A 72,089-nucleotide genomic window follows, 5' to 3' on the forward strand; every position below is an offset into this window, starting at 1 on the left:
TCACCGGGTTAAACACCCTGCTCTTTACGATGAATGAATGAAGCGGGATCTTTTACGTGCATGAGTTGTTACTCTCTCATACACGGGACCTCCATTTTATGTCCCATCCGAGGGACAGAGTGTTTTGCCTCTTGCTAGAGGGGACGGTATGCTTACAAACAACATTGCTCAGTCCAGACTCGGGTTCGAACCCGGGCCGCATGATCGTGAGGCAGACGCGCTACCGACTGAGCCAACTCATATTAAGTTAAGGATTTTAACGCGGATTTTTATACGGTTTGATACGGGTCAATACGGCTCATTTTCACCCGGATCAAATCCGTATACATATTATTTCATCACGTGACGTTCCATTGATAACTACACAATATGAATATAATATGATTAAACAGATACAGACACAGAAACAGATACAGATTGTGCAATTACATAGCGGGTTATCTCATGATATAATGAATGAAAAACAAAAGTTTTTGAGAGATTGCCATATAGCACAATTATTGTGGAAAGGGTATTTATAAGCCAACAGTAGAATATCGGTCATAGTTTTCGCTTGTTGTAAATATCAATTCGCACCGTCAAAACTCATTTGCTCATAATCAGTAGTAAAGCGTTTGAATAACTCTCAAACCAAGATTGTTGAAGTGGTTGATAAAACGTATGAAAGATCTGATGTAAATCGATTTTGGTCTGATTTGTTATTTAAGCGAATTTTTTTTTTTTTTTGCTACAAAAGTTGCGACATAATAATCTACACCATATTGCTTAAAAATAAGTTGTCAAGGCCGAAGCAGTTTTGCATACAATACTATGACTATAGTCAAATTTGCCCTTTCCAATAGGGTCCGCTGACGGATATTTCCTTAACTGACCATACCTTGTTAGAGGCAGTGGACAGAGTTTCGTTGTCTTTGTGAGAAAAAAAAAACAATTCCATCATTTTGTGTTGTCATGCAGAATAAGATCAATCGCATTATTTCTTAAAGCATGCGAAAATTTCGTGAACAAAAATGGTTACGCAGTTAACGACATACCAAATCTGTCACGAAATTTTTTTTTTCAGTCTCAAAAAATGAATTACAGTCTGCATGCATGTTAGGGTATGTGGTGTGTGTGTGTGTGTGCGTGTGTGTGTGCGTGTGTGTGCGTGCGTGGGTGTGTGTATGGCTCGCTTTGGGGATTTTAACCCTATTCCTCGTGCTTAGAAATATAAGCTTACCGGATACAGTACTTCATATTACAATAACTGCATTGCATTTCATCTATTATCATGACACACAAAAACATCATCTGGTCTCGAGTGATGTTTATTACTTTTTTATACTATATGAACGAATATAGGCCTATGGCACTCTTTCAGAACGAATCTTACTAAAAGTTATATATATTTTTTTATATAATCAAAATATCTACATGTAGATGCTACGCGTCTTCAGACCCATTTACGGCGTCTCTGGACACACTGTCCGGGGTCACCGATTCGTACGATGGTGGCGCTTCAACCGCTTCCGGTGAGGGCGGCACGTAGGTGGCGGAGAACAGGCTTCCGGCGGCGATACCACCTCAAGGTGTGTTGAATTCGTCGAGTGCACGTATGTAGCGTTGGCGGTGCCGTCTACAGCAGAGGGAGATAGCTTTGACTTTCCATCTCGGCAGCAACAGTAAGCGATGAGAAGAGCGTCACAAAAGCCGCAAGAGTGATGATGATTATCTGCCACGCCTCCAGACTGATACTTGAATTTTCAGGACAAGGATCTAAGATAGAGGTAATCGAGAATCATAGAGACGTAAAATAGGACTATAAACGAGCGGGAATGTCATCTTATGGTATATACATGATGGGATAAGGCTCTTGACTTTAAAGCAGTTGCTTCTTGGTTCGAACATTGCTTTGTATTAGTTAGTTGGCGCTCATATCCTCGGTGAACATTTCCCACTCATGTCCCACTGGACAACGGTGACGGGTACTTGTTATTTCCCACTGGACAAAATGTGTATGTATGAGAACCCAGCAATGCTTGAGGTAATCACAATAAAAGTATATACCCTCCTGGAGAATAGTGATTACTCTTCAGAGAGATACCATCAATAGATTAGACCTGGGTAATAATATATTGTTATCACATTCATCACTTTTCTAGGTAGGGCCTATTATAGTAGTACCTTGTAATTCTAATTGGGCCGAATGCATGAAACAAGCAATTGCTTGTAAGCAATTGCTTCAAGCAAAAGCACAAGCTCGTCTAGCAAAAGGTCTATCTCAAGCACTTGCTTAAATCCGTATGCATAACATTTTGCTTGTGTCTATACCTTTTGCTTGTCCCGCACAAGCAATTGCTTGCGTTTTCAACAAAAGGGACGTCACGCCTGTGCGAACACAAGAACAAAGGCGAGTGTGACAGCATGTCTTTGAAAGGGTATGTGTGTGCGGAAACATTTCCTGACATAGCAGAAGAGTTACGAAATGACAATCATAAATGCACACACAGACTCACACACATCTATACACACATGTACCGGTTGATACCCATCACTGCTTATAGTAAGTAGCCCGGATCTGCCAGATCGCACGTAGAGAGAGAGGTCTCCTTGCCATGCTTGCTCTCCACCGAAGTCAGACATCCTACCTGTTTCTCATCAAATTTTGCGTGCTAACCACTGGACATTCCCGTTGTTGAAACGAAAAAGTTTCTTACACTACTTAGGAATAACCTCCTGTAGATTTTTACCACTCCTGCACAAGTGTGGTCTTTCTTGTATGAATACGAAAATGATACCTGAAAGGGAACGTCCCAGTTAAGCAAAAGCTCAAGCTCATTTAACAGAGCTTGGAAAATCGTAAGCAATTGCTTGCAAGAACAAGCAAAAGGTATGTTTTATACATAAGTTTTTACGCAATGCTTGGGCTCTAAGCAATTGCTTGCGGGCAGCAGGCAATTGCTTGTGCTTGCTAACAAAAGCTTCTGCTCGCAAACAATTGCTTGTTTTTATGCATACCGATTCGAGTAAAAGGCTAGCACAGGCAATTGCTAGCGTTTATGCATCCGGCCCATTGTTTATTCTGTTAGAATTTTTCCTTTTCTTGAGCACTTTATAACAATACGCTATGTGTTATGTGCTTTAACCTGTTGTTTATTTTTGCTCAAAATTCGTCGGTCAATATAGATTAACCACGTTCCTATTAGTAAGCTGTTTAAAAGGGAAGGGAAGAGGAATTTTCCATTATAACTGCAATCAGTAAAGTACACAGTGCAAATTGCATACAGATGATATTATATAGAATTCTGACTCAAGTACAATGTATAAGTGCGATGCGGTGTGTTCTCTGGCACTGGTTCTTTTTTTTAAAAATCGTAATGCACAAGTACTGTTGATACTTTTAGTGTTAGTGTTGATATTTATTTATCCTCCAGCATTTTCTTCATATTTATGTATCTTCACAGACACATCTAGCATAACATCAGGGTAAATAAATATGTTTAGATCGGAGCTTTTGCCCTTGTACTGCAACGTGATACATGTCAATTAGTTTGACAAAATATTCTCTTCGCTATCTCACCCGTAGTTGTATAAGTTATCACAGGATCATAGGGAACGCACGTAACGAAGGCTAAGGAGTTGATGTCGGAGCAGCCACTGGTGTGGCCCCACGGCTCATGGTAGCATTCGAAAATCTTGTCGACGTCAGACGGGCAATAGGAAAACTCGAACCAAACCTTGGGGTACTCCCACGCAGTTCCGTCGTACTCGTAGCTGTAGAGGTACCTCGAGTCAATCACGTTGGAGTGGCCAAGCTCCCTACACAGAACCTAGACAAGTTTAGGAAATAATTTGAATAATCTTAACACAGGGGAAAAAAACAATAGCGGCTCGTTTCTAAATCGTGGCAACATCCCTATACCACCTACAATACATGTAGAAAGTTCCCGGATATGAAGTATCATTGCAGTCGACATACTCACGTAATTTCCGTGAAAGTGGAGTCACATACAGCGCCCCATTGACCGTCTTTGAATATTTGAACCATTCCGAAGTCTTGATTGCTGTTCCCGTTGGCGTCAATCAATCTCACAGGATGATTCGCAACAGACTCTGCCTCAGCCACCACCAAAGGAAAAAAAAATCAGGATAGAGAAAAAAAAATGTGCACAATTTCATACAACCAAAGTGCTACTATAGTCGAGCTCGCCCGTACCTCCTTGTTTTATCCTACGCATACTCTGTTTACAATTCGGTTTCAATTAGATTTGCCAGTACTAACGTATGAACGTTCATGCTTAATGTATAATTATATGGTTATGTTGTTATGACACATGGACCTGCTTAAATCAGAGCCATAGCACTGTTATGTAGGATGAATTGATTCATGAATACATTAGCATTATTTTGAACTTGTGTTATAATGTCTTACATGATAATATGAAAATGGAAATTGTTGCAATAACCATATCAGCTCAAATGAACACTCGATACATGGAAATACAAAGTTGTAAGTACTCTAATAATTATACGGATTTCAATGTGTCCTCATGTGACTATGTGTAATACGTGTGTGTAGACGTAGTATGAAATTATGTATACATAAAAGTGATAAGGATTAGCCTACTCTATACCCACCCGTAATATAGGGACACATACAGAAGTGTCAGGTTAAAAGGTAAGTGGTACACTATAATGCTTCCTACTCACCATATGGATAGCACACCACTTCGGCAGCGTCATCAGGGGTATTATACGTATCGCCGTCACTCACCAGATCCACTCTATAGCAATCCTGGATTCGTTTCTCTGAGCCCAAACAATCCATGTTGTCGATAAGGATATCGCTCACGCCTCGCTGAAAAATAAGTTGGCTAAGATATCCAATAGTGGTTCCGGCGTAACCCAGTTGACGGCAACAAACTTCTTGCACCTCAGAGGACACAAACGAATCGGTCAGCAAACCCCATTCTCCGTTCAAGAAGACGTCCACTCGACCCTGCTCGGGAAACTGGCTGCCGTCTAGTCGAATATCGAAATCTAGCCATCATTCATCATAGAATACAAATAGAATTATAATCGTTAGAATTTGAAGACCTTTTTGAGTTGTGTTTGCAATCATCTTCTTTGAACGAGCGTGTAGGTCTACATATCTTTACAAGTTTGAGGCTCATTCGTAATCTGATCACTTTACTGTGTAACATATTAGACAAAATACTAGGTTTTACAAAAAACATTTCCCACTTTTGATCCTTAATAGTTCAAAAACCATACAGTGTATGTCAGATAACACTAATATTGATATGAGCAATAGCTGAGTAGTGTACAATTTTGTTTAAGGTAATTTGAAAATGCAAGCATGATTCAGTTTCATTAAATCCAACATTATTTTTTTAATTAGGTTTCAGATTTTGCCTTATTTTCAACCCTCCGTACAAAACTTTAAGTTTGTACAGGGGTTACTAGTATTGGTGTGTATAGTCTGTAGTTGACACCCAGGGGCCCGTTGCATAAAAGTGATTATTTATGGTAACTCTGCCATCCAATGGTAACTTCCATGGAATTCTTGATTTTGATTGGCTGTTGAGTATTGTTACCATGGTAGTTACCGTTGGATGGCAAAGTTACCATAATTGTAACTTTTATGCAATGGGCCCCATGACAATGGTCCTGGACAATGGCCTGGATGGGAATGATCTATTACATATTCATGAAGAATTCCATTATCACAACTAGTCTTTATTCATTCTGAAATGTGGTGTATGCAAGCACATGGAAACATGTGTTTACTTTTTTTAATATGCATGCATTTCACCCTTTGTCATGAATTCAGACGAGCACTGCTCAGGGCAACCCACATGAATAATTAATAAATCATTCATGTGCCTTTGAGCAAAGCTCTGAACAGGTGGTAGCCATGTCCATTGTTCAGGTTCATTGTAAGTACACACTCACATACGCATCATTGGTTCCTGTGTCAAGTTAAAGTTTTGTACAGAGGGTTAAAATATGATCAAAATCTGGAACCAAACATTGAAATAAATCATGGATTTCATGAAACTAATATTGGCTTTGATATTCAAATCACCTCCAACTAAATTAAACACTTTTCAGCTATTACTCGTATCAATGACAGTGTTATCTGCTATATAGTTTTCGAACTATTAAGAATCAAAAGCGTGAAATGTTTTTTTTGTAAAACCTAGTAGAATCGCATCATAAGTTATACCAGTTAACATCCACTTCGCTTATTTGATTTTGACGTGGCATGCGACAATGCGACTTAAAGTTGCACTGTTTGAAGACGATAAGTTAACATAGGTTTTCCCGGTCATTTTCACACTTCTGTCATTCAAATTCATTAATGTGCATTCAAATTCACACAGCGCACGCACGCGAAAATATTCGGGCATTCAAATTCAGAATCAGAGCGATCAATTTCATCTACGGGCGTTCTATTTCGTTTTCGTGAAATCAAATTCACGATTGGGCATTCAATCTCAAAATGCGAGCACCGACTTTCTTACTTGTGCATTCAAATTCATGCGATAGTCATGTGATAGTCCCAATGAGCTTGTTTGGAGCGTTCAATTTCATTTTTAGGCGATCAAGTTCATACTTCGTGCAATCAATTTAACGAGGAAAATGGAGTAGACTTTTAAGAAAGGAAATAGGGCCAACATAACCAATAAAGGCTTGCATATAGTGTAATTATGATTGGTTACAGGTTCTACATTGTTCTCTGTTCATGAATTCTTTGTTTTTCATCTCAATAAATTTGAAATTGTGATGTCTAATCAGCAGTGCATCCAAACAACACAACGACAATTTAATCATATTTCTTGATGATACTGCATGCTTACGCCCCAACACCAACCACATAATGACAATTCATCAATTTAAAGACGAACTGACACACAATGATCTCACATAGTCCAGCAAAAGTAAACCAATAAGACAGCAATACACAACAAACAAGACGTATAAAATGTTCATGTATCAGTTTCAATATAGTCGTAATTGTTTGTTTGTTTGTTTTCCTCGAAGGTGTCCAACCAACCCTCCGTATTATACTCGTCTGTAGGACTATACAGTGCCTAATGTTTGTTTGTTTGTTTCATTTACATTCATGGCTGAATAACCCATATTCAGCTGCAATAGCTGGTCTTCCATATGGGGTCCAGTTGGATGTAAGCCTTAAACACCCTGCTCTTTGCTATGAATAAATGAAGTGGGATTTTGTACGAGTATGAGTTGTGACTCTCTCACACAATCATGGGACCTCCATTTTATGTCCAATCCGAGGGACATGTGCCTGTATATTCCTTTTCGCTAAGCGCGAGTTCAAAATTTTCAATGAACAGGACACGTGGACCTCTACTGCAAAATAAATAATCATCATAAATCCCAATATTTTATTCAAAGCCAAATGAAAAACACATTCAGGATTTCTTTTAAATTGAATTGAATTGAATAACTGAAACTGCACTGGTCTTGCACTCGAGACACCGTGAACACTTCCAGCACGTTTATTTTCATATTTCACTTGACATCAAAATACATCCAAAAAAAAAAAAAGAATACAAACCAAGCAAGATACAAAATATGTTATAAGTCGGGTCATGAACAGAAAGTGTGTCAGCATACATAATGTACATAAGACAATTCTCTATGACTTGTGAAATATGATGGAACCGCAAAAGCAAGGCTTGTAAACGCAGGTTCCATGAAAAAATACCGGTGTAAATTTGCTATGCAATCAATGGAGATAGACACAAAGTAATAATGACGAAACGATATGAAAGCTAAAATATCAAAGTACAAAGGGAAAAAGAAATTGAATGCAGTTATTTGGAACATGGTTGCCTATGCACGAATTTGAATGACCGATGAGATTCCGTCGCCAGCTTGACATGATTTTGAATGCTCATTGATGAAATGCGTGCTCCTGTCTTAAATTTGAATGCTCCGATAGTAAATTTGAATGTTCCGATAGTGAATTTGAATGTTCTGATAGTGAATTTGAATGCTCCGACAATGAATTTGAATGCTCGGATAGTGAATTCGAATGACCGGGTTTTGAATTTGATTGCTGATTCATTGCTGCGAGCGTGGAATGCGTGAAATCGAATGCTCAGAATAGGAACTTGAATGACAAAAGTATGAAATTGACCGGGAAAACCTATACTAGTATAACTATCCATAGCAAAACGGAAATCACGAACTCGGACGCAGGTCGTTTTAATGAGAACCAATCACCCTGTGTGTACTTTCGAGTCAAATCGTCTGATCCTCCATACCCCCTTTGTGGACGATGGGAATCAGGAATCATGTTTTAAAAACATTAATCTTGGCCTGCGCAACTCCGGCTTATATAGATTACTTCATCGGATACAGAAATGATATTGCCAAGTTTGACAAACCGACTTTCGGTATAAAAACGACTGGGCAATAAACCTGCATTGTAACGTGATTTTGTGGATATATCCACCAATACGAACAGCTTACCATGGTCCCTGAGTCAGCGTGTATAATGGCCACAAACGATTGATCTTTACAGAGAAAATTCTAATCATGCTGGATCTGTGTCAATCCAATGACTCAAACACGATGGTTATTACAGGAAATTATTATTTTTTTTAAACATTTTTAGTTGGCTTTCATAGCATTTAGATGAGGTTCCGAAACCTTCACTTTCTATGGCTGTGCAATAAAAGTGAACAGCATCGCGAATTTGATTGGATGAATTAATAAGGGCTTACATCATTTACGTAGACAAACCCCTTGGCAACCAGTTGGCCTACGTAGCCTACAGCTATACTTTTTCCTTGTAACGGCATGATGGTTCTACATATAAGAAGAGTGAAGGAGGGCTGCCGTACGTGATGTAGTGTGTACCAAAGAGAAACGATATTGATTAGTAAGAGTAGATCCTATATATGCCGGAGGCCAAAACCATGGATAATATTATCGTAGAATTTTCACGAGAATGCAAGTGTGATAGCAATATTGATCACAGGTCTCTTCCAGGTTGGAATGATTTGATCTTACCTTTGGGAGGTCCACATGTGACTTGAGCAATGTGATCAGAATCACACTCCGCGAAATTTAAAGTCCTGTAGGCGCATTCGCTTAACTGAGATTCCGTCCCCTCACATTGGTAATCCCTGTAAAATATATTTCCCTTCACACTCTCGAGCGAGACCGGTTTCGAGCTGGCAGCTTCCGTGTATCCCAGCTGGCGACAGACAACGGTTGCTTCCCTGTCCCCCCAGTCCTCGTCACAGATCAAACCGCTAGTAGTGTCTTCTCGATATCTCACGACCCCTTCAAAGGAGCTCGATCCACTGAGTAAGTCTATGACTTCAGTAGGAACTGGTGATAAAAACAAACAAATATAACAAATATAAAACACAAAACTGCCATAGGACACCTATGAATAGGCCCCTATATACTAGTGCCCGGGGCCTAATATACCGTCAAGAGACTGCACCTCGCAGGTACAAAATATGCACGATCATATTTCTATCAACTTCTACCAACAGGCCAGACGTAAAACAATCATTATTTGATCTTATTTCACCGTGTATTCGTGAGGGGTTATTGTGAACTATAAAGAAAAACATTTGGTTAACTTCGTGCATCAAGATTGATTTGGAAAATGATTTGAGTACATCAAATTAGATTAAATAAAAATTAATTAGAAAAATGATATCAGTTTACACGTTTTTTCGTCCTCAAATAAAACCTCATTCTGTTTACATTCGCAGTGCATGTATTGAGAGATTGACACAAAGTGATTCCTATGTGTATAAAGAACGTAATTATGAGAATGAATCAAAGGAAGGCCTGGTCATCCTACCGTTACATACAACGCCTGCCATCGGAGCTGACTCGGAATCACAGTTCTCATTGTTGGCCCATCCACTTGACGGACAGTCAGAAAGGCTAGCCTCACTTCCGTTACATTGCAAACCATCTAGTAACACGGGTGTATCGACACTAGGCACAGTCTTTATCGAGCGAGCTCCCAGTGGATGTCCCAACTGTCTACAGAATACGTGCGCGTCTTCGATGCTCCATTCGTGTGCGCAGATCGTCCCCCACGTGCCTCCGTAGAAAACTTCCACTCGACCCTCATCCGGGAAGTCTCCGCCCACCACACGAACAGCTAATAACCGGTAAATTGGATTGCAATATCAACAAAGAAAATATAAAAAAATGAAGAAAGCTTAAGCGGAAACATGATGATGACAAATTAACAAAGATGAGAGTCAATGGAACATGATATTCGTACTTCTGGAACAGCGCGACGTCGATGCACAAAACTGGATTTAATGATTACCGGTACTACCAAGTACTTGAATCAACGACGATAATCATCTCGTCTTTCTGTAAGTTTATGTCGAACGAGGGAGGAATCACTCTACCTCATTGACCGAACATAAATTTTACGGAAGCTTTACTCCTCGATCGCTGCTAATACAAAAATACAAACATTTGGTGAATGCGTGTGCTTGTATGATGTTTGGGGGATCCACATGGATCTAAGGAGTACTCATACAGGTATCGAATGAATCTTCTTGATCCGCACTGTACCCCATGGGGTACTTGGATTCACCGCTTGCGTTATTGGTGGGTGGGTTTGAGGGGCGCAACTGTGTTACGGTGGTAACACTGGAGAGGGGTAAGAAACAATTCTCAAGCTCACTTATGTCGTCGCACACCACTCCTGCGTCTTCCTTATGGGAACAGTCATGGATGCCCCACCCCTTTTCCACTGGACAATGTCGCAAAAGTCTCTGCCTCTGCCAGTAGTAGTGGCTACATGCAACCCCATCGAGCAGAATCGGGCCTGTTCCTTGACCGAAAGGTGGTTCAGAATGAGATGGAGAAGGGTTTGTACGAGCTTCTAACGCGTCGGGATAACCCAGCTCTCGGCATGCGACCTGTGCATCGTAGATATCCCAGTCGTCATCACACACAGTTCCCCATTCTCCAGACTCGCTGAGAACTTCTATGCGTCCCTCAGAAGGTGTCGAACCGTTGACCAGCCGAAGGCTTCCTAGTAATAACATTGAAGAAAACTCTCGGATTGACGAAGTTCAAACAAAAAAGACCCGAACCCTTTTACGTTTTCGGAATCACTAACGAAAATTCGGCAAAAAAAAAAAAATGAATTTATGGCAGGATTCTTTGGAATTACGAACTGTAACTATGGAATGCTCGAAACGAGTGGCATTTCATTCATGCATTCATCAACTTAAGACTTACATCAATGGATCTAAAAGAGGAATGAGACATAAATGGCTCTTTACCTTGAGTTGTGCACGTTACGGCAGCAATTTTTGATTCGTGGCAACTCTTGACGCCTACACCGGCATGCTGACAAGTTGATATGTTTGATTCAAGGCCATTACATTGTACTTTATCCAGGAGTACGGGGTTATTTCCTTGCCCAAATGGCGAAGCTAACAGAGCCAGGTCCGCCCCGACGTAGCCGAGCTGTTTGCAGACAACCTCGGCATCCTCGGGTCCCCACAGGTTGTCACATATCGCGCCCCAAGTATCGTCCAGGAAGACCTCAACACGACCCTCAGAGTCAACGCTGCCGTCGACGAGTCGAACCGACCAGGGAACTGCAATTCAGCCGAAGAGAGAACCAAATATACGACTGTACTCAGGCTATTATGTTCAGGGCATTAAAAAGCACATATATTATCTTTAACAGCTGATCAGAGTTCCTCAAGCTGGCAACGATTATATCTGTATGATTATCTGCATGTAGCTGCTTTTTTATCAGCAAGCAAATCAAGGTCTGTGAACCCACTTTTTCAGTAGTTGTGAAACTATTAAAATGAATTGGGCTCATTTTTTGATCGAAAACGGTTGTAGACTCGTGCTTCGAAGAGTTTTGTAACCTCATACAATAATTTTCTGAGGTAGTGATAGTGGTTGTAGGGTAATCACGATAGAAAAACTGATGGTTACGCTTATACAAAAGTACACAGCGTTAACAAAAAACGACTAGGAGAATGAATGCACCATAGATGCACTGTAATCCATTCTGCTGGACCGATTGCGGAATGTTCACAACTTATTTTAATTTTCAAAATATTGTTCTGCGTTTATTAAACCCTATAGTAACGTGTTCACGTTACTTTGATGCCTCGTTACGGTGTGTGACGAAACAAAAATTCAAACGCTGGTTATCCCCTGTGTTAAGAATCGAGTCGTTTTCTGTATGAACCCGGTGAAAATGAGTTATGTTTTCCTTGGCTTTTCTGATAATTTCATGAGTAATTCATGACGATGAATAGCATGTGTTGGCCCTTCAAAAGAATATTGCAGGCCTATTAAGACGGTGTTCACCACTTGCACCTAGCTTGCTTGTACGTTGCATCGGGTCTAATTCCTACATTGTATCAACGTCCGTTATCAAAGTGGGTTTATAGTAATTCTACCTTTGTCTTAATGTTGCGATTTGCAGGCCACTTGCAACTTGCTAGCATGTAAATACGTCGAATCAGGTCGAATTCCAACATTTATCAACGTTATCACCTTTTATCAATAGACAGGTCCGTAAGGGGGTGGGGGGGGGGTGTTCAGGCTGGGGACCCCGCCCGCCCCTTTTTACTTCTTGGCATTGCTCAGTATGCGTAAAATAACGGGACTGAACATAAATTAAAACTACTAAAAGGTCCACTTTTTAAATTCTGAAACCCCATAAAATCCCTAATTACGGGCCTGATAGAGGTTTAATAGCTATTCTTTATTGCTCATCATTACGAAGGGACGGCGGACCAAAGGTCTTTACGGTCGTTATATTACATGTCCTTTTATCTATATTAGTCACTCTTCAGTCTCTCTGCAAGAGAAGTACACAGGAGATCAGCAAACACGAGACCAGTCTAATTGCTTACTCACTATAAAAAATAAAAAAAAAATGACGTCAAATGAGTCAATATTCTGATATCTGTATCTCTTTTGAAGCCTTCAGTCCCTCGCATTGAAATTATAGTGTGGTGTCTTGTTCACCTGTCTTTTTACTGTCAAACCATAGACATACTGGTTATGACAGATAAAATCAACAAGGAATTGGGTACCGTACGTACAATGTTGTCTTGCAACCATTCGCGCGTTGGTCTAATCAAAATGAGACCTCTGCGAATAAAGCTCAGAAAACACACACAAGCACGCCACAGAGATATGAACTTGCAGGTCGCCATCTTATCATGTTATCTCATTTTCATTTTCATTTGTTAATCTATACGTTTTTGCAATTGTTACAAAATATGTTCAGCTTATACATTGTATATAATTTCTCTGTTTATTTGATGGAAAAAATAGATTTGAATTTAAATTTGAATCTATTGCATGACATGACAAGACATGATTTCTTTATCTACCACTGTTTGATGTAATACGTATAGTGATTCTACCTTCCTCTTACACTTAACAGTCCATTTCACCTATTATGTATTATAAGGGTTTATCATTCCATATAAAACCCAACGTTAAATTCAATTCCACACAGTTATCTAGTGTAATGATCGTGCATGAATACTGATTGGGTAGGCCCTACATTGTTGGTGTACAATTTAAAGCTCCAAGTAAATGACGTTCTTGCGTCGAGATATTTTTATTGTAGTGATTAGCAATCAGTTGCTTATTCTACATCTATGTATAGGGCAACTGGCAATCAGTTTCAATCAAACCAACTCGATTTCATTAAATTTGAATGAATACCCGCTGCACACCATAAAAACTAGAACCAGCATTTTGCTGTCGGGCTGAAGGTCGGTGGTCCCGTGGGCAAGACGCCTGAACAGGAGGTCGTTGGTTTGAATCCAGCCCAAGTATCATTGCCCATGAAGTTGTTATCATGGCTAATACTAAAACACTGATTAATTTGGTTTTTACGAGGATGTAAGGCAACTTGTTAATTAAAGTTAGGTTACATGCAGGCAACAATCCTTTTCACGGAAGACTGTGAATATTGCCATGTCGACTTCCATACACAGGACTTTTAATGATGGTGTCTTATGCAACTGACTTTCAGAGACATCTGAAATAGTGACACAGGCATGATTTTACCGAACGCATCAAAGACTTTTCAAAGTGAATCCTTGCCAGAGTGTCAATCATGTTTCATAGAAAACAAACAATCATATTCACAAATAATCAAAGCACGCGCATACACGCACAAATAATATTCCAAAGCATATTAGTATACACACATACACGCATAGTATATACACATATATTATATGGCTGCGTGTGTGTCAAGTTTTACATTACACCTTTAAGAAGCAATATGGCATATGAATAGGGCCTACTCTGTATATGTGTATATATACATTGTATAAATAAATGTAAACACATGTAAAGAAATAAATGAATGAATAAATAAAGATACACATGTGTATATATTATGTATATGTATATGTATATGTATATGTATGTGTATATATATATATATATATATATATATATAGAGAGAGAGAGAGAGAGAGAGAGAGAGAGGGAGAGAGAGAGGGAGAGAGAGAGGGGGGGAGGGAGAGAGTATAAAATTCTGTCGTTCTGCATTTTTTTTTTCATTCAGACGAAGCTACAGCGATTAAATGTAATGGACGGGGGAGGGGAGGGGAATCAAACAATAATTGCTACTCACCCGTTGTGTTTTCAGCCTGACTTCCACTGACCTTCAACCACATCAAGTACATGGACAAGTAAACCAAGAGGCAGGTCGTGTCTCTTGACATAGTTATTCCTTTATATAAGAGTTTCGCGTAAGGTAAAATGGCACTCTAAGTAGTAGTTGGCATTATACGACGCTATGATGAAGACAAACCCTTACAAAGTTAGTAACTCAGTCTTAGGACGACTGCATATGCTCTCTAAATCAAGCCTCGAATCCAAACTCTTATCTAAAACTGGTTCCGGGTGTTGGTACATGATCATAGTCCGAGAACATGTGTGTTATTTGCCTCGTTGTTGCTCCCCTATGCATTCAATTCTGGCACACAACAGCAAACATGATATCATAAGCATGATAAAGAAACACGGGCAAGAGCAAATAATCGTTATGATTTCGGCATCCCGAGTGAGCGTAAGAGTGCCATTTTATTACTTCACTCCCCCCCCCCCCCCCCTCCCGCCCGTTCTATTTTTTGCAGCCCTTAACGGTGTGTTCGGTACCTCTCATAAGCCATATGCTTCGTTGGTATATTCCACATCTGCCGTGTATTTGGCTCGTGATACATTCGTGGGGGAATAAAATCCGGCATAGGGTTTATGTACGTACATTATGATGAATCGCTCTTATATATGTTATCACATATCATTCTTATATAATGCACCTATAGACCAATGGTACCCGCACGCACACTTGGTCAAAGTTAAGACTTTATATCACTGTTGCGCTTAGACGAGATAACTAGAAACGCTCTGCTCAGGACAAAATGACACCCGGTCAATTACACACAAATAGGCTTAATATATCCCGTATTAAATGAACGGTACAATTTTGGTTGAGCTGGGCTTTAGGTTTCCAACGTTTGTTTTTCATGATATTTTTTGAGATAGGGCCTAATGAGAAACCTCTTATGAAATATAAAAGAGCACATAATTCTAAGGGGAATTCAAAGTTTATTTGACGAAATGAAGTGGCTGAGATAGCCAAAACAAAGCGATCATAATAAGAGGTGGGACCCGCATTTTACAAGGCTCGATTTTTACTACCTTGTTTTACGGTATTTCAGCCATTTCCAAACATTCTTCTTAGAAATGTATGCTTTTTAACATTCCATAAAGTGGTTTCTAAGTATCTTAACAAAAGATAAAAAGCTGAATTCTCACCTCAACCAATAATCCCTTTAAATGTAATCTGTAATTGGTGCAACGCTTTCATTGCTCACGTGTGTAGGACTACATACATACACTTTTTACACACACACACACACACACACACACACACACACACATATATATATATATATATATATATATATATATATATACATACATAATAATATCTACATTTCCATTTGTGAATATGTATATGTGTGTGTGTGTGAGTGTTTGTGTGTGTATGTGCGTGTGCGTATTAATGCTCCTCGCATTATCAAACAGAGAATGAATTCTTGATATAGGGCCTACACATTTCAACGGAATAATTCAAATACCGACTATTCGAATACCACATATCGAATCGACAAAAAAAAAAAAAAAAAATCCCTCTACTCTACTCTCACAAGGGGATTAAATGTTTCTACGCCATGCTTTGCATTGATCGCAGATTTGGGATGATGGAGAAAAAATCGCAATGATATGGACGTGTTTCGTGCCTGCTCCCCCACACACAGGACGTTCGGTCAATACACAGCCAGCTGAAAATTTCTTCTGACTGATCGCGTTCTTTATGCTCTGTTCGTCAAACATTCAATAATCGTCAAAGCAAAAGAAAGCGTAGTCGATTTCGGAAGGTATAAAATATCCACGGCTGAATATTAATGCCATACGTTTTGGTTATTGCTTTCTTCGAAGACTTGAAATTCAAGACGAGTGAGCGAGATATCAATTAAGGTGTAAATCAAGGAAAAAGAAGGGAACAACAACGACGGAATCTTACGACGCCTAGCATCCGGTTTAACGTTGACGAAGTCGTACGTGGCAGCTGTTCTGGGTTATTTGAGTCTCATAATTTCAGAGCGTCGAGAAGTAATGAAATCGTAATGTATCCTCACACACACATCACTCTCTCGCCGTGTCCGTGGTGTGGAAAGAAGATATTTCGCCATTCGCCTTGCCTATACACCAAGTAGAGAATGCTACGTGGACAGATAATTATATTGATTTGATATACTGCACATCAATAACTATCCCATCAAAGGAATTGTGCTTAACAATCCATACTCGCGACAAAGTAAGATTGGACGTGATAAGCCCGTCAAAGTTGTATTCCATGGATTCTCCTTTCATAGTGGTCTGACTGATAACCAACAGTGCTCTGAAAGGATTAGGGCTATTACAAAAGCGATCAGATTTTACAGAAGTCATGCTTGGGTCCCCGAAGCAGTAAATTGATGTATTGAGATCAAAATGTTACCTGATAAGAGTAAAAGCGAGCTGAGTGAAAAGCTCACAGCTTGGCTGATGTATGAAGCGAAAAGATGCAGACATTTTCCTGCAGGTTTTGCTGCGGACTGCATCGTCAAGTTCACATCAGAGTTAGATGGTGAATTAACACAATGTCCCAAAGCTGATTTTATCCACTAAATATTTCTCAACGATGACATGGAAATAAAAATGTGGTCTGTTGCGTAAACAAAAACCTTTTTGGAGGACATAACGTGTCGCATTCTTGTCAAAGGAAACAAACATGAAACTATCCGCTCTGCACGATATATTGAAATTTGAGTAGACTTTTCAGTAGATACACCAAAATCTCGGAGGCAAAACAGACAAAGACTTTAAGAGAATATGCGTTTGTTAACAATGTGACCACTTGTTGACAACTGGAATACGTCATGGATAAGCTGCTAGAATGTCGCACTCATCGCTTGAACGCGATGACAAGGGCGGAGATCATGCCTGCCACCATGCTACAAGCCAGCAGCGTCAACGAACTCCAGACGATGCGGAGCAACGAGGCAGCACGAAAGCGGCTCGACTTCGATCTCGATGCCCTGTCGCGCCAGGAGAGCCGCCGGCTAGAGGGCATGGTCGCCGAGCAGCAGCGCACTCGAGAAGAGATCCATCGCGTACGAACTACGAAGAGTAGGAGCGTGGAAGAGTGGTTTGAGGCTTGCAGGGGCCGGGCAGAGAGGGAGAGGGAAGCCGACCGGAAAAGGATCAGGGAGACAATGATACTCGCCAAGAGACAGTCCATTGCCTTGGGATTAGCTGGAGAAGCCGCGCTCAGACGATCCGAGCGATCCTCTGGGATAATGGCGCCAAACCATCGCCTGGGCAGGTCGTCTGCTCTGTCGAATTCTCCATCGGAAAGTGACAAAGACAGCTGTGAATCCCAAAGGACAAACATTCATCAGAATGACACCATTCGGCAGCGCCTCATGAAAAATACTATCGATGATGAGTTTCGGTCGAAAGAACATCGGCCTCGTCGACATCGCCTCCGTTCTCGCTTTCCACCTATCACTGGCTCTTGACTCGTAAGAATGAATTAAAAGACGATATGTCTCGACTCGGACAGCGTACGGTGTTCCCTGCATGCCGTTCCGTATCTTGCCTAATATTTCACATAGTGTCCATTGATTATAAATTGTAAAAACAGATAAAAACTATCCGGTCCCTCGTAAGTTGAGAGAGATATTTTCCTTCAATCATATCAACTTTGAAGCTTACTCAGGATGGTGCTGAATCTAATTGCTGGTAACATGTAAGACGGGTCACAGATATTAAAGTACAACTGGTATAATGTAGGACCTACACCTTGAGTTATTATTTTGTCCATGGCGTTCTTATCTGATATTATAATATGCAACATCCAGACTTAAATGGCAGAATGTGATGTCATAGGCGATGTGAGCTGCGTGGAAGCAAGCCAAGAAAATACCACTGTATCGATATGCAACATCAAATAGCATAATACATATTATAATCAAATACATAGAGTTGTGTACTCATTAACATGTATGTTCTGTAAGTTACAGAGTAAACCCATTTACAATATGTTTTGCATACTATCTTGTACTTGGGCTTGTGATGTTTATCTGTATATCCTCCCTTCGTTAATCACATATTTTGTACCATGGCTCAATCAACCCCAGATGAAAAACGTAAACACTGACATGTAACGACATGTACATAAATATGAAGGAGTATAATCTGGGTGAAGATCAATATGCTAGCTCAGTCTATACTTGCAACTTTGCGCTACCTTCCTTCTGTGAGAGTAGGCATCATAAAGTCGAGAAAATGGCTAATTCAGATTATCAACCTTCTTGAAAACTAAGAAATCTGATGTTTATAAAAAAAGAACCAGTTCATAGCTCATCGACCTCTGGCCTGAGCTTCAAAGTCCAAGAATGTTCACAAATTGAAAACCTTGTTTGTTAACTTGTTTGTATGTTTGTTTTTAGTAATATGGCGTTCAAGCATTTTCATTGGTACATTCGTTTTAAAACTAGCAATCTCCTGTTTGCTTGATGGCATCTAAACTTCAATAATGTGTTGATCAGGTAACCAGCTCTCATGGACGCTTCTGTAGTAGGACTTTTGGCTCTAAGGTGGGACAAACACCACTAATAGGCCTACATCATAACAAACATGAACCGAGTGTTGTAGTTAATGGGCTCTGCTTCCTACAGTGTTCTTGATCACATTTATAGCTATAAGAAGCTATTGTAGCATGCTATTGGGATGCCTTCTAACACAAGTACAAATAAACACAAACACACATACAGGCACACACACACACGCACACACTGATCAAATCTTCTCGCAGTGATTATGCATGCAGTCATTGAAACCATCCTAAACCCTCACATTTTTTCTTGTAAGAAAAGGATACAGACACAGTCACTGTCAAGCATACATGAATACTGATAATTACTTTATTGTTATACTGCACAATACTGCTCTGCATTCACTAAATGAACTGCCAAATCATTTTTCTGGATACGTTATCAAAGTATACACAATATATATAATACACGTACATTAATATTTCCCTTCAAATCAATGCATGTATGCCGAGAAACAGCTGCCAAAGTAACAGCAATATACATCGCCTCCATCTCATGACTTACTGTTCGCCTTATGGAAATAAACTGGCCTGCATATTATATTTCACCTTAATATACACTAATCAAATAATGGTAAAGGTTTCTGACCAAATTCAACGAGTTGGATTTTCATTGAATACTGATATGTAAGCATTTAATAGGCAAGACACTAACAGACAATACAAAATGTTTTTCCTTTTAACGTACATCTGATAAACATATTCTTCTTCTTCTTTTTATTTGGGGGGGGGGGGGGCTGGACAATCAATATTCAATGTCCCATAACACAATTATCCGTTATTAATGGTGAATCAAATTTATTGAATGCTTTAGATTGCTAACTTGGTCAATCAAACTGAAGTACAATGTACTAGGACACAATCCTATGAGAATGTAATAGATGGATTTTTTTACTGCATGCTAGATGTACTGTGGAGAGTTTGTTTGTTTGTTTGATTGTTTGTTTTTTGGGGGGATCTTCAGAATTAATGCATTCATTAGTACAGCATAGAATGTGTACATACACTTCATGGCAAGAATGCTATATTGTTCTCTTACACAGACACCTACCATAATAGAAAAGCATAAAAACAAAGCACATCATCCTGAACTGTGACGAAAGAAAATACAATGGTATTGAATCACTGAATCTAGGAGTGCTATTAAAATCATCAGTGTGAGAGTCCTCAGGAATGCGCACGTCTTCCTGTAAGACACTGACGTATATTTAATTTTGCTCTTGGAGGCGATAATCTCTCTGAAAATTTGGTGCAACAACACACCAATGCATTACTGTACATGCCATCCAGAAGACTTCTCTCTCTTTCCATCTACATACAACACTGTAGTGGAGTTGAACACGGCTCTCTCAAAACTGGTATTGCACACACATTCACACATCTTGCCAGCATAATGGAGTAGTGGAGTGGCTCCAACATGTTTGACGATATAATATTGGTGACAGAAAAAGCCAGGAAATGGTAGGTGAAAAGAAAGTGGAAAAATAACAAGAGTTGACCCTTTTTTATGTTTAAGGGCTTATTGTATCCTGTATGTACAAGGTACAACGTATTGTGCACTTCTCGAGTGACGTACTCTCCTTTGATACATGTCACTCCAAACCAGCACACATGTGTTCTAAGGTTACCAATCTCCATGGACAAAAAAAAACCTAAACAATTAAATGACACACTATGGAAAAAAAAAATTGAAGACAAAATCATACTCTGGTTGAAAAGTGGGGAATTTCATTTACTTTGCATGTAAAATCAAATTTCAGAGAAAAAAAGAAGAAGAACACACTACATACCATAAACAACACACGAATTGAGCAGTGCTGGTATTTATAAGATTGCTGATAGAGCCATGCTAACATTTGTAGTTCTCCAGTGGCATGCTCTTTGTGGGACTACTTACAGTTGTTATAGGGTAGCGCCATGCTGGTGATTATTATTGTGCTGCAAATGCTCACATTCACTGAAGTCAACTTTGTCATCTTGTGATTCTCAAAAATCCCCATCGGCTGATTTCAGCACGAGTGAAGACAGTCGCCCTTCTGAGTGTACAAATATTTGGCCTTCATCCCGGCAAATGTCCCTGTCCTTGTCTACTCTCCCCCTTTCCATGACAGTGTGCATGTGTATATTATTGTGGGCAAATTTGCATAGGTCAATATGGGCAGGAGAGTAAATATATTGTAAGTTTGTTCTTACTAACATCTGAGAAAATGCAGGATATTGCTGCAATCACAGCATAACAACATACTTGTCTCTCTGTAAAGTACCTCTAGAACAGTACTACCGCTAGACATGAAATTTTGAATACTGTAAAAGTGGATATTTTCGTGCTCGGCCTGGTTAGAAGAGTTTCGCATGTTTTTAATTCCGTGGAATCAAGACATCAACTACTGGAGCATGTGGCAAGAAAAAAAAAATTGTGTGCTTTTATTTTCGCGCTAGTTTCTGGTTGCGTGAAATGCGCGAAAATTTCAACACCGCGCAAATTTCCACTTTTACAGTAAGTCTTGTTTTGAAACATACATTTACTGCTGCCTGTTTCGTGTTATATAAAGAAAAATTGAGAGTTCATATCACAAACTGTACATCTACACATATGTAGCCATTATGATGTCCTCTGGACATATTAAAGTGCTCACACAGTGAAAGAAGGGGAGTCATAGTAAGTATTAGGAGATTATGAGTTGAAACGTGTATAAGTTCTGGCAGACATAAACATGTGGCAAACTGCATGTCATCTTGAGTTCAGCGTTTACATAGCACTAGGCTTTGTGCAAATGCATAAAGTACTAATGCCTTGAATATTGATGCTTTTGTCCTAGATTTGAATACCATTAGCTTTGTTAAGTCCTTGACTTCTTGGTAACATTTTGTGCCTTTCCAGCAACACTTTATTTGGTCATACCTACACAATTATTGTTGGAAATATTCTCTGAATTCCATTCCTGGATTCCTCACAGCTTCCTTCAGTCCTGAAGAAAATAAACTTGAATTCCTCCTTTGGGTTCATTCACTTGGTCAAATATATGCTCTCAGCAGGAAATGTACTTTACAATTCTTTCATAATTCATGGTTTTCTGAAGTCCTTTGGGAAAGAAATACAGAGGTATTCTCTAGATCCTTTCCATTGTCCATATCTAATAGTTCTGGATATAACCTTAGCGTTGATCCCAAGCACTATTAAACAAGATCTACGCTGGTTGGGGAAATGATGAAGTTGGAACTGGTCTAGCTTCTGGTCCCGGAGGCGGATGAAATCTTTGGCGAGTTGCTGCCGCTGGTTTCATCTGGCAGTGAGAGAAGGTCGTCGTATTGTATGTGGACCGCATCACCGCAGACATTGATCAGGCATTGGCACTGTGAGGAAACAACGATTCCAAGAAATATGAGTCTTCATTACCACACATTACAAGCAAGATTTCACATCATAAATGCTATCTGATTTGGAAACGGTCTCTAGAACTATCAAATTGGCAGGAACTGCAAGGCTTTTGTGAATGAACAAACTCTTCAAGGATTTACAAATTGAACGGGGAGTTAAAACCAATACACTGTTACTTTATACACCAGAGAGTGATTTCTTTCCTAGCATCAGAAGTGAACAAGCAAGTCTGTATTGTCAACTGAAGTAATAATCTTCAAGAAAAATTTTCATTTTCAAGGAACTGTGCAAGTACAATATGAAATAATATCTACCCAAGAACTGAGAAAGGTCCAATCGATTATGATTTTTAAATCATCTGGCTTTCCTGAATTGGCATTTCATTCCGCTGTTAAATGGTGTCTTTGTCTCCATAATTGTAATGATAAAACTCTTTGTGACGTATGAGAACGTGCCATCATTCCTCCTCAAAGTAGATGAAATATATGTATCTACAAACAAGCAAACAAACACCACTCACAAAACAAACAAGCAAATAAATGAAATATATTAAAAATATATAAATAATGAGAATTATGAAGAACATGTCAGGATTAAATCATCAATAATCAATTTTTTTTTTTTTTTAAATACATACAGCTGCAGCAAACCACAATCGGGTATGCTTTGAGACTGTAATACTTCTAGTGAACTTTTTGGTTAACATTTTGCATTTCATCATTAACTAACTGAAATTGTGTTATCATAGCATATTTTCACACATTTATAACGCATATGTGTACACTTCAGAGAAAAAAATCGACAGTTTTGCAAGTATCTGAGAATTACGTTTTCCCTTTAACTTGTGAATGAGGCAAAGTGGTTCTGACCTGGTTCTTGTGAGGGTTGTCCTCCATAAGACAGTCCACCAGAGTGTAGGTGACCAAGGCGTTGCCACCAAGAGCCGCCACGTGGCGTCTCACGATGGCGTTCACCTCGGCGATGAAGCTCCTCATGAATCCGCTCACTCCACCAGACTGGGAAAGGAATGGGGATGTTGGCGGGAATTGTGAAATTACAAAAACATGAGATATTCTGCGATCAAAGTTACGAAAGTTAAAATCTAGTACAATTATGATGTTCTATAGGTGTTGCTAGTAATATGTCATCACACTGGTAGAATCATACCAGTCACATGCACCAGAGATTGTCTTTTTGCTATGATATGTAATAATACACAAACAGACACATGCAAAACAAAATATATTGTCCACAAAAGATCTTAGATGAGAATGGTATGCCACCTTAACCCTAATCAGCCTGGGGGGGGGGGCAGAATCCGCCCCCCCTCGACGTTTCGCGCAATATCTTCGCAGCGCGATAAGCTCCGCCGCGATGTTTCATGACTTTTTTCTTTCAAGTATCGCACAACTTTTGAGACCAAAATTGTTGCGCCCGTTTTGACGCGACGCCCGTTCGAAAAAAATTTGTCAACCCCAAAATTGCTCCAAAACGTGATTTTGTGTACAAATCCAGTGCAAATTGTGTTTTTTCAATCAATTCACATAAAAATTCATATCTCGACCTAGAATGGACGAAATTAATTTATTTTAACATAATAAAGCTTCGAAAAATGTCTGTGACATATTTGGCCAAAAAACAAACAAAAACAAAAGGTCGAAAAATAAAGAAATACATAAGAAATTCAAAAAACAATCAAATACATAAGAAATTAATTTCGATACAGATTTTTTTTTATCCTATGTCTCAGGAGAATGATACAAGAAACATTTTAAAAAAGAAATTAGCTTGATTAGAGCATTAATAAGTGATTTAGAGCCCAAAACTGATTTTATGCATAAATTACAATAATTAATTAATATAAAATATAAGAAAAATTTTTCGGAGAAAGCAACCATACATTTTGATAGTATACTTTGCGGGCGTTGCGTGTGCCGATTTTCGGCGCAATCACGCGTTCCATAGGCGAGATCTGAAGGGGGGGGCGGAATCCCCCCCCCCCATATGTGTGATATGTTTGAGAAGTATTATTCAGAAACTAGTTCTCCATTTAAAGAACCATGTTCCAGTAATAAATGAAGCCCATTTAGAGGGGCACTGTGGATGTCTCTATTATCTGCCTAGCTCTTGCAAACAAGTGATGTTTATCAAGTCGATGACAACTTAATCAATTCTACCATCCTTCACATCAAGATTCGAATTGATTTGAATTGTGGTCAATTGCAATACTCACCTCTCTGACTGATGTTGTCTCACGGATGAAGAAGAGGTTGAGGTTGCCGAGGTAACGGTCGATGGTTGCTCCCGGTATGATGGACAGTGGCGTTATGAGAACTTCAGGTCGCCATGACAACTTACCCTGTATAGTAGGAAGAGTTATGACTAGGTAATAACATATTCTGCATGCATTTTAATATGTCTGACTGACAGGATGAACATTTACCATGATGTATTGCATTGATAATCAAAGATTCAAGTGGGGATATTTCACAAATGTCAAGGAATACTGTAAAAGTGGACACTTTTGCGAGAGTAATTTTTTGTGCTCAGTTACGTAAATGGAATTTGTGAGATTTTGATTCCACAGAATCATAAATGTAGCAAGGAAAAACATTTGCATGCGTTCACCTGTTGAGGACAGACTGATTTTGCTGCAATACACATTTCCCATAGATCTCCCCTGCTCGAGTATACTCGGGACTTGTCCTCAACAGGTTAAGTTTTGGGCCAGTTTCTGGTCGCATAAAAATTTGTACACCACGAAAATTTCCACTTTTATAGCATGAGATTATTTTTCATCGTCAATTATAACATCACCCTATTAAACTGCACAAGATCTCTGAAAGTCAGTGTGATGACATACATGTTCAAATATGCATACAAATATACATTCAATTGAGATAAAATGCAAAGACATTACTACAGGAATTAGAAGAATATATGTCTGTTAGATTTACTAATATTCTGGCTACAGAAGTGCAGAATGCATGTTAAGGACCATCATACAAATTAATTCAAGTGGAATTCTACATCAATTGCTTTGTTCTTATATGTGTTCTCAAAGTCTGTAATTTGTCCATGAGCCAAATATGCTACCAACTAAGTAGGACCTGTAAGGGTGATTTGAACAAAACTGCATTATGTAAATTTAAAGAATACGGTGCATACATGGATAGAACTAACTTTTAATGGCCAATCATGTGAACAATTGTGACTGCAATTGTACATGGAAAGTAGTTTTACTTTAATCAGGCTCCACATAATTATAAGAACCACATAATTCTGTACCTATGTAATGTAACAAGTAGCATACCGTATAACAATCTGTTATTATCCTTTTTTATCAAAACCAAAAACACTAGTTTTGATTTCAATGACTTACCCCTAGCTGAATTCTTCTTTCCAGTCGCATTGGCTCAGATTCTACTGTGTATGATGGATGGAAACGAAAATGCTTGCATTATATCAGTGAGTTTATATAATATACTAGCATGAATGTAACTGCGCATAGTAAGCTATCATGCTATATACCAAGAACTATTTTGACAGAGAGAATTAACCAAACATTTCTAAACTGCACGGAATCTAACATTCATGGCAAGGAAATTCAAACCGCTGCCTATATAGACCCATGAAGAACCAAGTATGCAAAAACAAAACAAGAAAGTTATACTGGGTTCAGAAACTGCACATCTTATGATGACATCTTGGTTGATTTATTATCTCTTTAGATGACAAACCAACCATGATGATGATGATTCATCTTTGGATAGATACCACACCACATGATGATGATGATGATGATGATGCTGTGGATCATCATCATCATCATCATCATCATCATCATCATCATCATCATCATCATCATCATCATTTATTATATCTTTAGATGACAAACCAACCATGATGATGATGATTCATCTTTGGATAGATACCACACCACATCAGAGTGACAGAAGGAGATATAATATTAACACCTGACTACCCTGAAATTCAATAAAAGAATAAGAATGAATAGGAATAAATATTGCAAAAAACAACAACAATTCACTCAAGTAACATACATCACTATTGGCAGGTATTGACAAAAATAGGAATACAAGGCTGGATAATGCCTTGCCTTTTGAGGTAAAAAAAAAGAAAAGAAAAAGAAAAACGAATAGGAATTAACTGTTAGATAGAAATAGCGGGCAGGTGTGAATTCATAAATCACAATCGGACAGGTTTATGATGACGAACCCATGATCTGCCAGTAAAATGAGAAATTTGTAGCTATGTTTACAACTGGTTAAATACAAAAGCCGCAAGTAGCATGAATTGGTAGCAAAGGAATCTATCCCATCATGAGCTCCATTCTCTTGATCTGTAAAAACAGGTGCTCCTTTCCTCCTGACACTGCATGTGAGCATGCATTTACATTGTGGGGTTTAATATATAGTAATAAATACAATGGAATTCGGTTCACAATGAAGTGACCAACGTATTCTACACATACAGTTGTATAAAGTGCACCACTGTTTGAAAGTGTGTTCTTGGAGCATGTCAAAATCTATCACGTACTGGTACAAAACAACTTTCATGTGTATATTCACACACAAGGACAACAAATAGCTTAACTTTTGGTTTAATATTAAAACAGTCTCCTCCCCTTCAACACAGATCAAAACTCTTCCTTCTTTTTTTTTTCCTTCATCAAAATTACTAAAAAATAGAAAGATGCGAGACAATTGTTGTGCGCCTGGCAGAATGTTGTTAACACGCTTCCCTGCACATGGCCGAATGTTGTTAACCCTATGGGCACTCCCACAGCCTAGCAACTATCTGCCATGCACAGGGAAGTGTTCTCATGACAAAATGCCATGCGCACAATGAAATATCCCACCTATCTATACACACTGTGATCATGTATCACATTGTGCAACAGCTTTGTTTTTACAGTGTAAAAACTGATACAGTGCACTCCCGTTACAACGAACACGGTTATAACGAAATTTTGTTATAACGAAGTAAATCTTCTGGTCCCAAAATTAGCACCATTAAAGTCTATGGTACAAAATTTGCTTACAACAAACACGGTTATAGCGAAATTTCCGTTATAATGAAGTCATTTCCGAGCGCCACAGACAAAGAAAAACAAAAGAAATGTGCTCCGTTATAACGAAATGCAAATTGCTTTCGAAAATACGTAGCGGAACAAGCATTTATAGCGTCTCTGCATGGGTGAACACTTCACACCACTGTGTGTTCGCTCCTTGTGTCACGCACAGTTTCTGAGGGGAACTTGCATTTGTTATTGTAATACAGTTATCCCATCACATTTTACATAGCTTTCCAGTGTATGATGAGTATTCAGCAAACATAATATGATATATATACGTGGTTCCTTGTTTTCGTTATATATTGTATTTGTTCGGTTATAACGAAATTTCGTTATAACGAAAGAAAACTGCCGGTCCCAAGCATTTCGTTATAACGGGAGTGCACTGTAAAACCCAAACAAATTGAGTAAAAAATCATGTCAAACTACCTTTGGACGTTGGTTGCTGTTGCGAGTTTGTCTCCGACACTTCGTCCATGGAGAACATCATTTCTGAATCCATTGATGGCTTTGCAGATCCTGGGTCAGATGTAATCAAACACAACATGAATTAACCATGGAGGACGGACTGATTTTGCTACAACAAGCATTTCCCTTAGACACTTTCCCCGAGTATATTCGGGACTCATCCTCGACAGGTTAAGATTTTTTTCCCCTCTCAGTCTGTCTGTCCGTCTGTCTCTTTCTCTATCTTTTTCTTTTTGCATATCTGTTTAATTCTTTGTTCAATCTGCACGGAATTCACAGAAGACTACCATAAAACCACAAATTTTTGTGTGCATAAAACTTTCACAAATTTCACATGGGGTCAAGATTTGCAAAAGTACAGTGCACACGAAAGCGTTTTGTCCACGTAATATATTGACCGCATTGAGTGCATTTCAAGTTGATTTCTCAATTCCAACTTTTTTTTTTTGGTAATCATTGTGTTTGATAACTTTTGTTTGTTAAGTTTTGTCATGCATGTATATGTGGTAAACATTGCAATGTGAATGTCATTTCTTCACCTACATTGCTCACTTATAAGTTAAGTACGCATTATGATACGTTTTCTTGATTGAAAAGAACATTTTTTTGATTGGATTGAATTAAATCATTTACGTTACCTTTTTGCACTGGAACATTTTTTGCAATGGGCTTCATGCCAACCACAGCTGTAGTCAACCATATCTGAAAGCAAAAAATAGGTAAGTTATCATTGTCAACAGCTACATATAGAAGAGAAAGATGGGAACAAAAGTGACTATGATTTTCATATTGATGATAAAATATTTGTCAATATCTTTCTTTGGTTTCAATTCATTTCTTGTTTTCCACAACCACAGTACATACCGGTAGTCAGAAACATTGCATATGCCACAACATGGCAATACTAAAGAAATCAGGTTTCAATCAACTTTTAATCATTTATGGACAAGCCAAGTGATAGTCATGCTGTTTTCTCCCAGCTGTCTGCTGGTCTTGCAGTTACTGGATGAAAGCATGACCACAAATTCTTAGAGGTTGGTAGCAGTCCAACTTCCATTGTATGATCACCCCCAACCAGTGAAAGGTTTCTGTATCATACCATGCCAATAATTTGCATGCATTGAAAAAATTGAGGTATTATGAAGCATTCTACATTCGACGACACGTACAACATTCGCAGAAAAACCAGCTTCTGGTTTGTCATACCTGTATGATTTCATCTTCATCCAGGATGAATTCTATGTCCATGTTACACAGACAGCATGGTGTCAGGTTCCGGAGTTTGAAGCAAATCCCCTGAGGGTGAAAAATGGAAAAATAAAACAGCGCCATAACATAATAACATAAAAAGATAAAAAGAACTAGAAATGTTGCTATGGCGACTGGTATGCCTCCGCCATAATGCATGATTCTCCTAATAGGTCTATAGTACATGTGGACAATGTGTGATTACATTTTCACAAAATTGGCAAAATATTAAAATGACATGTTTGTCACAAATGTATTAAATGTTTACCTTCCTTGACCTATGTTTAATTGGATGAATAGGAGAGCATGTATTTGGGGATTTAAGAACTTTAACTTGACTTTGACCATTTCATAAGTTTATGCACTGAGTAATTTTCAAGGTATGGAGAAAAAGCGCAATTTCTGTATTGAACAGTAAATTGTTATCATTTTCATCTGGCCTTTGATTTATAAGAGAATCACTGTCAGGCAGAACATACATAAATTCAACATTTACTAAGTTTCAAGATAACTTGAGCCACTTCTAAGATATGGAGAAAGAAGTAAGTTCAGCACTTTCACTTGATCTTTGACCTTTTGACCTTTGACCTTCTTGGCAAAAAAAAATCCAAGAGAATCTCTATTGGGTTATACATGCATACATCAAGTTTAAAAAAAAATATCCTGCTGGCATTGCATAAATATAAAGAAAATAATAAAATTTTGAAGTATTGCCCTTGACCTTTGACCCCTGACCTTTGACCCCATGAACCATAAATTCCCTAGATAACCACTGCCAGTCAGTAGATGCATATATACTATGTTCCATGAAAATACCTTGAACAATTTCCAAGATACACTGTACAGAGAAAAAAGTGAAATTATAACAATTTACTTGACCTTTTGACCTTTGACCTTTTGACCTCATGACCCCAAACTTTCATCAGAGAATCTTGATTGAGTAGTACATGTATACACTAAGTTTCAAGAAAATATCTTCAGGCATTGCATAGATATGGGGGAAATAGTAAAATTTTAAGCATTTGACCTTGACCTTTTGACCTTTGACCTTGAGCATGTGCACCCAAAAGTTGATAGGCACAACTTCACCCCCTAATACACATACATGCCAAGTTTCATTAGGATACCTCAAAAGGTTTTGGTAGTTACCCTGTCCACAAAATTCATTACGGACGGACGGAAGGACGGACGGACGGACGGACGGACGGACGGACGGACGGACGGACGGACGGACGGACAGACAACCCGAAAACATAATGCCTCCGGCACCACTTCGTGGTGGAGGCATAAAAATATAAGAGCACTGGAATGATTACTCAGCATGCCAAGTCAGAAAGATCGCCAGATTTTTATCATGCAATCATCTACAGGCCTGTACAATCTTGCTGGGGAGTTGCACATGCAAAACCAAGTTTGGGCCGGCTGTCCACATATCTCATTCCTTCTTCAAAGATACAGAGAGGTCACTATCAGGACTGCGACCAACACATCTTCAGAAGATACAATAATAATGCTTCCTACTACTGTAAAACATGATATATTTGCGGCATGAAATTTTCCCGAATTGGAGCTGACGGCCTCTTTTGTGGCATGAAATTTTCGTGAATTGCCACTGGCGTGCAATGCATACAGTGTAGACAAGAATTTTTGCGTACATTTTATTTTCGCCAATCTTGGTGCTCGCAAAATTAAACTGCATGTGAACATTCCTCGTTTTACAGTGATATATTACCATTTATACAGCTTGGAAGTGACATCTTTAGCCTCAGTGAGTTTGGTGATCTTTAACCTTTGATCTTTGACCAAGCAGATTTGGCCTAAAATCTATTCAGTACCTCTTCACCGTATACACCATGCTTTGGCCACATATCATTAAAATCCACCCAAGAGCATTTCCTACATAATGGTATGTGATAACGGGTCTGGAACAAATGGATAGACACAAAGACAACCTGAATTAAACATGTCTCAAGCTGCCTTTGGGTCACAAGCACAAAAATGACCGTGAGAAACCGAGCTGGACTTGAGAGAGGGGTCTACCCTACGAGTGCTTTACCACATGGTCAACTGATCACTGGTCAACTGATCACTGGACCAACCTGTATCATTTCTTGGATGAGTCCCGTCACAACTTTGGTGGTTCCACAGGTATCAGAAAGGGATGACCTGCGCATCATGGTGATGGTCTGTAAGATCAACATACACACCCAAAGATTAATCTATACAAAATTGAGGGTTATTTGTCCCCCGTAAACTACAAAGATTTGCAAGAATGTATTTTACTTTCTTCCTCTATGCGTGCCCTTATCATTGGAGCTTTACCTATGTCAGTGTTCACTTCAATTTTTGAAAATATATGAAATTGAAGTGAACACTGAAATAAAGTTAATTAACAGTTGTAAAAGACAACACACACACACACACACACACACACACACACACACACACACACACACACACACAAAATGATGTCCCAACACTTTCTTCCAAATTCATGCCTTGCAAACTTAAATTTGAAATGAAGTAGATCCATGGACATACAGTTGCAGTCTCTCAGCTTTCAACACTGAGGTTCAGAATTAGACTTTCGACATTCTGACATTTCAACATGTAGGTTGAGGAGGAAATCCTCAATGAGGTAGCAAAGTATTTCAAAAGGTGTCAGATCATAAAGTCAGCAAGCGTCTGAGGAAGAGACTAATCTCACAACTTGAAATGCCCCGTTTGTTGATTAAACTGCTGTGTGCATAATCACTGACATAGGTGAATGGGGGAAAAAAACACACACAAACAAAGCAGCAACTGTATGGTGATTGTTTCAGACTTGAACTTTGCAATGGCTTCACAATCATTCTCTGACAAACTTACCTGTAGATGTTGGGTAGGCTCCATGTTCCCTGGAAACACCTCTGTTCTGCAACTCAGAAAACCTGTAACAATGATGAAGCAGAGAAATTAAGAAAGGGGAAGCAAGTACGCACATCAATAAAAACAAAACCAAAGACACAGATTAAAAAGAATAGCCACAATTTGCAATGACAGTATTTGTCTCTGAGTCAGCTAAAATTCTCTATGATGCATGGGTCTTCTTTGCTGCAACAAACGAAAGTAAACAATGTAGACTGTATAAATAAATAACATACATTAATCAGTTAAAGAATTAGAAGACATACCTTGGGGTAGGTCCTGCTCAAAGAGCTCAATCACAGATTCTGTGTCCTCAATGTCATCAATCTAATAAGAGCAAAAAAGACAACAACATTGAACAACACAAACACATTGATCTTTCAAAGTGCAAAGAGAGTGTTTTAACATGATGGAATTTACTTTCATCCAAACAACATGACAATTTTTGTTATTCCACATTTTTGTGTATTCTGATAAAGTGGATTCAGCATCATCCCCATCAAAAACTTTTGGAGTTTCATTAATAGCCTAATTCACTGATGTTCTCAAATTCACAGGAATGGGTATCATAATGTCACAGCATCCATGCAACTTTGACCTGCAACATTCAGTGACTGTTTTACTCGTCATAGTCTCACAATGCAGTAAGAAAAATGAAGTCTTGAATTTGAAAGATACAAAAGGGCAAACACCAAAGAACAATATCACTGAAAGAATTCATGTTACTAATGGATGGAATGAAAGCATGAGAAAGAAAGTGCATAAATTTGAAAGGAAGACAGTTATACATCAGCCCACCATGTATCAGGTACTGTAAAACCAAAAATGTTTACATGAATCAAGCTTCCGTTAATTTCGCAAGGAGCCACAATTTGCCTTAGTAAAATGCACATGAAAGTTTTGTCGACAAGATGCACTGAATGCCAGTCACCAATTTGCAAAATGTCTCTAGTTTTACAGTACAAACAAAAGAAGGATTGAAAGGAGAACATCCAGTCAAGAGCAAAATTTCAAAGACAGACAGAGACACATAACACATTTAAGAGAAGCAGCAGAAGTAGAAGAAGAAAAAAAAAACCCAACAACAATAAGGAGATGAGGACACAGGAGGAGAGGGAGATAATTAAGGTGGCTGAGATTTGACTTGTATGACTGACCTCTATGACAAAAGTCTCCCTGTGACCGGACGAAAGCTGGGGATCCGGCAGCTCCTCTGCGCTGGTGTGGCTCGTGGGTGCCCCGTCAACTTCTGCACCGCTGCTCTCCTGTCAAGAAGTCAAACGAAAGTTGAATGCTGTGTTTCTGATTCACACACAGACTGAACTTCATCCTTATTCCCTTTTTTTCTTTCGAACATACTTTCTCTTGCACCTAATTGATGAATTTGAATACTTTCTCTTTGTAATAATTCTCTGCGTTTTTATATATTTCTACGTTGCAACATTCTTTGTACACCAAGGCTCCATATTGCATTCTGGCAAGACTAGCCTAACATACGCAAGATGTATGGAAGGAGGTACAGAAGCATACATGTGTAGTACTGTACTAACATTCATATTAAAACACACACATACAGTCAATACACACAGTCAAGACAATACACACTCACACACATACGAAAGGTACACACAAGCACATATGCAAATAAAACAGGAATGCACCAACAGTGTGAAGGTTCAACTTCACAAACCAAAGCAAATAATGCAAATCAAAATCTTGCCATCTTGCTGCAGTTACCATGTAGGCCAATAGAGAAAAATGATATGTTGCTGAGACTACATAATTTCCCTTGCTAACCTTCCTTCCAAGACTGCTTACACTTGTAAGAACACTTTTTTACCTGTGGATGATTGAGACCATAGGTCTCTTTATTTCTGGAGGTGATTGCATCCAATTTCTCCTGGAAAATCTGCACCTGTTTGTCCGTTGTGCCACTTGTGTCCTGCAAAGTGTAACGACACAGAACATGGTATCCCTGATAACCAATCTCTGGTAGACATACATGTACATTGAGTACATGCATTAATCTTCCTGTCAATTTACGGCGTAAAATACATATTGGCAGAGCATGAGTCTGACATAATGTTATTGCAGTGTATTAGAGTTTATGGATGTTTCTGTTCTTACTGCCTAGTAACAAAGAAATTCATTCACCTACACCTTCCCATTAAGTTCCATAGGCATGCATTATCTTAGGGAGTGTTGGTGCTGAACTTTTCGAGGCCAGAATCAGCATTTTGAAACATGATTAAATTTGTGCATTTACGATCAGCATTTCGCTCCAATCACGTTTACAGGGGAAGCATTAACACAAATTACATTTTAAGACATTTACAATGATGCCATCTCAATGCCTTTCCAGTCTGTGTGTACATGCAAACACTGATTCCTCCACTAAAGTCCATGGTCTACATGGCTGCAATTATCAGGATCCACTGACTCAATACGAGCTTACATCTCACCTGTCTCGAAATTCGAAGGGACGAAGGACGGGGTAGGGCTGAGACAAAACTAACACTAACACAAAACACATTTTAAGACATTTACAATGATGTCATCTCAATGCCTTTCCAGTCTGTGTGTATAAGTAGACACTGATTCCTCCACTAAATTCCATGGTCTACATGGCTGCAATTATCACGATACATTGCCTTACTACGAGCTTACGTCTCACCTGTCTTGAAATTCGAAGGGATGAAGGAGGGGGTAGGGCTGAGACAAAGACAGCTGTGGCAGTCTGTAGATAGAAAGATTCAGATTCCATGACATACTGTCAAAGTGGAAATTTTTGCGGTGTTGAAATCTTCGCGCATTTCGCGCAACAAGTAACCAGCGTGAAAATAAAAGCATGCAAATATATTTGCATGCCAAATGTTCCAGTATTTGATGTCTTAATTCCGCGGAATCAAAAACATGCGAAACTCTTTTTACCCGGCTGAGCGCAAAAAATTGGTCGCGTGAAAATATCTATTTTTTCAGTAATGCTAGTGGGAAACTGGCAAGACTTTTTTAAAAAGTCTTTGTCAATAATCATGCATGTCTTATCACTGCTTGTTGGTGGACTTCAAGGAAAACTCTGCCCAAGATATATATGTGGATTCAGTAATTCAGAAGTGTAAGTAGATCAAATCAGTAAAGTGCGAGAAATATCAAACAATACATTCAAAATCAATGAATTTTTGTAGTCTTCTTATCTATAGCAAGGGTGGCACGTGGATTTTAACGAAACATAAAAATGCATAGAGGTATTTTGGGGATAGATTCCCTTTCAAGTGCCCTATCAGCATGCTTTACAAATCAAAAGACCACCATGCATATCAAAGATATTTTGAATTCACAGAGTATGAGTTACAATGTATAAAGGAGTCTCACATATTCATGTCTTTTCTATACATGGTAACATGTGATGACATCCTGAAAGATGCAATTCACTATGCAAATTGAGTTCTCTAACTTTCAGCAAAAGCACTCTCTGGCTCCCTCTCCAGATGGTCAGTTCTCAATCTGCTAGCTGGGTATTTTAGAATGCAAAGGATTTCAAATACTCACCGCTGTCCCCACCAGCAGAGTCTCTCCAACACTGACCTGGACTTTCAGACCAAACAGGCAGTTCATTCCTTTCACCTGTAATACAAACAGAAAACAAATGTCATGCAGGCATGGAGACAAGTTACGACTAGTAAGGTCTTAATGAGAGTTACTGTGTTACACACAAACTATGTAGGAACAGAACGACCCCTGGTTGATATCGAAACCTAACACAGTGCCTGTAGATATGTTTGTGGATTAAACATATGTTTATGATTTCACCAAGCATGCGATACCACAGAGCAAAGAGATCAATGGGAGTTTAAAATGATCACTACATTTGATTCACATTCCTTTGAGACACTGTAGGACACTACGTATATGCCTATAAAATTAATTGAGTAACTTTCGACAATGAGACAATGTTAACCAGTTGGAGAATGAGCACTGTTCCCGAGTATATGCAGGGAGGTGTCTATGGGAAATGTGTGTTATAGCAAAATCACCTTGTCCTCAATGGGTTAATGTAACTCCTGCAAAGTTGTACACTAATTTTAATGTGCAGTTGTCTACACAAAACATAATGGCCCATTCACACTATTTGTGGCCAAGTGGCTGGTATGCGACAAATAGATTAAAAAAAATAACAACGCAGATAGACTCCACACATTACTTTATATGTATGACAACTTATTGAACACTTGCCATCTGAACAAACAATTATCTAAAACTGAAGAAGCAATCATTTTTCATCAGTCATTAAAAAAAAGACTTCCTCCATTAAATATCATTCTCTCCTTGCAGCTACAACACTGTATGTTCATGGTCTAGCAATGTCTACCTTGAGTTTGTTGATCATCTGTCTATGAAGTTCATACTCCATGAAGGGGAGAGCCTGGAAAAAAAAATAATTTAAATAAACCCATTACAGCTTTATATCAAACAGAATGCATTTAAATGTCAGGAATCTTCAATAGCATTAAATGATTTACTGAAGTAACCAAACAATCATTTTACCCACTCATCATTGTTTGGGCTTGCTTCTGATTGTATATTTCCCAGTCATTTCATTGAGGCCTGTGTTTGCATATGTGTATTGCAAGAAAATGTCACCAAGCATTAAAAAGAAGCTTTCCTTAGCTGGACAAATATACATGCAGCTTTGAAACAGAAAGATAACAGACATTAATAAAAGAAACTGTAATCTTTCCATCAAATTCACTTTTTCATCAGCATAACACAAATAAACATGAATTTAGATCACAAATGCAGACACTCTTGTCTACATTTTGAGAACCTCGTATACCAGGTTCCCGTATGGAACTGTTTAACTGCCACACAAACGCTCGGCAACTGTTCCCCCTTACTTTTTTTTCCAGACATATAACTTTGGACACATCATTCATCCCCTATTTTCTGAATGAATAACAACGATTGTGTACATCACAGTTCTACATTATAACCCTTTTTACACAAAATGAATACATTTTCATTTTTGAATGCACTGAGTCATACATCCTGAAACAGGGCAAGAGGTGATATAAATTGGTCATGCATGAGAATAGTGAGATGCAACTTACGTCACTTATGAGAGCTGCATTAGCTTCCCCGGTGGTCTTCTTTTTGCTTCGACAAACTCTGGAAAACAGACGGAAATAGATGAAGTTTTGCTCTAAATCTACTCTTTGACAATTATTCACACAGTTCTATTAAAAGCAAAGTAGTTTAGTTTTCGTTTCTGCTCACTTCTTTTTTGTTTTCTTTCTCAGCAGTCTAACCAGAAAATGAAAAGAAAAACAGGACTGTAGAGTAATTATGAGAAGAACAGGAATTTACATCACCAGACCTCTGACTTTGCTACAGCCCTGCAATATGTTTATAAATTTCCAATCTATTTCACACACACACACACACAAATCATTAAAAAAAAAATTATAGATATATTTTACATAAAGATGCCTTTTAAACACTTTTTAAGTTCCATGATATGAAAGTGTCATATCTGCCTACATCATGGTCTTATTTCTTAATTTCTTTCGTACATTTACCATTTCCTTTTTTTAAAGGTCAGTTGTCATTGTTCAAACTTGAAAAAAGCCATCACGCCATTCGATTCGATGTCTTCTTCGTGCACATGCTCAAAGAATATGGTGATACATTTCACTGTTCACACAAACATAAAGCATGTACCTATATGAGTACTGGAGGCCCCTGTGAACAGTATATATATACTACTTTTGTTTATTGTGCGCTGCTCATTGAGCTACACACTACCTTGTCTACTTCAGAATAAGAATGAGAGTTAGAATCGGGTGTGCTGGCTGCATGTTCTCAACTTTAATCTTAGCTCACTGTAAATCAAATGGATTTAACAGTGTGATTGACAGTTTGTTCACAGTGAGTGATCATTTTGAGCAAATATCATTATTCAATACTGATCTTATCCTCATGATTTTCTTCAATTAAAAAAAAAAATCTGGACTGCAATACCACCACTACATACTTGTCTATCTATTTTTTAGTCTATTCCTATAAAGGGAAATTCTGGACCAATCAAAACCTACAGGTAGTATGATTTAAAGCAAAAGTATCATTTTATAAATACAACTGAGAAACTTTGATTAGATTTGAAGAAAGAAAAATAAGGAAGTTATAAAATTGTGAAGTTTCACTGACTTTCACCAAAAAAAAAAAAAAGAAGTTCTTGAACAGTCAATATGACCATGCAAATAGTTGAGTTGATAAAGTCACTGTAAGTTCCCTACATTTAATCTGATTTTTATCAACTTTTCACAATTGTGCTTCGACATTTTACTCTTTCTTTTCAGACTAACTTTTAATTGGTCCAGAATTTCTCGTTAAGCGAGACATTGCTGTCTCAAGATTTGTACAAGACAGCCCTATTAGTCAGACAGCATCGGCAAATTAAAAAAAAAAAGAAAGAAAGTGGGTGTCAACAGTCAAGACTGAAACTCACCTTGCCTGAATGCAGCAGCCATGCCCTGTATACTGCAGGTTGGGTGGCGGTTCGATGGTGGTGAACAGGACATCTGGAACTTTGTTACGCCTGGGGAAATAAAAATCAGCCATGAATGTGAATGCAAATTAAAACATCATCAACTGCAATATGCAGATATAAGACAAATTAGTGCACATCAGCACATGTATAATGAACAACTGGTGGCTGGCTGTATTACACATTGGAGGATGTGGTAATTCTAAATATGTCAATTGACATTTTGGAGCAACAGTTCTGTAAAACAAACCATACTTGACTTTCGAGACAAAAATTCACATCATCACAGTGAAGCACAGGATGCTACTCATATCCATTGCTCTAGGAGCTCCAGAAAAAAAAAAAGTGGGCGGAAAAAATTTACGTTCATATGAATTCTGAGATATTTTATGGCATTTGTGGTTCGGAATGTGTACGGCACATATGCAACATCCCTCTTCACCCAATCCGTCTCCAGCATCTGTGTATCAGTTCAATCTCATTCGACGCATACCTGCATATTGCACACTTTGTGATTTGAACGGGAAAAGGAAGAGCTGACTCGTTGTACGGGAGGTGACACATGGAGCAGTGTGGGTATGAGTCAAGGCCAGGGATTCCAGCATCATTCCTGTCAACAACAAAAAAGCCATTTAAACATTCTAAAAGAAGAATAAAAACCAACACATAAGTAAACAAATCAACAGACAAACTTCTAAACTAACCATACCTTTTAACATCCTTGTTTTATATCTGAATTGCGCAAGTTGCAGCATTACAAGGAGCAGTTTAGCTAAAGTGTAGTTACTGTTACTTTTATGCATTGTATAAACAGTAAGTCCCTGATATTATTTTCCAAATCTAATGTTATTAGATATATTCCTCTATGCATCTACCTTTATCTTTATATCTGTTTTCTACATGAAATAACAGCAACAATACTAGGATTGCATATAAATGTACTTTCAAAGTTGGGACAGCTTGCTTTAAATTTACAAAATGTTCATAGTGTATACAATATCAAGAATCTTGAACTCTCCTACTTTTGTGCCACATCACACTAATTGCAAATATGATCTTAGACACTCTGGAGTACATATATATTGAACTTTTATTGAGCTAGAACTGGTCATGTCCACTTTAGACATGCACTGTGACACAAGGTCCATTCAAAGAATACTGAGAATTAAGTTTTTGAAGGTGCACTTCTATCAAATGTGAAGTACACCTTAGAGTTATAAACATACATAAAATTATACATATAAATAAGTACATACATATAGATAATGAATAGATAGATAGATAGATAGATAGATAGATAGATAGATAGATAGATAGATAGATAGATAGATAGATAGATAGATAGATAGATAGAGATAGAGAGAGGGGGAGAGGGCTGGCTAGCTGTATAGTTTGACACAGACATTCAATAGAGACAGACAGACAGACAAAAAGAAAAAGAGAGAAATAAAGATTAGCCACAGGTGTAGCAGTTATCTACTTTTCTATGATTGGGGGCGTTGTTGCCTGCTGCTCCTTGTAAAACTCAGTCCTATCCAGAGACATAGTGAGGACTGGACTGTTCTGCTGATTGAGGGCGCTCTGTTGGACAGCCTCCAAGTTCACAATCGCAGCAGTGCCAGAGGCAGACAGCAAACAGATTTCTTCACTAAGTAGGTGAGGGACAACAAAAAGAGGAAAAACAATAAATTAGATGATGAAATACATATGACACAATCTTACTTGCATTGTGCATTAATGTCAGTAAAATCAAAAATTAAAATCAATTTCTCTACTAAGGAATCCAGTGGCATCGTTTCCACTATATCAGAGACTAAAACTCTCCTGCTTTTGACGGGAAACCTCCCGCCAAATGCCCAATTTGGCAATATATCCTGTTCTCCCGTGTGATATTTAATTTCTCCCGCCCTGGCTCTGTGTCTCCCACTGGATATGATTTCTTATTTAGTGTCATTGTATGTTGAAAAATAAGCCAGAGATAGCGCAAGATAGCATCAAGAACCCCCGAGCTTCCAGGGCCCTTAAGTGGCCCCTGGACCCCGGCTGCAAGGAGCTTCGCGCACATCAAGTTGGAGTCTCCCGTTTGCTAGGGGTTTCAGGCGGGAATCTCCAAATCAGAAGGTGCTTGGGGTTGGAGTCTCTGCTATATCAACCCGTTGAGGACGGACTGATTTTGCTACAACACGCATTCCCCATAGACACTCGTCCTCAATGGGTTAAGAGGGAAATTCCATGCTGATATTATGTTGCTTTGTGTGAAAACAGAAAAATCATAGAAGTAGATCAGTGGACATTTTTTTTTTGGGGGGGGGGAAACAACTTCTACATGTATCTTCCATCTTTTGACACTAAGAACTAGCATTCTCAGCAGCGCAATTTCTATAATGACATTCTTGAAGAAATTGCTGAGATGTCATACACTGGTATCAGCGCATAGAATATTCAAACATAGTCGATGCATACCAGAAATTAAAAAAAAGAAGGTCTGACTGGAAGAATCAATTACCAAATGCTGGTGGTCTCCTTGTATCCAACCACAGCATGGCATCCCATGGCAACGGCATGGGAGCGAATCTCAGTTCTGAGCTCCCTCCACCAAGCATCCCTCGTCTCCGGTTCATCTGTCCAGGAAGTATGAGAAAGAGAGAGCAAGATTGTGACGACTCATTCAAGAGTCCCCATATGATGCAATAGTCATTAGACCAATGCAAATAGTAACAACAATTACGATACTGATAAAAACATGTATAATGATAATGATGATAATATGAATCATAATTATCACGGAGAGTCAGTCATCAGACATTATGATTCTTTGATTGAATTGGTCTTGGTTCACTACCCTCCACGTTACATTCAATAATCACAACTAGCACAAGAATGCTAAAATACAATTTCCTGTCAGCAAATGTGTGCACCGAAGCGTAAGCTTATTCATAACTGTTAACTTTACTCAAGCAAGATTCTTTGGTTGCGTGTGTGCTGTATACAAAACAGTACACAATGCACTACACTGATGATGAGCCAAGTGCTCAAAATGTACATACAATGCGTAGGATCCAACCAAGCAAACTGCACATCAGGTACAGGCAGTCAGAAACTGACAGTGAATTATTCCTTGTTCCCAATGAGCTTTGCACAGATATGCACTCCCATATTCTACTAAAGTGTGAACAAGCATGGCCATGCATACACGTAAACTGTAACATTGATGACTGTCAGCCATTTATAAAACAACAACTACTAGGAGATTTTGCCTAGTGAAAAGCTACCTGGGTTGTGGATTCTGTCCAAGAGTTTGACAGATCTAGCCGAGACCATCCCACCAAGGTGGACCAGAAAGCCGGCGGGAAATGACGAGATGGTGAAGAAGGGATATTCCTGGAGAAAGAAATAGAGGAAAGCAGGGCACTTACTAGTGGCAAATTGCTTAACACTGCACTGACTTTGACTCTAATGTCATATCACATAGGTTTCACTGAGCAAGGGACAAGCAGATTCACACGATATCTCTCTTGTATCATCACCATGCTTAATTTTCTATTGTATGCAGAACAATATTGTTTAAATCCCTACAGGCACAGCATTCTATGGGTTACCATGGGATTATGATTGGGGATTTTTGGCATGCAAAGTGTTAAGTCTTTGTTAGCAGGGGGAAAACAAAAGTTGTTTAAACTTTGCAATGGCAAGCAGTGGCATTGGATGTTGAGAATGAACTGCTGCAGAACGGCACACAAACTCAGGATGATGTAGTGCACACAAAAACAAATAGGATTGTAAAAAGGATAGTATCATTAGTATACAGAGGAGGAGAGAGAGAAGACACCTGTTTAACCCTTCCTTTCTCTTGTTGTCCAATTGGCATGATGACTTGCATGTACACTACAATGCTTTCCTCACCAAATAGCACAGATGTTTGAAAACTAATCATCAATAGATAAAGTTTTTGATACATATAGTCCCCCTACTCTCCACTGCATCGCCACAGCCTACCAGTTGGACTAAGGTACATTGCTACAGCTGAGTAGACTCACAAATTTGCAACTCGGTCAATATGTGACCGTGCAACACAAAACCAACAAAAAAGTTACTTTACTGATTTTGTGTGAAGACTGAAAATAGGTAAAATTGGTCAACCCAGCCAATCTTTAGTTTTTGAAATATTTTCTGAAAGAGCAAGTCTTCTTTTACATTATACTAAAGTTTGGGATCATAAAATGAACAGGAAATTGGGCTTTTAGGATTTTTTTCTTGAACACTTTGTGGTGGAATAGTGTGATTAGGTGTGTCTTATACAGTCCCCTTTTCATTTCTTGAAAACCCTATCCATACTCTTCACTTCCATCCCTAATAACTTTAAAAAGATAGTGCTACTGCTTTGAAAGTTGGTATGAATCATCTACAAATGTGTTGATAAAGGATGCCTAATTTCAACTTAATATGATAATCCCTCCCATGGTTTACATCCTGTTTTTGTTCCAGTCATCACACAGCTAGCACAGCTTGGTATACGATTAAGTGCTTGAACAGATCCTGTACTTTAGAGCCTCTTTTCTCAGTTCACACTTTCCAGAGAGTGCACTTTCTTTCCAACATTAGGATACGTTAGGAGAGTTTGTTTGAACTGAGTTATGCATCATTTCAAAGCTTAAAGTCTGCTCTTTCAGAATCTGCCCTTAACTGAGAATCCATGTCTGGCGACTTTTTGTTAATTTAGTGATGTGGGTGATGTATGGGAGGGATAATTGAATGAGGATAAAAAAGCTTGGCAGTTTAACCCTACAGTGTAAGTCCTTGAAGACACAAATAGTTAACAACTTTCTTTGTGTGTTGTATCACTTCATCAGACAAGTTGACCCATCAAACGCTGGGGAAATTTTCCTGTAGAAAATAATTATCATCATCTTATCAGCATTACAGTACATTGGTGCCTCTGAATATCACTACATAATTATATAATTTTGATGAAAGATGAGATCAGAACTAGTTATATTAAATCTGCACAAAATCTGAAAAAAATTTACAAACAATTGTCAATATGAGGGAGAAACTGGAAAATAAGCTTCTAAAATTGTTTCAAATGGAAGAATCGGCAATAAATCAATTGTTAAGTCTTAGAAGCTTCTTGAAACTCGGCAAACAAAACAAACAATTTTACATGAATCATGAAGGCTGAACTCAAAAGAGATTTGTTTGACTGTACTTTTGTGAAATACTATAAAGAATAAATTAATAAATCATAATAAAAAAGATACAGCTCAAAACACTCTGAAATGTGGTTTTTATACCTCAATGGGTAAATTTATCATAGCATAATGATAGCTGGTAATTCAAAAGCAACACAAAATCTTGCAGGTTTCAGCAAAGTAGCAGCAAACATTGCCATTGTGAATCCTGATTGCATACACTTGAAGGTGAAATGAATATAAGGTTATGGTTATCTGGCTGTCTGATTACTACTGTAGCAATGTTATCATAATGGAGAAAAGAGCAAACATAAATCTTGTACATTATGTTCTGTTCTTAATGAAATAAAACTGTGCAGTTTATACGAACTGAAAACATTTCATTCACAGCACACACACACACACACACACACACACACACACACATACACACACACACCACCTTGGGTTTTGTTGGGTTTTTATTGGGGGGGGTAGGCAAGGGGGCAGGGTCAGAATGGAGGGTATTTTATCTGTGTTGTTTCTTTGTTTTAACAATTCTGAAACAGATTCTTCACATTTTGGAGCTAATCAATCAAAAAGTATTTTAAGTTTAAATTCAGCAAAAATGAAAATAAAACACACCACTTACAATACAAATTTTCATAACAAGTGCCAAACAAATTCACCTTTCCTACTCCTGATTATTATGACCAAAATCACTTCAAACCATCATCGATTTCCTCTGATTTCCATGGCACTTGGTTGTGTCAATGATCTGCAAATTGTCACAAAGTTATCTTGAGACTGACTCCACAGAGACCCTTCATCTGCTTTGTGTTTACAGGAATGACTTCTCCAAGTGAATTAGTTTTATGTAAGCCCCAAAAAATGGTTCACACAGAGAAAAGGTCATTACATCTTTTTCATGAACATGACAGAAAGTCAATTAAACTCAATATTAAACAGAAAGGCCCTCCACCATTTATAGTCAAGATGATTTGAACAATTTCATGTCATAGAATCCAGGGGATGTGAGATGTCAGATTTGATATTAGCTAAGGTTCAACCTCAGAAAATAACACTTGTTTTTCATTTTAGATTGAAATGTTGAGGACAGGAGAAAAACAAATCCTTTTGAAACCACACACACACACTGGGTAGAGTGGCAACAAGTTAGTAACACACTGAATCTAATGAAAACTTATAATCTAACCAAAAGGGTCAAACAAAGTTGAGTTGGTGCACAAACACAGACCCATGTAAGACCTACAAGTAAGAATAATTATCGTGTTGTATCATGGGAAAAGCTCACCGTATCACCATGTTGCATCTTTCAAAGGCAATTGAACATACATCAATACGTAGCGTTAATTATCAGGACACTGAAAGGCTAATCAAACACTGAATACATCAAAGGGGCATTTTTTTTCTTTTTCCCATTTTAGCCGTTTCAATCACTTCAACTGCCTCAAATTATGTGCAACAACAAAAAGTGGCAATTTCTGGATACTATGTCAACACGAATTTCAATATCATAATAGTGTTTGAGAGAATTATGGGTACTAAATATAAAACTGCTCATTTAAGTTCAGTATGACATTACAGTTTCAAAATCGTATATTGATGATCTGAAAATTGATGTAATCTGTGTCATACTATCAAAATAATTACATTTCTGCATAATTTGATTACAATTTTTATTGGTAATTATTCAACACTTCTACATAATATTCTCCCAATGTAGGCATTTGGTATAGAACATAAGACATACCACGGCTAAAACTACAAAAGAATTTGCACTACGAAATGGAAACTTTCAGAAGAGATGATCAAAAGCAGCGAATAAACTACATTGTAACAAAGCCATAAAGATTTGCAATAGGTACTGTGTCATGGTATTTTGCAGACAAGATTCACTACATTTTAAGAGTGATTGGCATGTCATTAAATCTCATGGCATGAATTGCCATATGTGAAGATGTATCTCGATACGATAGTTCTATCTGTGACCTCTGAACTTGTTTTTATCACTGAAACTGACAGACTAATCATTGTAAAAGTTTTCATCAAAGAGTTACACCAATGATTTGGGGGTATATCATGTAAAGAATCGTATGTGTGACAAAAGAAGCTCTTACCAGCATGTCAATGTTATTCTGGGGGAGTATCGTTCTGGGAAGACCAACCCTGTGCGGTCCACTGCCACTTCCACTGCTGCCTGCTGTACCATGGCTGCCAGCTATCAGTAGAATAACAACAAAGCAAGAAAAAAATAAGGTCCCCTAAATGTTGACAAGACCTTGATTACCGTGGTACATCGCATGCAGGATAACTAGGGAGGAATGAGGTGAAAAGCTCAGCTAGTAACACCACATCCCAATGATATGAAACAAAAATCCCTATCACAACGTCAAAGCAAAAAATAAGTTCTATAATAATTTGGCAGAAATAATATCAAGCTCTGGTGCTACCAAACATCCACTGTTAAAGTGATGGTTTCACAAAGGGGGCAATTTTGGCTGCATTGCAAGCCTTTCTTTCCTGAGATAGCTTACTATACAGGGTTTGCTCCATAAATGCCCACTAAATTTACCCCTCCAACCCAACATCGATGATTCTTAGAGTGACATTGCTTTTTGGGAACATTACACAAATCATGTGACTTTGAAGTGGAACATTCATCTGAACTCATTATGAAAGAGAGAACTTCGATCATCATTCACACAGCCACAATTACTCTCCTACCTTGCCCGGCAAGATCGGAGTCTGAGGCATATCTAGGGGGGACCGGGTTCTTTGTTGGCGAATGGGGCATGGCAACTGGCTTGGCAACCCCAACTGCGGTCCCCGGTGATCCACAGGGAACTTGGGTCTCTTCTGGAACCTGCTCCTCTACTGTGTTCAGTCTGCAATCATTGGAAATAGATTGATTGCGAGAAATTTTCATCAGTTTTTTGATTTGCTTGTGACACCTTCAAATCATTTGGCACCAAAATTCCTCCATCTCACATAAAAGTAATGTGTTACTATTTTTGAGTTTTCTTACTATAGGCTTCCCCCTGGGTATTCACAGATATCACATAAGGTACAAACTGGTCCCCAAGCATTTTATAAAACAGCTTGCATTGGCAAAAGAGTAAGAGATCAAGAAATTTCATATGTTATCGTCTTTTTCAAAAGTTAACATTTACAAAATTGGTAACACAGGTATCATGATCAAGGTCTAGACTTTGAGCCATCACTGACTTCAATGGTTGTTCAATCAATTTCTATCAAACGCTGTGACTTTAGAGAAAAAAAGGATCATCAGGATGTAAATTCACATTTGTCCATAAAATTTCATCAATACTCCCTTTGTTGTGGATGTAAGACAATATAAAGTTAGTTGGGTCGGTCCAAATGCCATCTCCTCCATTTATGTATCATAATTTTGAAACTTACACAGAGCGTGGTTTAAACTGAATGAATGATTTAGGCCCATCACATTCAACATGTGGGTTATACAATGTCGCCTTTGGCTCGTCATTTTTTCCATTACGCTGAAACCTCCTGAACAGATTTTTGAAACACAGTTATCTCTGGGAATTCTTAAAACACAGCGATCATCATTGGCTTACTCTTTTTGAGGAGTTGTTGGGGGCGGGGTCTTTGCTATCTGTATGGTTGCCATGGTACCAATTCCTCTGACGACCACTCCAGATTCTCCTTCCAGGTCAAAGCACTGCCAGTATCTGCCAATATGTGCATATAGTGCATCTAAGATTAACATCTGCTACTATGTGAAAAGGGAAAAACTGCACTGAAATAAATATTCAGTTAAATGTATTAATTTTCAAACATTACCAGCAATGACTGTTGTTGTTTTTTTTTCTGTATTGCTATGTCTGAGTTAAACCACTGGTCATGTCTTCTAATATCAATGAGTTTCATGGCTTGCTAATGGACTCGTGTATGTAACCTTTAACTGTACAATCATATCTCCTTCTCCAAACATAGTAAAAAGTTTGTAGCAAAGTGGGTTTATTTTGTAACAGTCTCTGTGGTTGGCACTCTGCAGAATAGTATTATCATGAATAACATCAGGATCACTACAAGTAGCAGCAGTAGAAAGAGTAGTAGTAACAGTGATTACACAGTACAGTTGTAGTAGCAGTAGTAGTAGTAGCAGCAGCAGCAGCAGCAGTAGAAGAAGTAGTAGCAGTAGTAGTAGTAGTATTTGTTGTTCTTGAAGTAGTAATAGTAGTAGCAGTAGAAGTAGCAGCAGCAGCAGCAGTAGTAGTGGTAGTAGTAGTAGTAGTAATAGTAGTAGTAGCAGTAGCAGTAGTAATAATAGTACTTGTTGTACTATTACTTATCAAATATTTGGGAAAAAACAGCAACAGTCGTACTAACAATGTATCATAGTAGTAGGTGTGGTAGTTATGGTTAGAGTAGTTGTGAGATATTCATCTATTATTAACTGAGATTTGGGTCTGAATATCAAGACTAAGAGTTTCATTCCTCTTTCTTGTCCTTGCTCTCATGGCCCTCATCTCTCCCTTGGCCCTCATCTCTCCCTTCTCCAATTAAAATAAGGACATGTTTATATCCATGTTTATCTTACCACATTCCAATCCCTAAAAGCCTGAATAATACCTTGCATATCCTAGCTGTGGAAGCAGAATAAATGTCATTCCTATTCCTGCAACCACTAAGTGAGCAAGCATTCTCTATACCTGAATATCATAGCCTACAACTGTCAGGTTATTAACTTATAACAATACAAACAAAACATTATTGGTAAAATGAGTGGTAGCAGGTCTAGGCAGTAGTAGTAGTAGTAGTAGTCTCAGTGGGGGTAGTTCTATTAGTAGCAACAGAAAGTAATATACTGTATACGCTGAATATTTCGCAATCTTTTTATTTTCGCGAATTTCACGAGTCGGGTGCTATTCCCGAACATAAAAACACGCAAAAATATTAACTCTGATCCCGACATGAATGTATCGTGCATGCATACATTTCTCCATTCAGTACTGACCTCCTCGAATGCGAATTCAACCACTCGCCAAATTGTGGGGAAGTCCCGATTCGTGAAAATTTAGACTCGCTAAATATATGACGTATAAAGTAGGTTAATCATAAGGAACACAGATTTGTACCCCAGCACAGCATTGCCTTCTGCCTCCAAGACTTTGAGTCCGATCTTCCTCTGCAGCTCCCCAGACAGCTTAGAGAAGAGTCTCTGACGCGCCTCGTTGGAGGCTCGTGGGGAGCGGATCATGTCTATCCACTGGGAGAGAGAGGCATTGGATATCAGTATCAACAACAAAACAGATATTCTTTGATTGAGGCAGTCTGTGGTATTCAATAATATTCAGTTTGAAGTTAATGCCAACTCCTCCAAAGAGAGTATTTATACCAAGACACTACCATGGGTGCAAAATCATCACTTGAGCATTCATACCATGATTGCAATGCTACTACCCTTCCCCCCCTAAAAAAAGGCTCTTGTGATAACAGAATTTATCAACACCACAACAATTGCTCTTGTCTAGAAATATTATTCATCAGCAGCGAATGTGTTCAAGTACATATGTCAAGCATGTGAGCAATGGGTACTTGATTCAGTAACTGCATTTCCTCTTTATTTTTGCTTTGCAATTATCTTTCACTCTGGGGACATTTCAAAAGGTGTTACATCTACTAATACAAGACAGAAGGAAAAATATCAACTCTGTAAAAGTACGCAGCAACTACTTAGTCTATCGCAGCCATTTTCATGACAGTTTTTGCTGAATTCTTTGAGCTTTTCTAGCTGACCTGGACTATATGATGATGAATGTGTTGGTATTTGCATTATCAGCTCCTTGGCATTAAAGTTTTACACAGAAATGTATATATGATAAAGGACCTACTCTTATTATCAGTACTGGTATACAAAGACTATGAATGTAAAGATTCCTTCATATCTCTATTTCCAGCAAAAAGTTATCTGACAACAAATATCAGGTATCCAAATACATCGTGTAGCATGCGAAGAATTGAAAAGAAAAGAGAATGTGTTAAAGTGTCTTCCTGTCAACACCAGATGGAATTGTTCAGCTCATCATTTCAATTTGCAGTGTAATTACCACTTCATTGCTGCTTCACATCAGACAAAGAAGCCACCATACCACACTACTAATAGCTATTTTACAGTCACTACTTATACATAACAAACAAAAAATTGCATGCAGATATGATTACATCCTTGAAATAAAGAAACTGAAAAATATATGAGAAAGTGATGATATAACATATTTCATACACCTTCTCTAATCCTTTACCTGATGTTCTGGGTCATCATTCACCACAAGTTCCTCCACAAAGCCGTGGATAGCTGTGACTATGTAGCCTGATGGCATTGTGCTTGCTGTTGAATGAATTTACATAAACACATCAAAAGAACTTCAATCTGAAAGACAACATAATTTGATGAGTTGAAACTAGACTCCCCCAAATAATTAGGTTGAGTAGGAAATGTTCATCCAATTATGAAAGTGGTCTACCTGTTTTGACGGGGGCATGTCTTGACAGTGACTTCTTTAATGACAACATGTCAAATTCTACAATTCCATAACTTTTATCTATTAAGTCTGCTTCGCATGAAACTGCTTGCATTCGGTTTGTCTGACCTTACTCTGCTTATTATACATTGTTGCTTAACTCGAGCATGGTGCATTTTGTAATTTACAACTACCCGTGGGAATGAATTTCACCGATACTTTATATTGCCCACAACATGATAGTATTTGCACATACACTGACATGAATTATGATTAGTTTAACACTTTCTGTGCCAGGGATATTGCCCACTCCTGTGCACAACATTATGTGGTTTCCTGTGTCAATAAGCATTCAAAGCACACAAAGGGTCTGAAGTAATAAGAAAACTAAGAGCATGCACAAGAATACATGATCCACCAGTGGGGAAGCACCCACCATTGAAGAAGTGCACTCCAACGGACGACTGCCTGAAACGGTTGACGTCTTCAATGAGATCCACCTTGACTATAATGTAGATCTCCCCACGGATGCCGTGCATGGTGTCATAGATGGGAAGCCAGCCAGCAATGTCTGAGACGCCATCTTTCCACAGGAGGGGATTTAGATCTATATACACCTGAAGGAGTTAAATTGATGTAAAATTTTAATCCTAATTATTTTCATCCTACAGTACACATTTCGTTAAGATTTTGATAGCTATATAAAATCAGTACTGTGAGGCATTTAATTTCATTCTTTTACTTCTTTGAATTATAATCTCTTCAATTTTGATATCAATTTATTATTTTTTCTGGAAGTATACTCCTTAGGCTGATAAATGATTACTTACACAAATTTGCTTGCCAGTTCTGTGTGATACTTGTATGTCAGTCAGCATAATGTCAAACGTTGTAATCTTTCCAACCTCAACGAAGCACTTTATCTACTCTCATCCTGTTCACATCTCCTCAATTAGCTTGCATATGAAGCTGTGTAAGTGAGCCACTTATGAAAACATTGAAGAAATTACAATGTCTGGATACAGATGATGATGAATGACAAACTGAACACAAGCACCTCTGGTACATATCACATCAACAAAGACAATGCGTAATACTCACTTTTCCAATGGCATCATGAGCACTATAGGTATCATGATCCATCACCCTGCAAAGAAAACACACAAATGTATGCATGCATGAAGTCATACGTCACTCAATGTGTTAGATAAGTGCTCCTCCTCAAAGATCCTGATGGCATGAAGCTTCAGCTCCCTGCTGGGGAAAGTGAGCCATATTCTAAGGCCAACCCAGTGCCTGTCATTTTTCCAACTTTGTTTTCTGATGTACAGATTTGACAAAAAAAAAGTATCCTTGCCTACGTTCCCGTAAACCACTGGCAATGCCATAGTTTGTCGGGAGACTGCTCATGAAGTTAAGCACCTTACACTGAAGTATTACGACTTAAACAGAACTGCAAGTCACAACCATTATTGTCATTGTCACATAGAACAATCATGTCATATATTATCACATCACATCACAATCACATCACATCACATCACATCACATCACATCACATCACATCACATCACATCACATCACATCACATCACATCACATCACATCACATCACATCACATCACATCACATCACATCACATCACATCACATCACATCACATCACATCACATCACATCACATCACATCACATCACATCACACACCACACCACACCACACCACACCACACCACACCACACACCACACCACACCACACCACACCACACCACACCACACCACACCACACCACACCACACCACATCACATCACATCACATCACATCAAAGAAAATTCTCATGCATTTTGTAGGAATTTTAACTTACCGAATTTGCAAAGGCTCATCTTGTAGCTCTTCATCATCAACCTATACCAAAATATAAAACTGAATCACTGAACATTTCATCAAAAAGAAAGAAAGAAAGAAAGAAAGAAGTAAATTGCAGTCATGGGCTATGAAATGCAAAACAACATATCAAACAACAAAGAAAACCGCACATCGCCTGACCTTCTGCTTTTAAAAACAGAAATATTGACCTTAGTAGAGATTAAACAATTCAACAAGATGACACAGATGACTAAAATGTGGAAAAATGTGAAAGCATGACCCTCGAGTTTAAATCGACTCCAAACATCTCCAGCAGTGTGGCTTCACAGGAGAGAATACGAATTGAGTTCATGAAATGGCAACGTTGTCTCTAAGCTGCTTTCAAATGACTTCGATATCAACAGGTTACATACCTCAAACTTGAACCATTCTGAATTCCACTGAGGGTTGAGTGACTTCCCATAGACTTCAGTTTTGTGAGTGACTTGACCAAAGCGCACCTGTTGATGTCATGATATTCAACAGGAAAAAAAAAAAAAAAAAATCTTAGAACAGGTTAGGGTGGCATATCTACATAGACAAGCTCTTTTTGTATGTAAATGTACACCATAATAACATGCTTCCATTCTCTATCATTTCATAATGAATCTTGTCTCTCAATTGTTCTCTTTATTTTTATAAGACTATAAAGGCATTAGAACAAGGCTCATACAAAATATCTTATCTTTCTTAGTTTCTGGACATACAGAATATCATGGACTTATGAACAAGTGCCATTCCACATTCAGAGAACCCTCCCTAGATCAAACCAAGACCAAGCAGACAAACAAAGCTCTGAAAAAAAAAAAGGAGATGATCAAGGTGGTTCTTTATGAAGAATAACAACACCCAAAAAAAAACCCATATATATGATTAAGAAAAATTAGAGTTAAAAAAAAAAAAATATATATATATATATATATAAAGGCACTGGCTGGCCTTCCATTCCATGATAATGTCAGACTCCATTTGATGAACAAATAGAGCGAATTTGATGGTGGGATAACTTGTGTATTTTACTACATACCTCAGCGAAGGCATCTGCCAGGTCACTAGCCCTGTCCATCACAGGCAAGTCCCTGGCTGCCACCACTCGCACTTTCAATTTGCCAGGCATCCTGAGTCATCACTTGGGGCAATGAACACCTGAGAATTCCTTCACTTCAGCTTCAGTATACAATATACATCTTGACTTGCTGGATCCGACTAGGCTAAACTCAGTGTGTGTACTGGAGTAGTGGATATACATCGGTATCAGAGATGCTACGGGGTGTAGCGTTACGAGCAATAACAATTAAACCTTCCCTAGACATCTGATTAATAATCATAATGACTAGTACAGTAGGTCTTTTTAAATTTTATTCAGATATTTGTTACTGCATGAGTAGTGTCAGAAGCATTAAAAATATCTTCAATGAATTTTGACCCTGCTGTTTACAGATATACTTTGTACACTAGACAGAGTCTATATTGTCTCCCATAACGGTGCAATCAATACAGAATCCTAGATATTTAGATCAAGATCTATCTAAACCTTACCTAGCCAGATTAAAAAAATAATAATAAAAAAAAAATAGACTACAAATTTTATAGATTTTGAAAATAGAAATGCTTCAAGTTTAATCTACAAATTTTAACATACAATTACCCCAGTTAGTGTACGGCCCACGGGTCTGCACTCTATTTAAATAATATTACCGAGATGTGGTGTCCTCCTGGAGCGGGAGTCCTGCCCTACCACCACTATTCACTAACTGTTACCGTAGACCTACCGTGTAAGGGGATGGACGGATGCCTAGTACTAACAAAGGGTCTAGTACTACTACCACTACACTAGTCTACCTGGGGGGCGTTTCATCAACGAGTTCGTCGGAGGTTTTCACCGACAAATTTGCTATCAGCCAATCAGACACACGGATTTACACTGACAACGGTTTAAAGCTAATGAAATCCTTGGTCTGATTGGCTGATAGCAAATTTGTCGGTGAAAACTCCGACGAACTCGTTGATGAAACGCCCCCCCCCCCCCCCTGGCCTATCACTAGACATTGTCTAGTAGTAGTACTAGTAGTATCGAGTATCGTTAGAGTCGACTTGCCGAGCGTCGTCTACAGTAACCAGTACTGAATGGATCATCCTTGCCGTCATCCAACATTGATGGCTTACACTCTGTTCACGAATTTTCACGCAAAGTTAACTAATCGATCTTTCAAAATGTGATTGCCAAATCATCCTCTATGATCTAGTTTCTATGAGTAGGCTAATTTACTGCTGGTACGAACACAACACAGCCACACAGCAAGGACACTCTCACCCACACGGAAAGCAATATGTGGGACAACGTTAATCCAGCTTGTGTCCGCAGCCTGGAAATGTAACGCGGTAATGACAAGTCTGTCTTCAATGAAAAACCATAATCCTTAGTCAGATGTTAACAAAGACTCTGTTCCTAAGTAATATCGAGAGAAAGAGTAAAATAATGGTTTGTCAACTTACTAAATAAAGAATTACGTTTCCTCCTTTGCACCCTGCGTGCGGGTGTGCGTACGACGGTACGTTGTTATTGTTGTTGTTTACGTTTATTCGAAGTCGTGCGCTTGTCTTGTGTTTCGTTCTGCCTGAAAAAAAAATGTCGGACTTCAATTCCACGGTATACATTACGCCAGCGACACGGATAAAAAAGTTTAAAGCTGTTTTGAATATTCAAGTTGCAAGTTCGATACTCTATATTTCCCTTTTGCAAATTTTGCCGGCCTTTGGGAGCAGTGATTTTAAATAATGTATTATGTTCAAGATATCACCTTTGATGCATTATGTGTAGGTCAGATCACAAAACATCCTACCATATAAACATTTTTGCAATAAAGCCTACAATATAAGGATATATCACTATTTTTCTCATTAAACCGTAACTGTAAACAGTTTAGTCCGGAATCATTTTTTATTATAACTATTGTTCAAATTTTGTATGTTCAACAATACCGGTACTCATCATCGACTACACTGCTTCAAATTTTTACTTTGTTGTTTCTATTCCTAACTCACATTTTAGAACTATTTTGAAACACTAAATGCTAGGTTTTTGTTTCATCTGCAAATGGTAAATCATGCCTTTAGGGCCTAATGTAGGCCCTAGTAGCTGTTGATCTAGTTTTCGTCCGATTAATAATTGTTTGTGGTGATGTAGGCCTGCGGCTGTAAGGCACCTATAAGTTAATTTTGTGGAGTAATTTTGATAATTGAGTGAACAACATTAAGTATTTAAAACAAACGAATGAAATGACAAACACTCAGGGCCTCGGAACGTTCATGGGGGAGGGGGGTCATGCAGCAGTCATTATACCGGATACTCCATAACAACCCTCCAGCCACCCCACCCCTTCATTAGACGAGAGGAATCTAAGAGCGGAACCTTCAGTCAGATAGTCATGGGTGTTGTTATTTCTCTTCTCCACTAGGCCTATTTTTTCCATCTTTTTTTTTAAAGACACCAATAAAAAAAAGGGGGGAGGTAATAAGGCCTACAGCCTCACTGTAGAGTCAGTGCCTAGTGTCGGACTCATGGGCCTGATTTGACTCGTGGGCCGTATGACTCGTGGGATGACCCCGGCCTACATACTCAGTTAACTATCTCACAACAAACAGTGACAAATCTAGATATTATTACTATTTGAGGGTTGTTTTTTTTTTTTGTTGTTGTTGTAGTTTTTTCCGCCCTCCGCCGAGAGCAGAGTTGTCATGTAATTTATATTTGTCAAAAGATGATTTCTGTATACGATATAGTTTTAGTTTGAAAAAGAAACAGACTTATATTTTCACATGAACAATTCATAAGATATTTAATCTTGAATAATTCTCTTTATTGTCTTTCATTTTCTTTGTACTGCAACCTCCTGTGACATCCCCCATCAGACTTGTCTTTTATTTGTTTATTTATTTTTACTGTTCCCACATGCTGTGACGTCACGGATTGCTGCAGCTTTCTTTATCCCGTGATGATGCCACATGGATCTAACCAAACATCAAAAATTCATAACTTTTGAATGAATTGTTCGATTTTTCCTTAAACTTCAATGACGTGCTCTTCTTATGAATATTCTGCTTCACCTCCAGCCACCAAGTATATCTGCTAGTCCATGTGGATGTTCAAGCCATCCACAGCTATATATACAAAATTCTTTCACTTTCTCCCCAAAAACCACATCCTAATTACAAACCTTTTCGCATTCATCAGTGTTTACCATCCATAAATAAAACCGCCATTCTTTTAAAGATTAGAACAAGTCAGTGACAAATGGACTTATCCCTCCCCGAAACACACACCCTTCAGTTTTGGACGTTTTGACAAATTATGATCAGGCTTGTATCTATGATAGGGCTTGTATCTATGATAGACAGGTTTAGGCCTAGTTTTTGCGAATAAAATTGGCACTTCACAATAAATTCGCTGCGTTATTGATATGGAAGAAAGGTTAGATGCAACTGGTTAAGTTGACTGAATCTGCAAACAAACAAAAAAATCAAAATATACATAACTTTCAACAGGTTCATGAGTTCGCCAGCTTTCAAGGAACAAATCCATGCCGAGTTACAGATTCTACAATGAAAGTAAATTTGCACAGAATGCAGTGGCGTATCTAGATGGGGGGGGGGGGGGGGCAAGGGGGGCACGTGCCCCGGGCGCCACTCCTAGGGGGCGAAAAAAAAACCGAAAAAAAAAACGAAGAAGGAGAAGAAAAAAAGGAAAAAAACGAAGAAGAAGAAGAAAAAAAGAACAAAGAAAAGAAGAAGAAGAAAAAGAAGAAGGAAAAAAAAAAACCTGGCCCGGAAAGGGGGGGGGGGGAGGGAGAATGGTGGGGAGGGGGCAGAAAACCAAATCAAACAAGATAAAAACAAAACATGATGATGACGCGGACAAAATGACAATGTTTATTGTATTCACACAAGAATTCCATGTTCTGTAAGCTGAAATACAAAAATTTTCGGCTCGATCGCCAAACTTTATATCAAAAAAGAAGGTAAGAACAAAACGTGATGATGACGCGGACAAAGTGACAATGTCTATTGTGTTCACACGTGTCATTTTATATTTAGCAGGAAAAATGTTTCACGGAGCAGAGGCTGCAATTTCTTTCGTTCTGAAGCGATCGCCAATTGGATCAAAAGAAGGCGCCGACGGTTTTGAACATGGGGGGGGGGGGGGGAGGGGCGCAAAAAAAACCCCCAACAAATCAAACAAGATAAGAACAAAACGTAATGATGACGCGGAAATACACAAATTTAGGCTCACTCGCTCGTACAATTTAGAGTATTTTTTTCAAGTCCTCAGTTTGTTGGTATAAATCGTTATCTATACGGCCGTCACTATACATCTTGATTAGAATTGCAAGATTTAATAAGCAAAAAATGACAAGAGTTCCATGTTTTGTAAGCTGAAATACAAAAATTTCGGCTCGCTCGCTGCGCTCGCTCGCCAAAATTTATCAAAAAACAAACAAACAAACAAACAAACAAACGTGACGATGACGCGGACAAAATGACAATGTCTATTGTGTCCACACATGTCATTTTATATTTAGCAGGAAAAATGTTACTCGGAACGCGGTTGCAATTTCATTCGTTCTGAAGCGATCGCCGATTGGATCAAAAGAAGACGCCAACGGACGCCAACGGACGCCAACGGACGTCAACGGTTTCGAACATAGGGGGCGCAAAAAAAAAAAAACCCAAAACAAGTCAAACAAGATAAGAAGAAAACGTAATCATGACGGGTAAATATACAAATGTCGGCTCACTCGCTCGTACTATAAAACAGACTTATTTTTTCAAGTCCTCAGTTTGTTAGTATAAATCGTTATCTATAAGGTCGTCACTATATCTTGATTTTAAGATTTAATAAGCAAAAAATGACAGGAATTCCATGTTTTGTAAGCTGAAATACAAAAATTTTCGGCTCGCTCGCTGCGCTTGCTCGCCAAAATTTATCAGAAAAAAAAGAGACAAGAACAAAACGTGATGATGACGCGGAAATATACAAATCCGGCTCACTCGCGAGTACTAATCTAGATTATTTTCTAAAGTCCTCAGTTTGTTGGTAGAAATCGTTATCTGTAAGGCCGTCACTATATCTTGATTAGAATTGTAAGATTTGATAAGCACAAAATGACAAGAATTCCATGTTTTGGAAGCTGAAATACAAAGATTTTTTTTTTATTTTTTTTTAATCAAAATTCATTACATTTAAATCACTCTGAAAAGACCCCTTTTAAGTGCTTGAAAAAGCATATCATGTGCACTTTGTTTAAAGTCCCTGCCGGGATGGGGTTGGGGTTGAACACTTTTTCAGTAATTAGGGGCGCAATTTTCGCGCTTGCCCCGGGCGCCGTTTTCCCTAGATACGCCACTGACAGAATGCTAGACTTTGGACTCAAATGTAGATGTAGGTCATGGAATTTCAAATTCAGCTATCTTACAATCAACTTTGCTATACTCAATGTATACATTACCGAAATGGTTAGCATTCCACATCAAATGAATCTTTCGGTGTCCTGTTTATTGACGCTTGTAGTCCATGGGCCAAGACCCGAAAAATGGGTTGTTGGTACCATTTGAGGTGGCACAACCTTTTTGGTGTCATTTTGTTTGTCGGGCATAGATATGCTTATCAAGCTGTGATAGCATTTCCAAATGAGTAGCTTAGTCATAATAAATGCATTTTTAACCAATTTGGTCTCGTATTTATATCCCTATACTTCTGAATCGAAACTAAACCGCTATACATAGAAGAGCACTGCCTTCTGTATGTCCACAGGTGTTCTATTGTAAATGCGGTGCGCTTAGTCTTTATTCAAGGCAGCGAAGGGAATATCCAAAGGGTTATGATGTCCACAGCTGTCACGCGGTGCGCTTAGTTCTTTATCTAGACCAATGTACCGTTATCATATCTAAAGTTCCTCATAAAAGGGATTATCTATACTGTTTTTATACTACCCTATCAACAAATACATCAGTTTTAAACAAAAATCACTCTGTTCATTTACAATATCATTCATTATAATGTATCGTAGTGTACCGGTACATTGTTTTTGCATTATCTTATATTGTTGGAGGGAAATAAAGCGACATTGGCGTGGTATCAGCGTTTTCACCGTAGCGTTTTCACCGGAAAATGATAAATGATTGAAAAAGACGGTAAAATTCACTAGGAATTGCTTTTGTTGTTGTTGTTGTTTTTAGATAAAAGGATTATACACTGTATCATACGCTTTGGATATTCTCTTCGCCGTCTAGAATAAAGACTAAGCGCTGTGGACATCATAACCTTTGGATATTCCCTTCGCTGCCTTGAATAAAGACTAAGCGCACCGCGTTTACAACAGAACACCTGTGAACATACCATAGAGCTGCATTTTACAGCTCTATGGAACATACAGAAGACAGTGCTCTCCTTTATATGGCGGTTAGTTTCGATTCAGAAGTATAGGGATATAACAACGAGACCAAATTGGTTAAAAATTCATTTACTATGACTAAGCTACTCATTTGGAAATGCTATCATAGCTTGATAAGCATATCTATGCCCGACAAACAAAATGACACTAAAAAGGTTTTGCCACCTCAGATGGTACCAATATCTGGCCTGGCCCATGGACTATTGTTGCTGTTGGAGGCACGCTATGACGAACAGAAGAAAAGGAGAACACAAGAGACAATGCTTACCCACAGAATAATATGTATCCCATGCATTGCCATGCGTAGAACAGAGCCGTCGGCGACTTGAAGGGATAATTGCGCTCATTCAATCCAAATGACGACAAGCAAAAAGAGTGCAGAAAATGCCACAAGTGTAGTAGGACCTAAATGCAGTAAGAGCAGATCGGTATAGCAGTTTTGTCAAAGTCAGCTTTGTCAAAGTAGGGTGTATGTAAAAGGCTAGCTTCGAGAAATATCATGCATGTTTGTCTAGAAAAATGTGTCATCATCACTTTGTTATTATTGGACAGGTTTGTTCGTTAAAGCAGTGACAGAAATCAATCTTTTGTCAGTGCAAGTCTTACCTTCTTTCCTTCACAAAGTCACCATTAATTACTCAAGGTAAGGCTTTGCATCTTGTGACAATGTCAGTAAAGAATGTTCATTCCCGAGATACGTGCCAAAATGAGAAAATGATTATTCATTTTTGTTGCGAAAATTTGGTTTTGAGCGAATCGGAGACCAGTGAGGTCATGATATTGTCTCCTCATCTATAATCAGTATTCTGGATATGTTATTATGTCCGATGTTACGTTCCACCACGAGAGATAAATGAAAAACAAAAACAAAGCAGACATGCGACTCCTAAATTATCATTAACCCCGACTTTTAAAGTGTAATTCTATACATTGCCTTCGACGAATACAGGAAATTAGACCGAACTGAATTGTACTGCAAGTTTCATCAGAAATTGACCTACGACAAGACTGTCACCTAATCATGAAGCTCCTAACGTTTTGCTATACCAAGCGGCAACCGCTTTTAATATATTATGTAAATGGGTATGAGGTGATGATGTCACCACGTTATAGATTTCAGACTGACCTACAAGTACGAATCTTTACTGTGTTAATTAAAGTTGATCTCTTTATTTGACACGAAATCAAGAAGAGAAGTTTGTATTATTATTTGCATCACTTTTTGCTGTGTTGCAATAACGCAGGCATATAAGACTACTTTGAGGAGGTAAGTATTTTGAATAAGCATAATTTTCGTGACATTTTTGTGCAAAAACCAATGAAAGATATTGCGAATTAATGACACTGTCGTCTCAGCTCATTTGTATTGTCATGAGGCTGTCAATAGCACCACTAAAACATATGAAACTTGAATATGTAACAACTTTCTTATTAGGGTAAGTTGAAGCTCCATGTTGTAAACCGACAGCATGGTTCGCGGAACATTGCTCAGGGAGAACATTGATGGCCGAAGAAGGGGTCAGGAGGTCCATCGTCCTGTTCTTGTAGAGGTCAATGGGCAATATACACTCATTTTATAGCAACAGAATGATTGTATACAAACACGTAATGAAAACAGTACCTAAATTCGAGTTTAAATCACACCAATCTCTTACGACGCAACAAAAACAAACGAAAGGCATGCACAAAAGGAACAAAAGAAATGCAAATAACGAACTGCTTGCTTGACTCATGCTGGTTCACAATGGACCTTTCATGGCTTAAGAAATATTTTATCCCACCCTTGATAAGACATGGTTCAATCTAACTTTTGAGATGGGGTGCACGTCACGAGCTCGGCACCCACAAGTCACACAACCCACGAGTCATAACAGCCCACGACTTATTCAGCCCACAAGTCATACAGAGCACGAGTCATGCAGCCTACGAGCTAGTGTGAACAAGGCCAATGAGCTCGACATTAGATCAAAAGGTTCACGAGTTATACAGTCACCCAGCTCGACACTATAGGCAAATTAGACCCACGAGTTCGACACACGCAAACAGGCTCACGAGACAGACATTACATCACGGGACTAAAGGTATGCAGTGTCGGTCTCGTGTGCCTTTTTTGACTAGTGTCGAGCTTTTGGGGCTTATTTGCTGGGTGTCGAGCTAGTGAGATGTATGACTCGTTGGCTGTATAACTCATGGACTTTTTTTTTTCAATGTCGAACTCGTGGGACACGTGTAACTTGTTGAACTCGTAGGTGTCGCGCTCGTGGGATGACGCCGTGCGCACACTGTGAGAAACTCTATTAGCATTACCGAATCTCTTAAGGGGAACTGTTTGTCATGAGTGTTTAAAATGCTCGGACAGACAAAACATAACCTCACTCCACGACCCAAACATAGCAGGTCAGCAACTAAAATTTTTATGGGAGAGGGATCAAAGTTGGAAATTAATGGACCTGTCCCAAACATAGCAGCCACGTTTTTATTTTGTCTGTTTGTTCGTGGTTGTTGTTGTTGTTGGTTTTTTGTTTTTTGTTTTTTGTTTTGTTTTGTTTTGTTTTGTTTTTTTTTTTTTGGGGGGGGGGGGGGCAAGAGTAACATTCGTTCAACCGTTTTGGGAAACGAGCCAGCGAGGGACCTTTTGAACTTTTAGAATTGAAATTCAACGATGTGGTGCACAATACGGGTGGAGTGTTTGGAAAAATCTCAATAATAAAGAAAGACCATAAATTAGCTATGTATTCAAAGAGCAAAAATTAAAAACCTTAACTATATGTATAAACAAATAAACAAACAAACAAAACACCCCAAACTAACAGAATCCTTTCATCATTGAGTGATTGTATTATTACTGATCAACTCATTTGAAAAGCTAATATGTAACAGAGCAGGGGATGGTGTGATGCGCACTGTGGTGGAATATGTGAAAAAAAAATTAGTTAAAAAGAATATGGTTATGCTTTCGTTATTCATTACAATTCCCCCCCCCAAAAAAAAAAAAAAATTATATACTCCAAAGTAAAACCAGTTAGTATGGGCCTGATGGGGCTCTGGCAGTTTTTCTCGTTGTGTGCACCATCATAAAAGCCCGACTGCATTTGGTAGTGAGAAAGAATCTATTCGAGTAACAAAGTCAACAATGGGTGAGAGGTTCACTGTCATTAAGTAATGTCGGATGGCTGATTCCAGTGTACGCCAAATGCACTGGTGAGCAGGGTTGAATTTTAAAGGGGAAAAACCTGACTAGCTCCACGGGCCGCAGGGGTGCATAAATACGGCCTGTGTATAACTAAACACACATAGATATCAAAGAAACAGCAAGACAGCACTGCTTAGCATTTTCGCACGAAAAAAAAAAATGGCCAGTTGCCGAATCGTGACCACAAAGAGACTATTCGCAGCCACTGCTTCATGTCACGGACCATTGGACACCGTTCGAAGACCAAGATTATGCTTTTCTCATAACTTCCTGTTTGGTGCTGTCATAATAACTGTTACTACATGTGTAGGTTCGACACTAACTTTTTTTTTTCCCCAGGGTGGTCAGTTCGGAGAACTAACATGTTTAGACTTCAAATTACGGTGGTCCGAAAAGGGAAATTACCGGCCCAAAGTAAAAGGAAACACCACAATCCATTTTTGATTTGATTTGATTTGATTCAATTTATTCTCTGTATGTCTTTTTTTTTCAAGTACATTAATTTTCTGCAATTTCGTTAACATTGTACAAATAAGAGTAATATATGAATATTTTCAACAATTATCATTTTCATCAACTATAAAGTACATCTGTTTTGTAATTAAATGAGTTACATCTTAATTTGCAGATGCAGAACGATTGCCAAGAATAAGCATGAAATTTAACTGTTTGGCAACCGATAACGAATAACATAACAATGAAGAAAAACAAGGGGGTCCAACATGATGCTCGTGGAATAAATCTTGAATCCAAGTTGCCCCTTAGGGTCAAATTTGGAGACCCGAAGTCAATTTTTGGTCGCCCCGGGCCACCTGTCATGTCTATATAGCCTTGAATGTTACTAGTATATATACATATATATACATATATATATATATATATATATATATATATATATATATATATATATATATATATATATTGTATACATAGATTTAATTTGCGATTGACAACATTTCAATCGTTGAGGTCAGATTGTACGTCGTGAATCAGAAGAGGGCAGTTTTTATTGTCATTGGAACAATTCGATAAAAGATAAAACCACGTGCGTGAGATATTCGCTTGCATTGTTGTTCATCGATGACCTACAGTTATTTGACACTTCAGAATGAATAAGCCACTGGCTATAGAATACGGGCTGCCGTCTGTTTAACTTGATCATTCGTTCCGTTTGAGCAGGGAGGTGGGAATGACCTCCCTGGTTTGAGCAACGAATAACTGATAAGCTGGGTTACATCATTCTCAAAGTGCTTCAACAATTTCATAGTAAATCACTTCACGTTCATATTTGATGCACATCTTTTTAACACAGACATTTTCTTACAACCAATGGGCTTGTAAGGGGCTTGCCTGAGAGAGCAATACACGAAAAGTGCATTACAACCATCGCAGTGCATTTAAGTGTTTACAGATGAATGGAATATATTGTTAGATCTATACAGTTCTGGCTGAGATGGTGATTCGGTTTTAACTTTTTGCAAGATGATTAAAAATCACATTTATAAGAGATCTCAAAAAGCATACGATTCTAAGAGGAATATAAATCTACTTAATGAAAATCAGTTTTGAAATAGCTGAGATATGAAAAAAACAACAATGTAAAACAAAGTGGTGGTCCTATAGTATAAAAGTTGGGACCTACCTTTTATCAGGACCACTTTCTTTTGGATATCTCAGTCATTTCGAAACCGATTTTCAGCAAATAGACTTTTAATTCCTCTTAGAATTGTATGTTTTTTGATATTTCATATTGGTGGTTTGTAATCATCTTACAAAATATTAAAACCGGAATCCCATATCTTAACCATATCTATACCATCCCGTTAATAAGCAATCAGAGGAAAAAATATCTATGTAGAGCATGGAACCAAGGAGCTTCTTGACGGAACAAATGGATGGACCCACAAGCAAAGTAAAAGATACAGATCAATGTAGGAATTGCCAATCCCCCCCCCCAAAAAAAAAAGTGTTTCTAAAAGCTTATTGGAAAACCAATGCCAATGCATATTGAAATACATTAAGACAATACAGGAAACCGCCATCTTAAGCAGAGTTCGACTCGGATAAGACCACATCTTATGTATTTGCATCGGTCATCCCACGAGACCGACACCCACGAGTCATACGGCTCAAAGAGTTCGACATTATGTGATGTTTAACTCGTGAGCCGTTTTTACCCAGGTGTTGAACTCATTGGCTTTTTTTTTTCCTAAGTGTCGAACTCGTGGTCTTTGTTTGTCTAGTGTCGGACTCACGGACCTTATTTGCTAAGTGTCGAAGTCATGGGCTGTATTAATAGTGTGTGTCGAACTTGTGACACCCCATGCACCTCTTGCATCCCATCGTTTGGGTCATTAAGAGCTTAAGCTCTGAAATTTTGGTGGCCCCAAAGAAGAAATAGTGGCCAGAAACAAGAGAACAATCTATATTGGATCTTAGATGTCCGATCGGGACAGCAAAAGACAACCGTTTTCGAAATTTGATGGCCCGACATTTGAATCACGTTATAAGAGACCACACACCTGTCACATGATCTCCAGGACTAGCATACAAATTTCAGTAATTTTGTGCAACCGTTTCAATCTCTCACGTCATGCACTGATTACCTGCACAGTTCAGAGGAACAAAATCTCTACCCTGCAATCTCGTTCGGAGTTCCCAAAGGGTTCGTGTACTGTTTGCCATTGTTCACGTTTTACCTAGCCTCTGTACTTGACGATGTAGACAAAAAGTGACGACGTTTAATAGCTTTTCATGCCTCTCGCATAAAGTACAATGTCAGGCCATGGCCAAGCTCAATTTGATAGAGTTAAATTAAGCAAAAAATGGTAGGTTTTGTTGTCATAGGGCACAAAATACGACAGTTGTGGCATTTCAATATGTAGTACAGTAATACTGGTCTCGACTGCATTATGCAATTTAGCTGAGGTTTGATAAATAGTGTCATCAGCTTTTGATTTATTATTCTACCACAAGTTTGTGCAAAAGAATATTCTATAATGTAATGATATTTTTGGTCAGTCGCAACCATAACCAGTTCAGTGCCCTTAAGTTCATCATTGCAAGTTGATTTTACCACAAAACAATACAAAAAATAAAATGCATGCTTGTCTTTGACCTTAAGTAACCCCCTCCTGAAATTCACATAAGACCAGCGTCCAGGTCAAGGTTGTCAAGATGATGACATCACTGCATCACCAGTGATCATTGATTTCAACTTAAAAAATTTCAAGTCTTTTTTTAATAGTTAGTTTAAAATCTCATCAATTCTACATCTAAGGCCCAACTTTGGAGGAACCTTTACCACTTAGACGGCATGGTATTACCTCTCTCTCTCTCTCTCTCTCTCTCTCTCTCTCTCAACTTGAACGTTTTAGATCACATGAACGTAAAGTGGAATTGCACTTTTATCTTTCTCTCTGCATTTTGTTGAAGTACATTGGTCCAATGCATGATATTTTACGGTTGTGAATTTGTAAGCAGAAAGTCTAGAATTTATATCTTGCCGCTGCGTTTATCCTGTTACAGTTCATTGTTCCGGATGTTCGTAATTCCTAAAAATGAAATAAGATTTGCTATTCCGAATGTTCAAATCAGAAAATGAAGGTTCGGTATTAAATCCGAATCTGAAATAAAGTTCGTTATTCCGAAAATTAGATATGGTTTGTAAATTCAAAAAAATTCATTTAGTGACAAAATGCGATGTTGTTATTAACATGATTTAAAAATGATAGGACTTACGCAATGAAAATTGAAAGAAAACTTGCACACACACACATCTTTGTGGCGTGTGATTGCAAACATTTTCGGCTGGCTGTGTCACCCTCTCTCGCTCTATACAGGTTAAGTGATCCCTTTCAAAAGTGACCATTAAAGCTACAGTTAAACGGTGAGGCGTGCAATTGTTCGTTCTACGGTGCAGTCACGCCGCTAATGACGCACCCAAAGAGATTGTATACTATTTTTTCTTGGACATACATACACACGCACCCAATCACGTGCATGCTTATCATACACCTTTCCAAAATCATCTAAGTCTTAATACCCACACGCACAGACACTTGGAACCGCCTACAAAAACTGCTTTCAATTTTATGGAATGAAAATCCCTTGATACACAATAAGATACAATCACCATCTCTTCAGTCTTGATTTTACCGTAGCTACACGTGATTTCTTAGGGTGCTGTTCGTTATTCCGAAGGTTCGTTAATCCAATACACACAAATTCCCTATACCTAGAGGTTAGTTAATTCGAAAATGAAAAGGGGTTAGTTAATTCGAAAATGAAAAGGGGTTCGTTAATCCGAACATTTGTGGCGTTATTCCGAAGGTTCGTTATTCCGAAGATTTGTTAATCCGAAAATGAAATTCGGAATAACGAACATTCGGAATAACGAATCTTCGGACAGAAGAGCCTTCGGAATAACGAACCTTCGGAATAACGAGCTGTAACCTCTTTCTTATTTGAAACCATTGATAATGGGAAACACCATAATTGATTACTTCTATATCACTTTGCAGGGGAAAAAGACGATAACAAAGTAAACGCTAAATGTCTTCATGAATTCTTGCGGAGAGTTCAATATCCTCTGATTTGTGCAGATGCGTTTCTATAGAAACATTACTTTTCGGAGTTAACCTGTTTTTCCTCATTCCCATATTTCACAGTCTTTCTTACAATCTTTTCCGATGTAGGGCCTCTTTTCTCTAACCATGATAGAAAAAAAATTACTCTTACTGTGTAGATCTGCTGGTATATTGTACGATGTCTTTTTGTCAGCTCACTTGAAATTGGATCACCCTCTTTTTTGCTCCACTTCGCTTTCCCACACCTAAATGTCCACAACAGATCACCGGTAACTTAACGCAAACAACACACCAACCACACACACCCACCAACACACACACATACACACACACACACACACACACACACACACACACACACACACACACACAAATACACACACACACAAAATCGGGTGATGAAAACATGCCTCCTTACATAAGCAAAAAAAAATCCTATTTGGGCATGAGAAAAAAGACAGAAAATGGATTGAAATAACAGTTATTGTGAACTTATTGTGAAGCAATTGCCTTATTCGAGAAGAAGTGATTTGTGAGAAGTGACCCCAGGGAGTAACTATCGCTTGAATACAAGATCCTTCAGCAGTATTGTGCGTGAATTTGATGACTGACTTGACGCAATAAACCATAGATAACTGTCATTTCTCAGCAGGGAGGTCTGCCTTTTGCTGAGAGCTGGTATAAGCAAGCATTTCTTTTTAACTTTGTTGATAATTATTTCGTTCTGTTTTCAATATAATGACGTCTCATTTTAATGCCTTGACGTGATGTCTAATATCAAGTTCAAGTTCATTTATTTATATCAAACGTTTAGCTGAGATTAAACAAACTCACATTCTTTACATGTTTCAGTTTTTGGTTAAGGCAATTCACCTTATTCACCAAATTCTGTGCTAATTATAACACTTTTCCAAAACTGTGAGCAAATCTGTTTCGAACTGATATACTTTACCTCTACTGTTCTCCCTCAACAGAATATGAAATCAATTTAATCCCTTCATCTTATTTCTTTTAACATGTTCATCTTCCTATATTCAAAGGAAGATGCTTATAGATTATTCTTTTTCTGTCAATGACAACAGTCTCATTTATATCCAAAAATACATTAAAAAAAAATATATATCACACTTCAGATCACCATTGTTTCCTCTTATATACTTGAACCTGTACACACCTCTCCTATACAGTAATTATCATGGAATATGCACTTGCCTTCAACACTGATAGACTTCCTATTTACACGCACGGCACATTTTTACAGATCTAATAAAAGAGAATATATATTTCTGACCAAGATTTCTTGTGGCAAACTCAAAAAGACTGCTATCGTGTCATATTCTCTTCCTCTGTCAGATGTCCCTTTATCCAAATCAATATCTATATAATATATGCTTTAACTAACGATTAAATTCATCATTTTCAAATCATTCTGCTTATAATCTATTGACCCGGGAACACAAAACCAACAAAAAGTCGCCAGATATGGATTTTACTCAAAGGCAGATTCTGAAATAGCAGCTTTTACATTGTAGGCTTTAAAATGATGTATACCTAAATTCAAATGGATTCTCCTCACCAATATCGGAAAGAAAGCACACACTCCGGGAAAGTGTGGGATACTACGAGAAAAAAAAAAGTGCTCTGAAGTTTAGGGTCTATTCAAACGCTTAATCTCACCAAGCTGTGTTATGCACAATGAATGGGACAAAACAGGAGGTTTAAACTCCCTTGCAACAACAATGAAAATATTATCAGATTAAGCTCTAATTCAGCACGCTGTACAATCCATGACTTACACCAACTTTCTAAGCAGTAGCATTATCTATTCAAAAGTTATTAGAGTTGAAGGTGAAGAGTGTGTAAAGTGTTCTTGAGAAATGAAAGAGGGCCTCTTAGACCTACCAAAGCACACTGCAAAGGTGTTCTAGAAAAAAACACAATTTCCTATTCCTTTCATGATCCTGAACTTTCGGATAGCGTAGAAGAATTGCTCTGTCAGAAAATACCAAACACTCAAGATTGACTATATAGGTCAACCTTTTTCAACTTTGTTAGTGTTCACGTGAAATCAGGGCTTGCGACTTTTTGTTAGTTTGTGATGCACGGTCACATTTTCTGAGTTATTTTTTGGTAACCCCTGCATTAAAAAAAAAAAGTTAAACACCAACTCCTCTAATTAATAATAAACTCATCTTGCCACTGTTGTGAAGTGATGCCAGATATATAACTTTGGAAATTACAATACGCACTATTTGATCTTTCGAACTGACTCATATCACGAACAAAAACAGTCATGTCATCTGCATATATCATACTTGATTTACACCCTTATCTCCGAAACAAAATCATTTTTGTAAATTGTCGTGACGAATCATATCATAATGACGTTATTTCTATACAAAGATTAATCAAATAGGGAGAAAGTGGGACGCCTTGTCGAACTCCTCTTTTTTATGTTAGATAACGACTTGAATTCTGGTTATCTAAAACACACACCTTATAACATTTTGGATACATTATGCCAAACTATGATTATTAGAAATGAAGGGCCGAATCCAAAGAAATACAAACTTTTGTAGAAAATTATGCGAAACCGAGTCGAATGTTTTTCAATATCAATAGCCAAGAGAAAAACCGGGCAACTCATGACAAGTAGTAAGCAAACTCGTATCATTACACGACACTTGATGCATGGCCTCCCCTGCTTTCCTTCCCTTCATAAAACCAACTTTATCACCTAAAATAATCTCATTCAAACCTTCCTTTACCCTATTTGCAAAAACAAAAACAAAAAACCCAAACAACTAAATCTTCTATTCTATACATAAATCAAAGATGAACATACGTCAATAAATATCTTTTGTATGTTTCTAATCGTAATTCTGTTATATGGAGTGTAATTTCCTCTGTCATCTGTCCAAAAGTATATTCCTCATTTTCACGTTGGAAGGGCACGATTTATCGTTACGCAAGGTTCTACCTACCCATTTCCAGACGGGAAGGGCAATTCAAGAATAAAAGTTGAGTACAGCGACTTCTATCATTTTATACTTTTGATCTCAAAATATTCCAAAATAACTTATCATCTTGGCAATCGCGTCAGCTACACAAGTTTCTTGGCAGACCCTTTTGAGGTATTGCAAGAAAATTCCAAATGGTAGAAGATGAACTAATTTGAGTCCTTCTGAACGTTGATCAAACAAAAGATGATCCCCAACTCATGCGCGCGTGCACACACATACACACACACACACACACACACACACACACACACGAAAACTTTGTGGGCCCCCTAGTAGATAGATGATGTACTAAGTACGTCTTACAAGTTGGAAGGTTTAGTTAATATCTTGTTCAAAACCTTTCATATTTTCCGGAAGTTATGACGAGATGAAGTATCAAATGTGTGCGACACATTCTTATGCCTCCGCCACGAAGTGTCGCCGGAGGCATTGTGTTTTTGGATTTTCCGTCTGTCCGTCCTTTCGTCCGTAATCAACTTTGTGGACAAAATAACTAAAACCGTTTAAGGTATCCTAATGAAACTTGACATAATTATGCATGAGTTGCGCTTATCAACTTGTGGGTGCACTTGCTCAAGATCAAAGGTCAGAAGTCAAGGTCAGATACTCAAAATGTCACTTAACTTAGTGCATACATGTACAACCCTATAAAAATTTTCTGGGGAAAGTTTTGGGCCATGGGGTCAAAAGTCAAAGTAAAAATGCTAAAATTTCACGTTTTTTACATAACATGGCTATCTCTTATCTATTAGGTATGTTCATGGAAGAAAGAGGGCCTACATATACATGTACTGCCTGACAGTGACCCTTTTGGGACTCTTGGGGTCATGGGTTCAATGGTCAAAGGTCAAGGTCAAATCCTCAAAATTTCACTATTTCCCCCTTATCTATCGCAATTCCTAAAGTTATTTTCTTGAAATTTAGTGTATACATGTATTACCAGATAGAGATTCTCTAAAGTTTTAAGCCAAAAGGTGTGAGGTCAAAAGGTCAAAGGTCAAGTGAAAATGCTACATTTCACTTTTTCATCCATATCTCGGAAGTTCCTGGAGGTATCATCGTATGTGAAACTAAGTACATTAGGCATGTACTGCCTGACAGTGATTCTCTTCATGCTCTTGGGAAGTTTAGGGTCATGCTCGGATCAAACTTCAAGGGTCAAAGGTAAGGTTAAAATACTAAAATTCTATTAATTGATGCTGAAATTACACCTTTGCTCTATATTTTGGAGATCACTCAATGCATAATAAACTTAATAAAGGGGTCAAAGGGCAAGTGAAAATCCTCAAATCCCCGAATACATGTTCTCTTAAACAATATACGATTGTAGCCATCCATAG

The 72,089-nt window shown here is 38.3% G+C and overlaps 2 protein-coding genes across 2 annotated transcripts; both read right to left on the reverse strand.

Annotated features, from left to right (window-relative positions):
• Positions 1 to 1,422: 1,422 nt before the first annotated feature.
• Positions 1,423 to 14,744, reverse strand: LOC139735668 (scavenger receptor cysteine-rich domain superfamily protein-like). The gene is made up of 8 exons (XM_071646419.1): positions 14,654 to 14,744; positions 11,298 to 11,618; positions 10,691 to 11,044; positions 9,956 to 10,150; positions 9,136 to 9,354; positions 4,754 to 5,019; positions 3,560 to 3,809; positions 1,423 to 1,562 (listed from the first exon to the last, which is right to left on the reverse strand). The coding sequence occupies exons 1-8, from the start codon at positions 14,742 to 14,744 to the stop codon at positions 1,423 to 1,425; spliced, it is 1,836 nt and encodes a 611-aa protein (XP_071502520.1).
• Positions 14,745 to 20,846: 6,102 nt separating this feature from the next.
• Positions 20,847 to 55,038, reverse strand: LOC139735687 (C2 domain-containing protein 5-like). Its single transcript, XM_071646432.1, has 32 exons — positions 54,990 to 55,038; positions 53,521 to 53,722; positions 52,868 to 52,954; positions 52,453 to 52,493; positions 51,693 to 51,738; positions 51,028 to 51,208; positions 50,373 to 50,458; positions 49,206 to 49,336; positions 47,682 to 47,795; positions 46,810 to 46,970; positions 46,203 to 46,303; positions 42,166 to 42,274; positions 41,400 to 41,514; positions 40,374 to 40,541; positions 39,387 to 39,503; positions 38,855 to 38,944; positions 37,458 to 37,515; positions 36,719 to 36,772; positions 35,899 to 35,973; positions 35,024 to 35,086; positions 34,190 to 34,291; positions 33,507 to 33,611; positions 32,616 to 32,676; positions 32,311 to 32,372; positions 31,542 to 31,628; positions 29,401 to 29,490; positions 28,833 to 28,896; positions 28,153 to 28,245; positions 26,011 to 26,054; positions 24,862 to 24,987; positions 23,498 to 23,644; positions 20,847 to 22,603 (listed from the first exon to the last, which is right to left on the reverse strand). Exons 2-32 carry the CDS (start codon positions 53,608 to 53,610, stop codon positions 22,475 to 22,477), a joined length of 2,997 nt encoding a protein of 998 aa, XP_071502533.1. The 5' UTR covers positions 53,611 to 53,722; positions 54,990 to 55,038; the 3' UTR covers positions 20,847 to 22,474.
• Between the last annotated feature and the right edge of the window lie 17,051 nt (positions 55,039 to 72,089).

The sequence above is a fragment of the Diadema antillarum genome, unplaced genomic scaffold (genome assembly GCF_040938485.1).
Source record: "Diadema antillarum isolate AM-2024a unplaced genomic scaffold, OU_Dant_1.0 seq00000590_RagTag, whole genome shotgun sequence".
NCBI classification, from domain to species: domain Eukaryota; kingdom Metazoa; phylum Echinodermata; class Echinoidea; order Diadematoida; family Diadematidae; genus Diadema; species Diadema antillarum.

What these genes read in the sequence shown, in the direction of transcription:
- LOC139735668 (XM_071646419.1), bottom strand. Translation starts at nt 14,744, where the DNA reads ATGTCAAGAGACACGACCTGCCTCTTGGTTTACTTGTCCATGTACTTG. An exon ending in TCAGGCTGAAAACACAACGG is followed by an intron (nt 11,619 to 14,653) that starts GTGAGTAGCAAT and finishes GCTGAATTGCAG; the next exon opens with TTCCCTGGTCGGTTCGACTC. An exon ending in GATAACTTATACAACTACGG is followed by an intron (nt 1,563 to 3,559) that starts GTGAGATAGCGA and finishes ACACACCTTGAG; the next exon opens with GTGGTATCGCCGCCGGAAGC.
- LOC139735687 (XM_071646432.1), bottom strand. Translation starts at nt 53,610, where the DNA reads ATGCCTGGCAAATTGAAAGTGCGAGTGGTGGCAGCCAGGGACTTGCCT. An exon ending in ATGGTCTCAATCATCCACAG is followed by an intron (nt 33,612 to 34,189) that starts GTAAAAAAGTGT and finishes TCTTGACAGGAG; the next exon opens with AGCAGCGGTGCAGAAGTTGA. An exon ending in AAAGAAGAATTCAGCTAGGG is followed by an intron (nt 24,988 to 26,010) that starts GTAAGTCATTGA and finishes CCTACTATACAG; the next exon opens with GGTAAGTTGTCATGGCGACC.